This window comes from Ischnura elegans, chromosome 7 (assembly GCF_921293095.1).
Source record: "Ischnura elegans chromosome 7, ioIscEleg1.1, whole genome shotgun sequence".
Lineage (NCBI taxonomy): Eukaryota > Metazoa > Arthropoda > Insecta > Odonata > Coenagrionidae > Ischnura > Ischnura elegans.
Window position 1 is genome coordinate 12,759,148 of NC_060252.1, and position 72,089 is coordinate 12,831,236.

Genomic DNA, 72,089 nt, shown 5'->3' on the forward strand with positions numbered 1-72,089 from the left:
AAAACGCTTCCATCCTCGCCACATCTTAATATAGGTGTAAAGACGGAATTTACTCATCACTAGGTCGGCATTGTCGGTGATCGAAAATGTCCCATTAAAATTGCTCAAGGAGTTGGCAGTTGGGTTGGATCAGCGCTGAGATGACCGGCATTGTCATGGATCAGAACACTTCCAGAAGTCAGTGTATCTTTTTTTTTGGTTTGAGTGGGAATGGGTGTAATGTTTCACAGTAAGCAGCTGCATTAACGTTGTCGACATCGGCTGCATGAAATCAGTGAGAAACTCATCTTTTTAATCAAAACACGGTGGCATAACCTGTTCGAATGTTGAAAGATTTGCCTGAATTTTCTTTGCTTTCCTGATAGTTTTTGGTGCATCCATCGTAGCGATTCTTGCTTTGATTCTTGAGCGCCGTATTTAATTGGTCTTATCTGTAGCCTCAATGCATTTTAAAAAATTATCTTTTATTTACATAAGGGCCAAGACGTGTCATTGCTGCAGCCATGCGGCGACTTTTCTGGTTGACGCTCCCCAGTGCACACTTGGCGGGAGAATGAGTTGAAGCAGTGTAGTTAACGAGATTTCCACTGACCTAAAACTAATAACTTTCGGTCATAAATGATTTGAGCGTGTGGTGGGAGGATGCGCATTTGCCCCATCCGCGCAGTACCCGCCTGTCGCTTGTATGAGTGTTTTTGCTGAGCCATCGGAGGTTTAAAAAAAAGGCCCTCGTAATACTTCTGTCTTCATTTACGAATCACCAATATTATTTCCACTGTATATTAAAGTGATATTTTAAATTTAGATGTGTTCACCGCACAATTGCATGAAAAGAGTGGGCACTCCGGGGCAATGAACGCCGTGCGCCTCTGCTTCGACCTTGCCAAAACCCACGCATACGAAATGGACATGACTGCGTGATCCGGCTGGAATATAGAACAGGAGTCGCTTTTTGCCGATATTTTTTTTACCCCAAAACCTCAAAATTGGCCATATCAGTGTGTTTCGGATGCTTAAATTGAATGGATTTCGGGTGGAAATGTGTGGTGGTTTGAAACGGTATCAGGGAGGAATTGGTTTTCGTAAAATAGAGTTGAGCAGGTCTTATGTAAGGGTTGACGAGTTAAGGGATAGAGTGGGCGAAATATGTCACCCTGGAACGAACCGCAGGCAAATTAGACCCACTCTTGTCGACCATCATGTGGCCTGGTGGGCTGTGGGTGGAGAAAAAACGGAACGCTTACGGACGGAGGCTAGTTTGCTGCAACAGCGAACCTCTCGCTGAGCAAAAATCCTTATTCCTTCTCTTTTATACTGAATCTTGGGGGTTCGACGCGATAGTACCGCGAAATAAATGATAAAAGATAGCGACTTACTAAAAAAAATCTGTAATAAATCCTTGAGTCTGTAATTTCATAATTGGAGTCATATTTATAACTCAAAAGCAATGAGATAGTCGAAAGGGCATTTTCTTCGAGGGCGTGGAATGGAAAATAACACAGTTTCAGCTATTTCAAGAGATTTTAAAAAATTATCGAAGCCCTCCTTTTTATCCAAACTTCCTAGATTTTTCTGGCCTATTAGACGTAATCTGATTGCTGTTACTGTTTATAGATTCATTCCGTTCAACTATATTTTTCATTCACTCTAGTTAATTTATTCACCCTGAAGGCGGTGGACGTTGTAACATTGCTGATATATAACGGTTAAAACTGGTGGAAAATAATTCACAAAAATGCCGTTTTATATTTGCATCAATGACTGAAATACTTATGAGTGTAACAACTTGAGACTTCGTTTGGCTCTTAAAGAAGCACTTAAAGAAAGGAAATTTAGATATGTCTTCCTGCTCTTTTACTGCAGTGCCGAAAATGCGATGAATCCCACCGGCAACCATAAAAACGATTCCAAATTTTGTGTCCAATTGCGCAATAAAATAATAATTTACATGAGAAGGTAGCCATGCCATCAACTATGAAGAAATATGCGAGCTTTAATTTGACGTACTTTATTTTAAAATCGAAAGGGCCCTCTTTGAGAAATCTAACTTCAAACTCTAGTGACGGAATTATGCTACGGATGATAGTGATATGCTTAGTGAGATACGTGTAGGAACGTATTTGTGATAGGGTCGGTGCTTTGTGTTTATCTGTTGTGAGCTTTTGGGATGAACCAAGCCGATAGTGTTCCGGGCATTAATGGGAGGGGAAGTAGATAGAGATAGGCCAGCGGCTTGTGGCAAGGGATTGTCACATGTGTTTTGCGTATGGGCAGTGGCGTGGAGGGAGTTGAACACGGACTCCCAATTAAAGCAAACACGTGTTCAGCGAAGGGGACTCGGTGGCTCGGATGGGTCCCCTTGGACGAACGCAGGAGGGTGTCAGTCCCCTCTCGGTGCGGCCGTCGCTTCTTTTTTGTTCTTATTCCTCTGGATTCCCATGACGACGGGGTTTTGCTACTGATGCAGCATCATCGTGGAATGGGTCGTGTAGCGGACGCCCGCGGACTCTGAATTCTAATGGCCGTTGTCCGGGCTTGGTGGCACCCCTGTTTTGCGGCGGCTAAATATCAATGGTGAAGAACCAAAACCGTCTATCCACTCCATTTTCACAAAAACAATTGATTTCGGTCCCGGAGAAGATTATATAACAAGAAGAATTTTCTGGGAAAAGCTTCCCTGTTCCCAGTAACCATTGATTATTTAAAAAAGTAAATGGATCATGTGCTTTTGGACTTCCACGTTATGCGGTTAATTCGCCGGGAAAGCACAAGATCAATCTTCAAATTGAATCAATTTTTGTATTTATTTCATCATTATTTACTTCACATTTATAAAATATATGAATTACAATTGCCAATTACATCTATTCGCTCATGAAGTCAGTGATTCAACCAGGAGATTTATGGGGTAGATGAAGGCAAATCTCAACCTTGACTCAGCCGCAGGCTTGTGATATTTAATATTCTGGATTGGTAGTCTTATTTATTACAGCTTTTTAAATTATAGTAAAATGAATTCATAATATTTACAATTTCTTGTGCACTAATGTAATTTTTAATGTGATTTCCACACTCTATTTGCGCTTTTTAAAGGGAGCGTGTTCGTTGGGGTTTATTGCTTGTGGAGCTTATTGGCCCTTAGCGCATCGGAAATATTATTTCGGATTATCTGAACCCAGTATTTGAACTCAGGTTCCTCTGATTTATTCCTTACTAATGGTTGTCATGCCCGAGTGCCAATTGAATGTGAAAATCGCATCAATAATTAAAATAATGAATAACCATTTACAAATATAATGAATTCATTTTACTCTTATATACAAAATTAACATTGTGGATATAAAAATGTGTGAAGTATAACAGCGTTAATGTTTTAATCTAGCGTAAAGTGTTATTCATACTTCCCTGGTGGGTTCATGTTTATGTGAAATTCTGATTTATTATAACTTTTATTCCGTCTCTAGAAAAATGAAAATTTTGGAGAAAAAAATTTTTTGCTGTAGTTTACTTGCGACGAGCCGGGGAATTATGCCTCGTTAGAATTTATTGGAATGATATCTGGATATGATTAGTGCAAATTGCGCTAGAATTGCGAATTGCGACTATATATTAGAACCCGGGTACAGCACGGTGAGACACACGCACCAATCCGGGTACGGTTATAATTTCGACCGTTTTTTGATGAGAGACGGGCTGTAAACAGTCTCGCTTTTTGAGGGAATACGAAGTATTTTCCGCGAGCGATGCATAATTTCCCGTTGAGCGTTGCCAGCAAAATGTAATTCCCTCCATCGGTACGTTTTGAACTCCCATCCGTTTACGGCACCGCTTGGTCGTGGACTACTAATTGCGCACGCAGAGTTTAAAACGGAGCTTAAGGGAGCACCATGGGCCATTATGATTCGAATAATGCTGAAACGGCCGAATTGTCATTTTTGATCTTTTTTCGTAATTAGAGCCACATTGTTCGCATAAAATATTCACAGTGGCAAACATTGACGGAGGGAAGGGAGGAGAAAACAGTGTGTTCCAGGAATTTAGAAATAAGCAATTCTTTTCGATACTGAACGCTTTTATATCTAAATATTTTTCTGAACTCAATAATTAATGGCAAATAACGTCGTTAAATAAACAGATAAAGCTAACAAGTCATGGAAAAAATGTGGCCATGCCTGCGTTATTATTGACGTAAAGCTAGTAATTAATTTACCAGGTAACGTAGTTAAATTGAAAGTTAATATTTCGGTTTTCGACCAGGTGAATGCATTAGTCATTTTTAATGGCCACATTTTCTGGGGAAATCACATCGACGTTATTTATTGGCTGCATTAAATTTCGTACATGGAATGATTTTTACAATTTTAATGACTAAACAAATTATATAAATCTAAATTATTTTTAAGTGAGCGGTGTCCAATAGAATAAATAATCACCCTCATCGAGGAAAATATTTTGCTAACGATGCATGGTATTTTGATCCTTCAGTACCTATTGTGTGAAAAAAGCAAATGTGTTTGCCTTCCCACTATCGATTTCAATTTCTCTGCCACCATTTGCAAATGGTGTTTATTTTGAAACCTTGTTGTTAATGTCTAGCTAATGATTGCTTCTCCTTCTTTACAGGTGAGTCAACTGTTCATTCATGTTCGAAGCGCTATCATTGCAACGTTGAGTGGGTGCGTAGAGGTAAGTCAAAAATAATTTTAACTAAAATGCGAACGTATTGGTGCATACGGACTAAAGCAGGGTCTAGGCTAGCTCTCGGTGGCCTTAAACTAGTTCCTCCCCCCCCCCTTGATAATCCGTAGTATAAAATCTAAGTACCAATTTTGGGGGAACATTCCCTTAGGCCGATATGTTACTAGACTTGATTATTCCAAATACAACTGTTACTTTTTGGGGTATATTGTGCCTAAGGTGATACCAATTTTCAGCTACAACACATGTCTATTTTGAGGACAACTATTTTGAGGTTTTTTGGCATCTGACATTAAAGAACGAGCAGAAAGCACGCATAACTGTTGTTTGAACCAATATAAAAATGACTTAGAGAATTGCCGAGGCCAGGAATGGATTTTCCGCTCTGTGCGCGCAAATTACGTTTTCAAATGATTCGGATATTGGATCAATTAGATTCACGAAGAGACACTTTTCCTTCCGAAATTTTGCGGAACCTTTAGAGAAAATTTACCGTTTTCTTTAAGCATAATAGTTCATTGCTTCCTCAAAGTTAGTGATTTCAGCTAGGACTTTTTTCAGCAACACTGCCTTATTTTCTTTCTAAACCCATTTAGAGGGGTGAGGCATAAAGGCAAATTTGAAGCACCAGTGTATGGTGGTGTAACTTTTAGCATTTTAGTTATCGTCCAATTAGGTTTATGTACGAGTCCTGATATTTTAAATGATACTTTTTGGTGGATTTCATGAAATGATGACTGCATCTCGGTAGCTGAGCTCAAGGCTTAACACTAAGTAATTTATGTTTATAAATCAGGCATTCAGTTCCAGCGCATCCTTGGGCTAATACATCTTCCTTTTAAACGTATTAGTTTGAGCGGAGAAGCCCAGCCCTTTCAATACATTTCGATCATGATGGAGGTAAATATATTCCATAGCCGAAGGGGCATTTTAAGGTAAATATGGTTGGAAATAGAGCAAAGGTTGCCTAAGGGTTCCGCCACTAGTTTCCATCCCCTCTTACTTTAAGCGCCCTTCAAATGATAACCCCATTCCAGCCCTTCAGGCTGCAAGTAACCTCTCTCTCCCCTCCTCCCATACATCTCGTGTCTCATTCCATCTTTTTCCACCCACCCCCACTCCTCAAACAAGGCATTTAGAGAGTTTTAGTTCAAATATCATTAAGCTGTGGTAAACTTTTTCGCTGAGTAAAGAATCAATGTTTGCTCTTTACAATACATCAATTAAAAAAGGACAGCACTCTTGCATGCAGTGCCCTTTACGTATGTTCGACTCAAAATAATATTGGAATTATTAGATGCTTTCGTTCATGAGTTTTCGATGCTTGTTGTCACGATGTAGTGAATTCGTTTAACTTATTTATTGGCAAGCAATCCGTCAATGTATTCCTTGTGACTTTATAGTGTATTTTCTAGGTCTTCTATTCGTATATACTTAAAATACTAAAGATGAAGTTACCATTGTAGCATCTGGAGGCTCTATATCGTATAAAATCAGCAGAACGAGAAATAATAAACGGTAAATATGTTTCATTAACTTTGCAATGATAATACATCCATATAACATTCGATTTAATCCAAGGGTGTTTTGCTAAGGGTAAAGTAATATTATGGTTTATTTTTACTCTATGTTAGTATCGAAGATCAATCCAGAACCACGTTAAGATTATTTTGGGTTCCATATTTTAGCGTAAAAAGAATTTTGCGAGCTAAAAAGGTGAATACGCGATCAAATATTGGAGTAACTCATTAGCTTTTGAGATTGCCTATTCCATCTGCCAGGTTCTGCATTCCAATTTTAATGCATTGGATTGGAAATTTACTGGAAATTAAGGCCAACAGTCTCTCCTTATCAGCAAAAATGCTTCCGTCTCTTCGGGGTTTTTGTGCTCTTTATATTGCTTTCGTCATATGTGAAGCATTTTAATTAAAATAGCTGTGCACTTTCGGGTTATGATTTGGATCATCAAGCACGTCAGATGAAGTAATTGCGGTCTGCTTCATTTGGCCATCGCAATTTATAATATTTGAGGCATAAAACCTCGGTGAAACGGTACCTCTATACTCTAGTGGGAACAATTAAATAGAAACAATCACGACGTTTTATATCATTCCATTCTGGACGTGTAATGACAATCGGGTAAAGTGCGGGTGCATCGCTCAACTTGATTCAAAAATCCATCGAAATTTAATTCCTCCATCTCTGCGTCCTCTTTGTATATTTCCCCTCCACACCTTTCCAAAAAAGTATAAAAACACTTCAGCTTTTTCACGAATTCCAATTCCATCAATATTAACTCGCTCCAAAATGAAGTCAACCTTTTTTTTATGAAGGGAGCAACCGTAAATGACGCTCTTAATTTTTCCACCCCCTCATTCCACATTTCTCATTTTTCTCTTTCACTGTTTATATGCCACTGAACGCCTTTCCAACTGGACCGCTGCTCTCTGCACGCCGCCGGACCGTGAGATGTTTACAGGTGGGAGTTGACTGACAAGGGTGTTTTTTTGTCATTTTTCGTCGCAGGATATTGTTCATATCGATTTGTCGTCCTTTTCCGATTGGCTGGTTCCGTGATCCGCGGCCGTGCTGTGCTTGACGTTGATGCATTCGGCCGCGGGGGAGCAAGTCCACGTCCCCACCGCTCAGTTTATCCCCACTGAGAGGGGAGATGGAGGGTAGTTGACCGTGTTTCCGCCCTTAACCCCACCACCGAACCCCTCCCAAAAGGTTGGTTTACAAAAAATATCTTTAAGTACACATTAGGATTAACGAAAAAATTAGCTACACAGTTTGACGTACAACTCTTGAAAATATTATCAAAATTGAAAATCGACCAACACTAAGGAATCCATAGAAAATAATAGGCTTGATTTGGACGTCATATAGCATTTTTATGCAGAACTATAATATAAAACTGCTACAATTCAAGTATTGAAATTTAGTCGAGATTTTTGTTAGCCGCATCGATTTCATTTGCAATGCTAACCTCTTAATTCCATACCATATCCACTTTCTTTTCATTACGAGTTTTCTGCGTTATGATGATTTATGGTTAGATGTAAAAAAGCGCATTTGCAAAGCGGTGTTAAAAAATTACTATGATAGTGCGCGTTCCAAAATTTCACTGTTGTTTTCCTGTTAATTCAATATCGGCCGAAACCCGCGCTATGTGCACCAGTTTTCGCGTAAATGTTTTCTTTTAACGCCGCCATATACATATACGTACTGCAATTTCATGCTAAATAAGTGCTTCGCAGATATAATAAATTGCTAATTTTCTCTACAAATCGGCATTGACTTCCACCCGATACATTGTATCTCTCGCCGAAAATCCTGCAAGGAAAGTTCGATTATAGCCTCCAATTTGTACCACCGGGAGTATCTGATTTTCGATTGTCATCTATTTTAATCCAGAAGGCCTTTTTTGTGCATGCCATTATGGGCATACGTAAAAATTTTCCAATATACCGTTATGGGAAAGTTGGATAAATTTTCTTCCTGTACTAATGCTTTTGGTTCAAGCCATCAAAATGAAATGATCGATGAATTGACAGAGATAATTCACCAATTCATCCGAATTAGCACCTTTTCACAGCTATTAAGTGCAAGGAGATATTTGTTATAATCTAATAATAGTAATAATAACCTCGGCCAAAAAAAAGTTTAATATTTTCTCAAAATATTTTAATGTACGTTGTACGTAGGAAAATTTTCTCACCGTTCTTACACCCAATTTTAATGTAAATATTCATTTTCAAAGTTCTCTCAACCGTCAAATTAAGTGATTCCATCATTAATATTCAACACTGTTCCATTTGCTTGCTTATGAGGAAATATATGCTGTTCAGTGTGGATTTCATGGTTATAAGTTCATGTTTGTAAGAGCTTCGTCGGAACACCACGTAATTCATAAATGATTCCCATTCGCCTCCAAAATCGCCCCAGCTATCCCGAATTTTCCCCATCACTGCGGTGGATTTCAATTTGCGGACCGCATTCTTTCGCTTTGGAGTGCAACAGGAAATGTGGCCAGAACACCCTCCTGGCTGTTTGCGTGATTAAAGATGCCTCCTACATCTTTTTTTTTTCGTCGGGAGGGAATGATTTAAAATTCACGCCGCGTTCATCGCAATTTCCGCGGCCCAGTTTTGTCGCCTCAATAAATCATAATCACTGCTCTCCGGGCGCTTCCTTCCGTCCAAAGTCGCGCAATGGTGACTCTATATCCTCCTCCCTTCTCCAGTTTCCCCTGGGCCAACTCCGGCTGGCACGTTGCAACAGGCACATCCCTTGAGGTTGTTGCACATGTGTCTCGGAGATCCACTGCGCTTGCGCGCTAGGTTACTTCATGGCCGCCGAGACAAATGAATGTCGCCTTTGTTGTAGACTCGCGAACTTGAGTGCGCCTGTCCAACCTCTCCTAAGAGAAATGATTTCCAGGCGTAGAGCGCAGCATGGATACAGTGCAATGAAGATTACTTACAATTAATTGAATCCGCCATTTTTGCGCCCTAAGACTGATTTTACGTTGATTAGGACCAAGATAGAGGATTATGATTTTAAACTATTTTCTGCCATCAATCGTCGGATTTTCAAAATGGTTTTCTACCTATCATCGTCTGATTTTTTTAAAATATCATTCTCTACTCTTCATCGTCTGTGAAAATATTTCAAGACATTTCCAAGTAAAACGAACCACTCTGCACTCATAACCGAGCTGCGGATACTTTTGAAAACCGATTAAAATGCGCTCAAAGACGCAAAAAATTTCAAACTTGAACGACTCGGACGGGTGCCACCTCTATTCATACCCCTTGGCTTAAGTTTGCTATTTTGTGAGGTTCGGTGCAATGTTTTTAACCATCATGCAGTAAGGGGTTTGGAGGAGGGAGACTAATGGATTACGCTTCTCAAGCAATAGCGTCGTGGCACGAAGAAGGCCAAGGGCAGCACTACCCTACTTCCTCATACACGTACGTCATCGCATAGAAAATTGCTGTGAACGTTAGCTAAAACTGAGACAAGCTGTCGTTTATTTCTCTTCTTTTCAGTTATTCGTACGGTATTGAAAACTTAAGATGCGTTTTACGTTACACAATAGGGGTTATCAAGAATAATTAAGGCACTACGGAGTTATAATCGCGTTTAATATACCTAAAGAGAGTCATCATTCTAATGGAAAAGAATGGGTAATCTGTTCGTAGATGATGATGGATGGAAAGATAGGCACATAATTCATTCAAGGAAACGCTGTATATATGATGACGTAGCGATGAAAGGCCTACATAGAAAGAAGGTCTGTATTTGGGAAAATAAGAGGCTTTTGGGGTTCGCGCTGATGTAGCAGCTGGAGTACTGGCTTCCCTCCCAGTGGGCCCTAGTTCAATTCCCTGCCTTGGCAGAGATTTTTCAGAAACTGCTCATTCCGTGCTTGAGCACTTCGTGGAGGGCAGTTCAAAAGAATGCCACTCCGTCCGTTTGATTGGACGTTAAGCTGTAGTCGGCTTCCCGCTTTCCGGTGAGAACAGGCTAACGACAACGCCAGGTTTCGCTCCGCTCTTCAACCCCTACTCAAAGACGCAAGTGACTCAGCTGTCCATCGCTTCTTCCAAATGACATACTATACCCTTCGGGGCTTTCCCGTGTTATCTCTTTGGGATTTCCGATGGAGGAAAGGAAGTAACGTAATTTGGTTTTCCTGTTTCATGATTGCAAGAGGACAGGGCTTCAAACTTCGAAAAAGTTTTCAAAAGGAAGCATGATTGATAAGAGCTTTTAGCGCTACCTAATTCTCAGGTACTTAACATTCAAATTCAAAATTAATCAAATTACAAAAATACGAGAGAATCTTTATTTTCGTAACCATGGAATTATCTCTGATCGTGGTTACCTAAGTGTGTGGAAATAACTTCCGATTTCACATAAGTGCAATACTTTTATTTTGAATGAATATATGGGTTTCTATGCTATCTCTCCAATAAAATTCATGGGAAGGAGTTCTATTCAAATGCATTAAATAAATTAATTTCTTGTAATGCCTCCTTTTTCGGTGGAAACACGATTTATTTAATTTGTAATAGCATAAAAATTGTACTTTAAAAAAAATGAAATCCAAGATTATCTTTGAAAATTAAGTAACTAATAGTATATCTTTGCTATCATATAAATTAAGTTGACAGCTTTTTTTAATAAATATGGTATATCTTTGTCAAAACACCCTAGATTTTGAATACTAAATGTGAAGTAGTGAAATAAATGTGTATAGTGTATCCGGTTAATTTTGCGCTCTGTTTAGGGACGGGTTTTCAAATGGGATGGATTCCATGTCATTCTTACCCTCTTATTGGTGGAACAGAGAATATGCTGCTAGAATAGAGGAAAACACATATGAGGAAATTGGGAGACGAAAACTAGGCAAAGAAACGAAGTTAACTCTGGACCGGTGTGGATGTAGGAAACTTGCTTATCATTATCCCGTGTAAACCGATACTCTTCATGGAGCAGTAGCCTCTTAATTATGGCTTCCCTCTTTTCATCCGCACCATAGGCTCATTTTCAACCTCTCTATCTGTTTCTTATTTTACCCCAGGCGGCAGTTCCTTATACCCAACTACCAACTCGGCTCCGTTACTCTGCAAGAAAATGCGATGTAGTACCTCCACACTCCGTGCAAACGTGGCGCCCTCACCCCCATTACCTTGGAAAATCTTCATCATACCATCCCAGCTCGTTATATCTCTCTCTCCTCGCTTTTGAGGATTCCCTACCCCTTGTACTTCCTCTTTAACCAACCCTAGGGTTCTCCCCTGCCTAACCTCTTGCTGTTTTAACCATTTCCCCATCTTCGCAACCCCCAACTTGTTTCCTCCTATAACCTTGCCCGTCCGACCGCAATGCCGATTTGAACCGTAGCCTTAATTGGGCGGTGGTCGTCTTTAAAAGCAACCCAAGAGGTGAGGGGGGGGGGGGGTTGTAAGGGTAGTTTTGGTTATACTGGGGGGGTGGTTTTTGGAGACCGTAGGAATGAGATAGTTAGATACCCTCACCCACCCAAATTTTCAAGGTTCCCCATCTCCTTCCTTCCTTCCTTCCCCGCCTAGGATTTCGAGCAATGCCAACAAGGGTTGCAGATAGGGTGAGGGGGTTTTTCTGGCTGCCACGGCAACTTTGACTCACAAATGAAGCCTTCCGTAGCCCGCGGGGGTTAAGCTGCGATGGAAGGGCCCTGTGAGGTGGAGCAGGAGATGGTGGGGAGGTTTCTACACAAGGAGAGCCAGGGTCGAGACTGGGAGGTCTGAAGTAAATCGCTCAATTCTTATTTTTTAAGGGGTGGTCGATTAGTCCTCTTATTCGAATTCTGCTTGCTCTTCCACCCGTAATTGAAAACCATACCATAGTTATCGCATATATATAAATTTTTCCAATATTCTTTTTCTTTTGGCGTTAGAAGTGCAGCGATGTGTTGAATGATATTTTAAATTGAGTTAGCATGCTTTAATTTTTCGAAAATTTAATGTTTCATGGAAATTACTTATTACTGCACAGCCTTCTTATTCCTATTGGATTAATAATTCGTGTTACAGATCTGACATTATAATTTTGACTGTTTTCTATGATATTTTGTAAATCCTCCATTAATATTAAATTCGGCTTGCATGTATCGCACGTGTGTTAAATTTTTTACTCGTTATTGAATGTCTTAGCATCCATTCCTATTGCGCATATTCCACATGTTTCTTACATACAACGATTAAAGTTATAAACTGTCTCTTTTCAAGTCAATTATATTTTTTGCTATAAAGAGGAACCTAAGGTGAAATCCTGTATAGCATTTGCCATATTTTTAAGTAGTAATTATTTAAATTAAAAAAAATATTTTATTCTTCCAATCCTGTTCATCTAAACATGCTGTGGAGGAAGTTATTACTATTTAGATACCTTTTCATTTGATATTTTGTTCAAGAAGACTGGCAGTCACCTTTCTTGACTTCACTTTGCTGCATTTGTGGAGCATGGATGAATACTGTTCAATGAATATTTTTGCTACCTTGATTTCCCTCGATATTTTTTTTTAATCCTTTTCAAATCCTTTGCACATGGACTTAACAAAAAGGATGCGTGCTCTTTAAATAGCGTCGATTACCATGAAAAACTTTTTCCGCGAATTATTTTAGGCTCACCACATTATCCAGGTATAACATTACCGCTAATTAGGCGAAGTTCACGTAGGTAGTGGCTCTATTTAATTTAAAAATACGAATATTTTAATGAACATCGGGTGAATTGTTTCGCTGTTACATTAATGTAATCCAAGTTTGTCCCCCACCTGCATCCCCGCGTTTAGATTCCCTGCTTTGCTTTGTTTGCGAGCGCACGCACTGTGTAATATGGTGTATCATATTGCTCTGCAGTTATCAGCTTCCTCACACAAGCCGCCCTCAATACCGGGAAGCACAATATAGCCTTACATTCCGCCCCAAGTTCTCATTCCACACGCCGGCGTCTTGGGTCGGTTGAGCTTGCTCAGGAGGCTTCGCCTCTTGAACTTGCATCTTTAAGGGGATACGTGTCCCTCCCCGTCTCATATCCTTAGTCACTCCAGGGCACTTTCGAGCTTCGCAAAGGACGGACATTAAACGCTCCCAAAGGACACCTTGTGCCGTGTTGCAGAAGCGTAATGTAATCAGGTCTCCGAGACCGTGTCACGAGAAACCTTGTATCCTCATTCAAAGCGAAGCGTGCTTCTTTGTCCCTTTTGTCTACGCTAGCCGTGTACTCGCAACGCTGGAGATAAGACAATGAAAATAGAGAAAAAACAATACTCTCATTTCGAGCTGAAAATTTGTCGCAGTAATCCAGGATCTATTTTCCGGGCGACGTTTCCCTGCGCCATTTTTTTTTAATGACGCTTACCGGAGAAAGCAAAGGAGAAACAGGTCATATTCTCGACAAAGCTCGCTATGTTTTTTTCTTCAAATCATAAAATGAAGGTTCAAGCTCAAAGATAACATCGGTTCTTGGATATATTATTTCAAGGCTACTGGAATTCATTAATTCGTGTCCCGAGACGTATTTAGCCTGAAATTAACGATTTTTGGGAATGGAGCTAATCCCTATCTTTGTTGGTGATAAGCAAACTTTTTTATGACGTTGCTGATTAACTGTTAAAATCCATAAGGAAATAAATTCTTTGAAAATGTTCCCTTGTCATAAAAAGTTTCATTACTATTTGCAATACCTTAAAACTCTATATTATCTTAAAATTTATTTTAGACTAATTGAATATAATCCTTAAGATGAGGCTAAGTTTTGAATTTACATTTTCTGCACTAAACGACCCTAATGAGAGAATAAAATAAAGAGTCGTATAGTTTGAATACGGATCTGCTGATTGACCCAAATTCCCCGTCAAAATTTTTTTTGCTGTAAAAATCCTGCTCACTGATGAATATTTATGCAATTAGTAGCCTACTGATGGATATTTACGACACATTTATATATATTTCGAGCTTTTCCATTGAGAGTGTATTTAAGTCAATGTCAAACGGTGAGGCATTGTGACCAAACCCACGAGTGTGACAACCGGGCCAGGTAACAATTCAGAGACTCTCCTAATTGCTTCCCTAGGATCTTGGAATCGCGTGATCTCAAGAGAATGCTCTCCCCTCGTTACTAGCCACTGAGTGCCACCTGCCCGTGGCTTCTTCGCGTCGATGCCTTTGTCCAAATGACAATTTCAGCAAGGACCAATTAATTCCATATCAGAGTCAAATGATGCTATCTAACTGTAACTCATTTTGTAAATGTTATGACCCATTTCAAGTTACCATACCTTTTCTTCGTTACCAATTTCAAGTATAAATGTGTTGTTTCTCTCTTTATTTTTTTAAATTGGGTTATACTCTTTTTCTACTTCATGAGCAAATGTTATTGACTATTTTGTGTAGGTAAATATTATTTAAATTAGAGATTAATGTACGATGTGTAAAATGAAATATATTATTGATATAATTAACGTCACACTATACATATTCCGTGCGGAAAAAATAAAATGAATCTGGAGTGTATAATAGTAATTGCATGAATTACAAAGCAAATGTGCCGATTCGCTTAATTACAGTGGTCATCACCAGCGGACTCCTTCATCACGGTGATAAGAAAGTAGCTGAATAAATAGCTGTCTAAAGGAAGTATATGCATACATTTTCATTCGGTGATAATTTTGCTTTAAAAGATTTTTTCCTTTGAATAATGCTTCTTATATTAAAGCAATAGTCGAGGGACAAGAAGAAGGGTGGAAAAAGAAGACCATGAGACCAAGAATATTATATATGAGCAGGTGAAGGAGAAAGAGAAGCAATGCGTACGTGAGAAAAATTATTTATCAGTGGAGAGCTGCGTCCTTATTTAACCGTAATTAGTCGTCTAATAACCCAAGCTACAAACCTTTATAGTGTTTGCATATGGTAAGTGCACCTAAACCGTCTGTTGCAATGCTTTCAACGGGAGAGACAAATGTGTATCACTGAAAGCCGACTTAAAATTGATTTCATCTTAAAATGCAAAATAATTTAATGTGGTTGTGATGAACAGAAAATTGAAATTTAAGAAATAAAATTAATATATAATTATTAAGAAGTTGCTAGCTGAGTATTTGAACGTGGACTCTTGTGAGACATATTTCAGAATGTGTTCTTGGGATTCCATTTTATAAGGCCAACTCATCCAAGCTAGAAAATAATTTACATATCTCGTAAGGAAAGGAAACTTTATTTCAACTGTGGACGTGGCAGGAACTCCAGTGCTTAGAAAACATTATTAAGTCAAATTTGAATGTCTTTCCAGTACAGGTGATCAGGTTGATTTTGACATACAATTGTTAAGCGTCATTTTCCTTTAAAGGGGAGAAATGAGGAGAATTTGTACAGAGAACGTAAAATTCATTTATTGCGTCACCATCCAGTTTAACATGATGTATACTATTGTCCATCGTTTGCTCGTAAATGCATTAAGCAGCCAATTAGCGTCAAATTATGATGCTGATTTGCTTCACGTATGGGAAATGAAACGGAACTCATTTCGCTTATGTAGATCATTCAGGTATTATGATTAAACATAAAAATGATGTGGAAGGAAGATAAAATCGAAGAGGCTGCTAATACAGGTTTATGGAGCTAAATTTGTGTACATTTGAGCCTATGTGCCTTGAGGTGATATCAAGTGTCAGTTAATTGGAAATAAGACATGATGTATACTTATGGTAAATGTACTTAATATTGATTGCAGTTGGAATGCACCAATGAATCAAGAATGTTTTGTTAATGACTACAACATATTGCCGATACGTCAACGCCATCTGTGAAACATTTCACCTACTCCATTTCGTTCTATAAATTAAATGCATTTCTGTTCATTACTCAAGCAGTATATTTTGTCAGTATGTTTGGATTGCAATTTAAAATTACAACTTTATACTTTTGCAGTGCCATTTTCTTCAATCGCTAGAGAAACCCCTTCCTAAGTTATCTTCGTTCATTACATACACCGTATATTTTCATTGATAAATTTCATTTTCTTCCGTCGGTTTGTATGCTCTCCTTCTATATTTTATGACAAATTGAAAGCTTTTTATTCGTGTGAATTTATTAAACGAATATTTATGGGTTACATAAATTCACGTGCTTGATAGATTAATCATTTTCGAGGTGAGTAATTCCGACAATATTTCACCTTATATGATGCTGGGTTTGACGTTATAGGTTTTTTATTTCAATAATTGATTGGTAAAATAATATACGATGTTGTTGTTTTAAAAACGTGTTTCATAATAATCATTGATTTGAAAAATGTCTCGAAATCGTAACCTCTAGGTATCCATTTTTTCATTTACAGCAGAAATAAAATTTAAGATATCCCTTGATAAAGAAAGGGCAGCATTGAGCAAAAAAGTGATAGTCGCTCATTGATTAGTTTTGACGATACCAGGCGGGACCTAAAATTCCAAATTATTTATATGCGAAGGTTTACCATTTAGTTTATACGCACTTTAATATGTTTGAAATTCGAGATTGCAAATAATATAATCCCAAGCTGCTAAAATCATCACTTTAGGATCTGAAGATTTCTATTTCATAGCATACACGACAAAAAATTATTTTTCACACTGAGCATTGATGTTCTCTTATCGATGGTTGATGTAACTTTAATGCAGATGCGGAGAGTTGAAGTTCAAAACCTTGACGCAACCCTCACCTGAGCATTTTACAGTTAGATGACTGAGGTGCATCGCTTCCCTGGATATCAATTCCCTCAAATGAGATAATCCCTTCGGGTTGATCCGAGCGTCAAAACCACGCTCTGAGTCGGTATTGGCGGGGAATAACTCGGAAACGGGATATCTGTTCGCCGCCGAGGAAGCGCGTGTTTCAGTCGCACACATCAGAGTGTTCCCCCATGGTCTGCTCAGTCAACCAACCAACCTCCAACATTCACTATTGCTGCCCCTTATAAAAAAGTCTTTTTTTCCGCTGGAGCGTGCCGAAGGCGATAGATTTTCCGTAATCAATCCACTTTACAATAATGGATTGACCCATTGCGACTTTCCCAATCTCTCCATATCGATCGACCTGCGGCAAAAGCCAGTGGCTAAGTTGCTGAGAACGTGCGTTTACGCACGGGTTCCGTGGTGTCTGTGGTCGTGAGTTTGCAGGGGAGAGGGCTGGGGCTGGCGAGGAAGCTCGGCCGGAAGGAAGACATAAAAAGGTGCTCGCACTGAGCTGAGATCGACTACTCCCCATAGCCTTGTTCATAGGGGATTTCTGTCGACTTTCCATTGATAAATCATGTCATTTCATCAATTCCATCATTGATAGAAGGATCATAAGCTTTTTTTTTACTAGCCGATTTAGATAACTATAGCGGTGGCTCAAGAACGATATCTCAGTGCTATTATCTAGACAGAACTGTTCCAGGAGTGCCAATTTGCTTTGTGATGGCATAGGCAAAAAAATAAAAGAAATGGCTGCTGCAAAGGAGAAAGAATCACTTCCCCTCTTCTTGGTGAGAAAATAAAATCATTTTTTGACTTTATCTTGATCCCTAATGAGTAATTAATTGAGAAGGAAGCATTCTGTAATTGAATTATTTACCAGGGTAGTAAAATCAACATTTACCGCTTTCGGTGTATACATGCCCATAGACTGCTGCTGAGTGAAAAGTTTAACTGCTTCGACTTCGCTAATAGATCGAATCTATACCCCAATTGATTCGTGCTCTCTTTTCTGTGCAATTCAGTTAAATCCGACATGTAAATCCAACTATACTCTCAGTTTTTCTTCTCGCGATTGTTGTGAAAATTTGAATGCCATCAATTAGCATTGCCTATCAATTATGAATAAAGGACTTTTGTGGATAATGGTGGATAGTTGCTATTTATTGACGTGTGTTATCATCTCTCTTGTGTTATTGTACATAAACTGTTGTTAAGTTTCGTTCATTAACGATGACGTTATCAATACATTTTATTCATTAACGATGATGGTATATATTGACTTGGAAATCTGTAGCTATTGAGCTTATCTGTGACTATGGGTAACAAAAATTTCATTGCGTGTCACTATAAGCTTCACAGTCCTCTATAGATATTGCAATGACTTTGAAAACTTCCTAGTCTATTTTAGTTGGATTTGGCGGTAATCACGGTTTTGAATGTTATTACTGTATTTAAAAGTTCAAATTTTTCCATGGTGGTTAAAATTAATTGCTAATTGTGAATTGTGCGAAAAAAATGTAACCACAATCGTATCCTGTATATAGGCTACATTCATTCACATTTAAGAATATCCGGTTGCCTATATCAGAATACTCATAAAACCGCTCCTCAAGCCTTTCCTAGCACGCCTAGCTGGTCTTCACTAGCTAAGAGAATCTGTTTTTTAGTTTCATATACTCGTACCTATAAATACTTAAGAACCGAAGATTATTACATAACTTTATCCTTATTAATAATTGAAAAATCTTTAATATTTAATAGCTAGTAGAGACAATCGTGGTTGTTTTCTGCTTTCTATCCCGATTCGCAGAAAGAAAAATTGGGGGTCATCATGTATTTTTAGCCAAGTACGTTCATTAATTAGATGATATGGAGAGAGATGGCTTTTTAGTGCATTGCAGTTGTTAGATAAAGTTGTATATCTGTGGAAAGGCACAGTAATGAAGGTTTAATATAGGAGAATTCAAGGCTGGCTCTCACTCTTCATATTTGAATGCACCGTTTTCTGGTCCGTAACCTCAAATTTCTCATGGCCGTCAGATGTGTTTTTTTTTCGCGCTATATGTGTGGGGATGTTTGGGTCGACGTCATTCCGGAGTTGAAATGTGTATCCCTCGCTGTAGTGGGATAATGGCCTTCATCCCTCCCAACGAATATCTTCAACGGTTTACACTGATGTATGCATAGTACCGGGAGCACGCATGGGAGATCTCCCACACCCCTCCCAATTGCTGCGTACCTTTCTCCCCCACCCCTTGGCATCCCTTAATCCCTCCAGTACACTCTTTTTTGTCCTCATATCTACCTTCATGCTTAACGCCCGCGTGGAGGAGTAACCCTGCTTTTTTACGCATTTTTTTTCTCTCTGTCTTTCCCCTCAGTTTTTTCCCATCCCTTTCTACCCCAGCCTCCCTCCCCAAAGCCCTCCTCATCCCACATACCTTTCACATATTCATTTCACTACGCCCGCATTCGCCATCGAATCGCTTGGGGCTTGGGTTAGGGATCGTCTTGGGAGTCTAAAATGGATTCTCGCCAACCCTCGTCCTCTTTCCCCTTACCGCCTTACTAAGTTCTTCTCCTCATCCTCCCCCATCACCTCCTCTTGGCTTTCTTTATTCGTACATAGCTGGATACACACATTCGTCCATAATATCGTAATCATAAGATTGGTGTACTGCAACCCTCCATTTCTCCCAAGCTAATTACGATCGTATTTTCTCATCCCGAGGCTCTTTTCTCTGTATCCTTCTCGATCTGTACTTGTCCCTTATTTTATTTTGTTGTAATTGCCCACATACAGCGATATTGCCAATTCACAGTGGCCAAGTAATGCGATGCAGTGGCAAATAACAAGCAATATATAATGTATAACGATAAAAAATAAATGAAACGTAACGAGAATCAGATTTAATTAACCGGCAATTTAAATGAAAACATTTGTGTAGGAAGAGGCATTCATTAGTTTTTGAACCTAGGGCCATCGGAAGAAATGATCAGAAAAGAATAGAGGCCTTTATATTCCTCTGGGGACTTTTCATCAAATTTTTTCCTCATCAAATGGTCACCAACATTGGTGTCGTCAGCACCAACACCTTTGGGGGACAAATGGGGTTATATCAAATTTTTTTATCAATTTTTTTTATACTGACTTTTCAAATATTGAGGGGGACGCGTCCCCCATGTCCCCTATGGCAGTGACGCCCGTGGTCACCTCGTAATTGCTGTATGTCAATGCGTGGTCAACCCCACTAGCTTTTCTTTGGCGCATAGTGATACATGCTGTCCTTCCTTCTCCTATTCTTATATGTACCCATTCATGTCTCACTCTATCCTTTCCATTTTGTCTTCAGCATCCTCCTCCAGTACCAAGTTTTGAAGGCCTCGATTTGTTTCTGATAACTTCTTCTTATCGTCCAAGATTCTGAACTACTCAGTGCCCCTACCTACACAATTTTTTTCATGCACATTGCATGATATGATACGAGAAAAACTGTTGCTAATGTTGGGATTTGTTTGAGTTCCTAGGTTTGGTGTAGTATTTAATGGTGTTTGCAATAGGGTTTGTACTTGGAAGGGGTTGACTACCAAAATATAGGGGCGTTTTTGATTCTATGAACTTAAGAGAAGGTATCAATCCACCTCGGAAGATCGTATTTTGTCTTTATAGTGAGTCATTACTCGAATTAAAGCATTTTTTTAATCCAACTCTTAGAATTAAACCTTTCTCCATTGTTATTATCTATCAAAATTACCTCAGACTATCGTGTGGTCAATAACGAATTACCGATATCTTGACAGCTCAAAGTAGCAACCAATCTTTAGTTTTCCTCTCAGTTCCACGACTCTCCAGATGAAAATATCCCCATTTTGCTTCACTCCACTGCGGAAAGATAAGTCCCTTAAAATTACATATGAAACCTGGAGAATCTTTAACACCTAGTAGGTATAAATGCATACCAGTGACTCTCGCTCCTAACTCTGAGCATCGTGTTATTGCCATCAAAAATTTAAATTCGTTTGAGTCTTTTTTATTGTGTCTTTTATATTGTGTAATACCCAACCCGAGGTATTGTGGTAAATAGCTCATCGAGGTATATTAGGAAGAATTTTTTTTATTTATTTAATAAACATCGCTACTTCTACGCAAGTTCTTTGTAGATAAACGAAAAATAAAATAAAGGAAGTGGCTAACTACATAAGAGCAAAGGAAAGGAACAAAATAAAAGTACACAAGTACGAATATCACACTACTTACCGATATCGTGACAGCTCAAGGTAGCAACCCATCTTTTTAGTTTTACCTCAGTTCCTCGACCCCCCGGATAAAAAAAATCCCCTTTCCGTTTCACTCCATTGCGAAACGAGAAGTCTCACAAAATTATTTATGAGACCTGGAGAATTGGGAATTTTTTCGGGGGAGGACGGTCTTGGCCGTGGAGAGAGGTTTTTAGGCCCGCGGGATGCTGAGGTGTCGTCGCAGATGCGTTCCCGTGATCCCCGAACAGCCTCTCCACCCAGACCGATCCCACCTTTCTCATTCCAACCCACCGCGTTAACGGAGTCGTGACTTCCATCTCCTCCCCAAAGGTGGCCATCTTGATTTTCTTTTCCATACTCCGCCAGACGAAGATGTTACGCAATCCCTCGCGGCGTCGACCCGTGGAAAGGGGTCCGTGGAGATTGAAACGGGGTTAAGTTTGTCACCAGAAGGTTTTTCCCGACCTGAGGGAATCCGTTTTCGCTCATCTCCAGATTTTTCATCGGTCTGTCCTAGAGACGCAACTTCTTCCTGACGCTCTTGATAAACTACCTCTGATCTCAACTAGGCATACTCACGTCCGCTTCTGTTTCAATTTTCTTTCTCATCCATCTTATATATTTGTCCAGTTTTCTGCTGTTAATATTTGAATTTTCGCTGCCATATTTTGTTCTTTTCCATGTAATTGTCTTGATGTTACATTTTATTTTTTAATTCGAAAAGGCGTTTTTCTCAGAACCAAGTTTTTCTCAATTTTCAATGCGTTCACTCGTTTGCCTTCTTTCCCGTTCCTCCTTTCCTTTGTCCTCTGCGATCCCGAAAAATGTTTGAACTAAAGGGTACTTAATATTTCTCTACGATTTCTTGGCTTCCGCTTCTTTTTTCTATGATTTGACTTGAGATATTTCCTAGATGTATTTGCTTCGAATTTTGTTGAACAGTATGTAGAAAATGTGAGATATTTTTATTCGGTGAAGGTTATATCATTGTTCCTGATTCTATATATTTCGCCCTCTGTTAATTTCTTGTATTTGCATTTTATTTTTAATTACTTGCCTTACTATTTTCCTGTAAGAACATTCAATCCTAAATTCAACTGTCCTTTCTCCACATTCAGTGATAAACAATCAACCACTGAGCGATTTTAAATTTGCCTGTTCCTTCGTCAGAATGATGTAACTTTTTACAAATGAGATATCTTCAACCACCTTTAGATATACTTGATTCTTTTTTCATATGATTTATATTGGAATATGTGTTCCATTTGTTGATGGTAAACATTTTGGCGAAAATTGTAAAATCTGATCTATCCACATCCTCAGTGCATTAAGAGTTTTAACTTTATTCCCTTGCTGGTACGCGTATTTATTAAACTATTTGAACCAAATACCTTCTAATTTTTATAATGCGATAAGTTATGATGAATAATATATTTCCAATTCTTCGTCTACTGTGCATAATTTTTTGATGTTCTACTGTGATATTTTATTATCTTTATCGTGTTCAATGTCGTATGGGATGCAATTATCAAAAATCAAATAATTTCCGCGTAGTAGAATTATACCAGCACTTATTCCGTGGTTTTATCAATACTTCAACCAGAAATTTAGTAAGGGCATTTCATTTGGTGATAAAAAATGCCATGACGATGAGATATATATACGAGATATTGTGACGCCTGACATCAATCGAAAATACTGTTTTTTTCATTTAAGGCTCCATAAAAATGCCATATTAATATACAGTGTTGCACACAACCTATAGTGATGGCATGAATTTTACGATCTTCCAAGATTCCATCTTCACTCCGGTAATTACATAAGCAAAACTCCAGCATCGCGATAAAGCTCGGGGTTTAATACCGTCTAGGACGTCACAATTTCCGTACGGGGAGGGACGGACAGAAATTTCCTTTTTTATCTCCACCCGAGATCTCTTAAACAGAAATTCGTTACCATACGGGTTGCCCACAGATTTCATACCGGGGTCCCGGAACGCTTGCTGCGTGTTTGACAACACTGTTTACAGAAGCATGGATTAGGTCTTATCGTTTTGGCTTTCGCCACCCGAATAGCCTCTTACGGTTCCTCCTCCTCGTCTCATAATTTCCGTTCCATTCATTGGCTGCCGTTCCTAGGAATAGTGCCTTCGTTGGGAGAGAGAGAAAGGGACGTGTAGTGTGGGAGGAGCATAAGGCGCTCTTGCCAATAAAGGAGACCGGATGTAGAGCGCAAGGGAAAACTCCCCTCCAGGCCAAATGCTCGCTACATATTTCTCTACATCCTCTGGCATCGCGGACTTTCCTCTTCCTCTTCTGCATCCTCTCCGTCCCTCCCGCGGATATTTTCCTTCGTATTTTTCCTTTATTTATTTAATACATAACGCTACTATTACGTAATTGTCTGATGGTAACATTAAAAAGATAATATGTGTGCCAAACTATATAATTGCAAAGTAAAGGATAGAAGAAACGTACGCAAGTACGAAGATCGCATTATACACAAATATGGTTTGTTCAAAATAACCCAAAAATTGCAATTTTCAGTGCTTATTAAAGGACTGCAATAGCAGAAACATCTACTCATTAAAAATATTTACGTTTTGCGGGAATGGTGTTAAAAAAAATTTCAGGCAATCCTTTCTACTCCTTCACACCACTATGACAGAAGGGTTCTTGAAAACAGAGCAATTTCTGCTTCTGGAATTTAATTTTGAAATTCATTATCTTTCTTTCCTTATACTCTTTCGATTCCTGAGAACACGGGTTTTGGTTCACTCACTGCCCGAGTGTCACAAACGCATCGCGTAACCGTGACTATTTTGCAAAACTGAAACTGCCTCTTGTCGTATATGGTGAAGATTTTATCATTGAGTTTCAGGTTCAGTGAAAGTTCAGTGAACTTATACACCATTTAATGAGTAGATTTATATATTTTCTCTGGAGTATTTCCTCACATTGATAAGATTACTTCAGATGCCGGGAGTTGTTTGTGACTTAATCTTGTGGCATTAAATATATTAAAAATACTGCCTTTTGTTATAAATTTTTGTCCTAAAATATTCAAATATTTAACTAAACATCACCCTAATCTTTCCCCACCCGAAAGGATAATGTCCTGTTGTGATATAATACATGTGCGTCACCTAACCTTCAGTGTACATTTTAATCAATCAAATAATTTTTGCCTGGAAATTCTTCTTTATGAATATAGATTTTATTACATTTTTTATTAATTGGTTTTATTATTTTATAATATATTCATTATCTCCTCAAACAATCGCACCCGGCGCTTCACCAGAGAATTTTTTATCGGTAAGCCTGCGATCTTTCATCAATATAGATTTCTGATCTTAGGTTTTTTAATGAATATCTTCGGAAGATCCCCTGAGGATGATCAGCAAGTCGCTGATCGAAACGTCGGGAGACATGGACGAAATCAACCAGTGGAAAACCCGAGAAACTTTTCTTCAATAATAATTTCGTCCTTAATTGATAAAATATCTAACCTAACCTTCCATTGATCTTGCCCCCCCTCAAGGATATTATCTCTATGCGCTAGCGGTGCTTTTCTACGTCTACTTCTTTCTCCGCTCTCCATTACTCTATCGCAGCTTCAACTCCCTGTCCACCATCTTTCATCTCCCAGGCCCCCATCCCTTCAGCGCCCGCACTCACCGTCCCATTTATCAAATCCCTCTCCTCACACGTGTTAACCTCGCCTGGGGTTTCAACCCCCTTCCACCCCTCACAACCCCCACCCTCCTGCCCCTTCTCCTCCGCCTCACCCAACACTTTTTCATTTCCGCTTCCCTTAACCTCATCGGTCGCGGCGGCATCAATTATTCTTCCCCGAGATCGGCGAGAAGGAGACGGCCTTATTCCGGTGGACTTCCTCACCTTCTTTTCGCGCTCGGAGGAAAAAAGTTATATATAACCCCCGATGTGCTCTCTCCTCGACGCCTTAGTCCGCTCGTGCGGCGCGAGTAAAAAGGGCGGTTCTCCATCTTCTTGTCCGGTGTTTGCACTCCGGTCGCGGCGGTTTCCTCGCGACTGTTGTGCAAGACGCTTGAGAGGCTCTTCTCCGAATGCCCTTTTTTTCTAGCGAAGGTGATGCCATTTTCAGGGAGGCGTGATGGGTATTGGAGTCTGCGGCTTGCTAATGTGCAGAATTAAAGGATAAAACTTTAATAACGCCTTGTAATGATGCATACGATGCAAAGAGATTTTTTTTCTAGAATACTCTCTTCTAACTAAAATTACAACCGTGCTTGTTATTCTGCTTCCCAAATAACGGAATTTATTCATTCTTCCAGCTGGTTTATGTTTCTTTGTTTGATTCTGGTCTTAATAAAATTTAGGTATACAAAAGCCATCATGCAGCTTAGAATTTAAAATCGGAGGCAGATATTATTGGCTTATTAAATAAATGGAGATGTGAATTAAATGGCAAAATGCATTAAAATCTGTATTGTTGAATTACCACAAGTTTCACATCCTTTTCTACGTATTCCATATATTTTATTCGAGGTTTTACATTCCCGTTCACCCAATATTCCTCTCGTTCGTCGAAGATTACCTTCATCAGATTGCAATGCATCAGGATAAGGCCTATTAGATACTTTCGTTTTCTTATCAAGGTCACCTCTTCTATTTTTTTGTTTACCTGATTAGTCTTAATATTATTTTTTATGTTGCGAATTTCAGGATATGGAAAAACCATGACGCAGGTAATAATTTACAACTGTAGACAATAACATCCGTTTTATAGATATGTATTTGGAGTGGTGAAATAACAAAATACACTGTTCATTTGAAAAAATGCTGAATGGTATTAATGGATAAAGGGAAGGGCGAGCTTAAGATATATTAGTTCAATGTTGGCCCTATTACGAATCCGCGAGTTTGAAATCATTTATATGCAGTAAAGGTCTAACTAAAAAACCAGTCTTTCCAATTTAATCGAAAAATATTTTTTACAGCCTTTTCCCAAGAGTTAATTTGGTTCCATGGCATATTTTAGTGAGGTTTCCATTTCAGTAAATCGTTTTTTTACCATTTTATAAGTCATGCAGTTTTTTATGCATTAAATATCACCTTGAGGGGCATATGAGCTATTTATCAGTGTTGTCACACTTCTATATTTGTCTGCAATATCTTGCCCATATCTTAATATATTGTTAAGCACCTTCAATTCATCTAAAAGATGCAAAAAGTTTAAACAAAAAATCGTTTTATTTAAATTTCCCGCATAGTCAAAACACCAAGTAAAGACATGAAACGTTGGCACAAATGTGCGGCGGAGATGCAATTTTCCTATGGGAGACAGTGAGGTGTAGCAGAAGCAAAGAGACTGACTCTTCACGTTGAGGAGATAAATCTTCTCGCAAAAAGAATTGGGTCGCTAGAATGTGGAATTGCTATTCTTCCGCAACAACTTCTTGGTGAATTATTTAAAAACTGTGGATGTGCGGGATGGTCTCGTGTTCTTTAATCAAGCCACCCGTTTTGGATTTCACGGAGTTGAAGATATGACCTGCGATTTTTATTCCCTATGCAAATCCTCACCAAGTTTTGTTGCTCTGAGATATGGCGACTGTTTTTTTCTCTTCTGTTCATTTTTAAAGATATTATTTTTAGAGCAAAAATGGAGAAAATGAAGAAAATCTAGGTCAAATATTGACAAAGTACTAAAACTGTAGTATCCTTCCTCATCACTAATTGCGTCTTAAACAAAATTTTTTTATTAATAACGTTAGCGTCTTTTTGGTAGGATTGAGTTTCATTACTTGTATTCCGTAAATTTAACGTCACTTACCCTTAGAAACGTTTTCCAGTGATTATTTCTGTTTAAGATGAAATTGTTTGCAAAATAGCTTATTCTAACTAAAAAATATTATGACACTAGTGAAGGGATATGCCAAATCTACGGATAAAATCTTCAAAATACTGATTTTTAATTTCAAAATGAACAAAGAAAGGGTGATTTATAAGTAATTACGAATGTGATGATGCTACATTGAAATTCTAAACGCTTATGTTAGGTGAACGAAAATGACAATTTAATGCACTCCCAACTTCTCGAAATAATTGCCATCTTATGAACAATATTCACTGGTCATTATCGACGGATGCAACAGCTGGAAGCTGGATTTTTTGTATTATTAACCAAAAACTGTAAGGAGAGTATGCTTTTGATACTGATTTTGCGGCAAAAATTCTTAAAGACGTTTCAATACCACTATATAAGTCTTACCTTATTTCTACAATAAAATAACGATTTTATCTTGAAATATAGTTTGATTTAAGTGAGAAATAATTATGCATCGTGTGTATAAAAATTTATCCCCAAATAGAACTGATGTTAAAAATATTTACCGCCAATGTATTGGAAACTTTTGTCTTGAATAATGTTAGTGGGTATGTTTAGTGTAAGCCGATTAAAAAAAAAGTATGATTTACCCGTGCGGAGCACTAGCGTAGAATTCCACTACCCATACGTCAATGAATAACGTTCATATAAAAATTTGGTGAGAAAAATGGAGAATTCAGTCTCAAAACTCAGCGTGGGGTATTGTCGAAACTGTGGAATAGTTCAACAGATTCAGGTTTCAATTGGTGGAAGTTAGACATATTTTAATGAATGAAAGATTGTCGCTGAAGGCCTTTGACAACATTGCCGCGTATCTCAAATATTGAGGTTTTACGTTGGAGAAAATATTGGAATAAAATATATAATTATATTTGAGATGCAGTTGGCTGTTGAATATTGTCTACTTAATATGCTCTGAAAATTTCATAATGGTAGTGTTGGTACCACTAAAGCAATTAACACGTCAGAAAAGCAGACCGATCTGGCGTGAGTGATGCATCCTCTTAAGCCAAATGGCGCCGTGTTAGGTTGTTGTGAACGAGGGTTATGAGAGGCGCATGAAGCATCGCATTCAGCGGAATTGTAGGAATTTTCCTTGTCACCTTCCTCCGCAGCGTCCCTCCAATGCCACGCCGTCCTGCGGCTTACTACTACCCCGTGCTAAATAACAATCATCCGCGGTGGCGGTCACTCCCATACCATAAGTCATGCACGCGGATGTCTCCGTTCAACAAGGCGACCTGAAGCCGTCACTTTAACGGCCCCCTCCGACCCGCCCCTCGGTCCGCGACGCGCAAATGGAACTAATAACGTCGGAGGGGGGCAAGGGGCGTGTTTGCCTCACCATCGAGGGCAGAGCGTGGTTGTCGTCTGCCCCGAGGTTGCGACAGCGTTGCCGAGGCGTGCATGTAAGAGAGGCAGCCGTTCGTTACCTACTATCCCGTCAATCTTGTATGATTTTTGATTTGTTATTACTTACCCTTGATAAGAGTCTACATTATAAAATAATTGGTGCAAATCCTCATAATTAAGGGAAAAATCAGGTATTAATTGTTTTCATTGGTCATTTATGAGCTATCCTTTCAGTATTGAATTGTTTTTGTCTTACTTGTGGTTATAATATAAGGGCATTCTCAACTATTGTTTTACAAATTCCAATCATTGAGTATTGGAACTTTTCATTGTACTTACTTTCTGTATCGTACATTTTCTGATTTGGTTGTATTTAATTCTTGAAAAATGTCCATATTCTAAAACCAAAGATACAATTCTCTTACGTAAGAGAAAAAATCAAAATAAATGGTCTTTTTACTGGTAATTGTAGGAATTATCGTTTTGATATTAAATGGCTTTTGATCTGAGTGTCATTTATCTCTACAAAATGCGTAGAGTCTTGAATAATTGGCACAAACCCTTATTAAATACTGAAAAAAATCAGCGTATGTTGCCTTAACACTATTATTTGTATATTATATCGCTTCATTATTAAATTATTTTTCATTTATATGCCAATTATCCTAGAAAAATATCTATTTTGTTAAATTATTTGGTACAAATTCTCATATGTAAGGTAAAAATCAATGTAAAGGTCTTTTTACTGGAAATTTTATGGATGACGTTGTCTAAATGAATTCGATATCGTATAAATATCGAATAACTTTTTATTTTGCTATCAGTTATCCTCACGTGTATTTATGCGATTCAGTATGGAACGACGCGACGTTTTTCTTGATGCCGCAGTTTTTGGTATTTTTAATCTGTATAATTTGATGTTAGTCATTACGTTGTTATTCCTTGCATCAATTGATGCCTTTTTTGCGGCGTAATCGTTAGTCCATCATATGCACCAGATAGGAAGATACGCGTCAAAACCAATAACAGTGGAGTGCATACCAAATCGTAGCCCCGTTCACGGTAGCCGTATTTCATATCCAACTGCATTCAGGCACCCTATCTTTGTGATGCACTTTACCTGTTCCTGCGATTGGATCAGACATAATTAGAATTACGTCCTACATTTCTTGGTAATTAACACTGTTGGATAGTACTACTAGATCATCACATTTCCAAAACTGTCTGTGCTTGATTGATAGCATTTTGTACCAGTTAACGATTTTTCAATATTTTTCCACAGTCACGATCTTTAACGGCAGGGTTATACAGCGCTTTCAAGCCTGAGGACCGGATTTCGCAATTTTCCTGACATTGGGACAAAAATATTCTTATTTTCAAGCTGTAATTTTGTAATAAATATTTCAGGTACCTCCTTAACCTAAGTAATGTTCTCTAACAGGTAACGTTCAAAATTGTTTAAATTAGCGGAAACCTAATCGGGGATCTAAAGTATCCTGGTGTGTGATTGTCTCATTTCATTGTTTGTGGCTGCGATTACGATCTTGCATGGAAATAGGCTGATAATCCCTTTCTGGTCTTACACAGAATTCGCTCGAAATTTGATCCTGAGACACTAGGGATGGTTACTAAATGCTCAAGTCACTGAATCACTACGCTTCTTCCCCCTTACCTCATGGTATGTAGCAAGGTATTTTCTGGAGGCGACCGACAGCTGAGGTAATTTGCGTCATGAGGTTAGGGTAGTGAAGGAAGGGTGGATAGAAATCCGGCGTCTTCTTTTCCTTCTCTTAGCGAAATACGCCAAGGGGACCAAGGCTTGGCGTCCTATTTGGCGAACGGAGTTTTGCACTTTAGGCGCACTTCGCTCAAGCAGGGAACGAATGAACTTGACATTTTTCTGCCATCGCGGGGATTTGAACCCATGGTTCAAGCCAACAATCTACCCACCACTCCAACTGGTCTTCTTCTCCTCATTCAGGAAAAATTGAACCAAATTGGCAACGTTGGAAACTGAGTGACGGGATGGCCAGCGCGTGCCAACCAGGCTCGCGCGCCCTTTACACGGGACAGGCGTGTCGCCGGATTGGTCGGCGTGGCATCCCGCGATGGGATGGTGTGGGACGAGAAGCAAGACCGATTGTCACGTGCTTCCCGAGCACTTAATTCATTCGCTTTCGGCGCGACGTGCGTGCTTGCGCTAATCGATGGGCAGTTGTTTCTGCCGACCGTTATGGCCCTTTTCCCGGCATGCAAGTGGGCTGAGGATGAGCGCGGGGCAAGTCCTCGCGATGAAAGGTATATATTGAAAGTTGTGTGTGGGAGTGGCTCAGGACACTTCAAAACAATCTGCGCCACATAATCCCTTTTCATCACACACTCCCTTTTTTTCGCTTCGATCGGCAGTCGGTGTCAGTCTCGCCGCCACATTTCATTCCCATGAGTCGACCTCTCTCGCCCCTCATCGGATATTACCGATTGGCTAGGATTAATAAGTGCTCGCATCGAGTGTGACTTTGACATTAACCCGGCGATTTTTTTATCGCCTCTTTTAGTGGATTCATTCATTCTCTCTCTCTGAAACCTCTGGAAATGGTTTGTGCTGCCATCTTTATCTACCGCTCTGCGCCATTCCTGAAAGGCCTACATAGAGGAGGCACCAGTACGTTCCTTCGAAGTTTCATTATTGTTGCCTCTTTGGGCTCAATTTGTTCGGTTTGCTAAACAGTCCGCAGATCGCTGTCGAGGTGAGAGCGATCCATTCATTCTTAATAATTACTGTATAACACTAACAGTCGTGAGAATTGATATTGAAAAGTTAGGAATTTGATAGATCACGTCGTCGCGAATATATTTTTGGTTCACACGTCTCACTATACCTTATTTCTCCATGAAATTTGAATCGCCCTGGAGACTGGATGATCCTCTGTAGTGACATTCGTGGCCACACCGATTGAAGACAAGTTCTGCATTATTTGAGATTTACTGTATTTATTGAATTTTTATCATTCTATTTTTGGTCCACTACTTTATGAGATGACTTTTGTGCGGCGAATAGCTGTTATTAAGGGCCGAAATTAAAGCGAGCAATTCGGATAATCATTCGTTATTTTTTTTGTGTCATATTTTTTGAACATTATTTTTTTGAGTTTTTGTTCACATTCTCTTGTACATGATCAATTAATAATTTTTTGCAAACTTTTCAAAACACATTTTTCCCCTTCTAAAGGCAAATTGATAGATACTTTGAGTGATACGTTATTTCTTATATGTTAGTAGGTAGCGCAAATAAATTCTTGCTTTTTTTAATGAAAATACAACTAAATTGTGAAAAAATGGTCATAAACGAATCATTCAAAGTATTGTCCACCGCTAGCTACAACTCTTGCTTGTCATTTTGGTAGAGCTCGAATATCGTAACTTCAGTAAAAGTGTGCATCTTTTGAGGCTATCCACGAATCAAGCCGTTTTTTATTTCTTCAAATTAGCGCAACTGCTGGTCAGCCCGACTATGTGGCATCGAACGGGGCGAGTTATGATCGGACTTTGCAGTATCTGGGGAATGTAGCGGATGGGAAAGGACTTCCCATTCGAGCGTTTCGAGGTAGGTTTTAACGGGTCAGGTTTTTTAAGGTCGAGCGTTCTCAATCTGTAAAATCACTTTGTCGAATCATAAGGAACTCAATGTCCTTTATATAGTATAAAACGTCTTGGTGGGTACCTAACTCCTAATGCAAAAGCAAGCATTCTTTACTTCAGACATATTCACGCAGCAATTAGGATATGATGCCATAACAAACTCACCATTGACGTATACCGGTTTGTTTGCCACTTGTCTACTGCTAGAGTCATCCATTAAAAACAGCGGGGACTTAGTTGCGCATCTAATATTTCATATGATACAAGGGGGAGAATGGTGCTTAGGTAGGTAAAATGATAGGATACTTATCGAGGAGTCGAGGGATCAAGTTCAGGATAAAGCCCTCGAGCACCCCCGGGAGAGGCCACCCGACTTAGAATGCTTTTGTACCTATTATGGCTAATAAGTATGGGCTGAGCTCCAATCTGAACAAACCTTCTGGAAACCTGAAAGTGACTGTTCCTGGAGACAGGAAGAATCAGCCTATAAAAACGATGTCTCTCTGGATAAGTGCAGAAATTAGCTTGTTTGCAAGTAAGAGATTGAAGAATTTAATACTTCCAACCAATGGCAAACTCTAGCCTTATCCTTGAGCCTTTGAGACAAGCGGCTGTACAACATTAGTAGCATATGGGCTAAATCCACAGTTATTTGAAATTTCATTGCTTATAATGTAAGTTTTGTCGTCAAAATTTGTTCTTTGACGAATTAATGTGTTAAATATATTATTTTAACTTGCAATATCGTATCATCTGAGAAAATACCTCATTAACAGATATGTACTGTAATGATTTTAACGGTAAATTACGCTGCTTGTAAGCATGATAGCTATTTCTGATGTAAAATGTACTCGGAGTGAGGCATAAATTTGCCCCTAAGGACTACCAGAAACTTCAATTTTTGTAATACTGTAGCGATTCCACATCTTATACTATTCCCCGTCCACTTATTGTTTCTTTTGTTAAAATCATAATTTACTTTTGATCCGAAGTTCAAATAAATTAATAAAGCACGTTGCTCTTGAAGAATCAAGTCAATGACAGTGACAGAAAGAGAAATAAGAATTAATTAAACAAAATGAGCTTTTGAATAAAATGTGGGGTGTTGCAATCGCGCAGAAGTGTATGGGGTGGTTCGTGACTCGTTTAGGTAGCGGGCTCTTTGTGGAACTGTTATTTTGTTCCAAATTTTTTGTTGATGTGAGCTACAGGAATGGATAGAAATCCTAATTTTGAGCGCAGGTTGGATAAGAAGCAAACACGAGGGAAATGAACATATTTTTGTCGAGACCATAAGTATTGTGCTGACTGGAAAAGCGTAAAATAGCTCCAACGTATGCATCTGTACAAAATTTATTCAGTGGCACTGGCAGATTCCTTTCCTGTTTACTTGGATGTATGAAACTCCATGAGACGGCTCCAGGATGTCCCAAATTGGAATGAAAATATTCTTCGCCGTATGATTCTGCGAGGTGACTAAGGTGCCCTGCGGTAGGTCACGCGTCCCGCTTTGCTACCATGGAAACGCCCGGGCGTCTGAAAACATAATTTGCACTGCCTCGCGTAAGTCACAGGTACGGAAGCCGCTCACAGTAACGCCAAATGTATACACTACATTCGGAGAGGCAGGAATCGTCATGGTGCGAAGGCGCGGAAGCTAAAGCAATGTTGTCGTTAAAATAACATTCCGAGGCTGTTGCTTACCCGCTTCAGATGGCGCGCGGGTATCGCAACGCGAGGGAAGCGACGGCGGAATATAATTTGGTTTCCCAGCGCCGTGTTTGCTGTGAGCCTTTTGTCGCCTACGCCCAAATAGTTCTCGTAATCGCATTAACAAAATGCGGTCCGATGCCCGAGCCGGCTCAGGTATTAGACGCGAGTAGGTGGGGATTACAGCAACGCGTTCAATCGATACGGGAAAGTTATCGCGAAATCGATGAGAGGTATGCTTCACACCTACAGCGCACACAATTATGCTCTATTGAGCTGAACTATTATGTAGTTTATTGGTCTTTAAAATTTTCCTCTATTGCGTTATAATTATCTAGATGCATGAAACTGGATCAGTTTATTTCGTCGCTGCTATTTTCACGGAAACAGTGCATGCTTTGATTAAGGCTAGGTGTATTAACCGGTGTTCTCTAGTTTAATTGGGCGCAGTGGGAATTTTATTACCGAAACGAGCTGAATATAAGGCTAACTTAACAAAGGGCATGCTACCGTTGCATTCATTCCATTATAAACATCAGCAGAATATTATCTATAGAAACTTCATGTTCGCAGAATTATTATCAATTATCTTTGAATAATTTAATCGTTCTCTCATACCTAAATGTGGCCACATTATAAGCATATGTTCTCCTTTATTTTAAATGAAATACAATTAATAATTTTTGTACGCTAGCATTTAAGGTGCAGTGGATGTTATTACAAGAATTTCTCGGGAGGTAAAATAATAGTTGCTAAACGTTTTCGTGTATTATTTTCATGTCATCGAATAATCGCGATAAGTATGTTTCAATAATAATTAAAGATTTTTCATTTTCACATTTACCATGTTATGATAGATGGAAAGTAAAATAATTCCGTTTGAAGTTCTGGTGACAAAGGAAATGCATTCTTTTTCATGGACGTATAAGTATCATAAGTTTTGACAATTTTATTCACCTTGTTAATACATGTTTTTTCAACTTCTAAATTAAATTGAGTGCTACAAAGGATTGACATAAATACTGTCACAGTTTTATTCCTACCTTAAGAAATATTAAATTGTTTATAGTATAATGGCAGTATTTCGTTTTAGATATAAGTGAGATTCAAAACGACTAAATTAGCCTTATAGATGAATTGGTGCCATATTTACCGGCGATTGTCCTGAAACTAGTCCTTTAGTGAATCTAAAATTCCCAAAACAATTAGTGCCATTGAGGTACTTATTATCAAAGTTTGCGTAGCAGGGACCTTTTTCCTTAATTTTTATGTTCTTTTCCGAAGTAACTCTTATTTCAGAAAAACGACTTTGAGTTCCAGTAGAAATTAAAATTTTGTTAAATTTACTTACAGCGTATTGAATTAGCATTTGTGCATCATGCATTTTATATTGAGTTTTATTTCTTGTTACGTGTACCATAATGCATTTTTTGGAGCAGTGTGGACTTTATGAGTGGAATAGATAAAGTATAAGAATGATCTTGGGCTCAAAATTTGATGGCATATTGATTTATCATTCCTGTGGGAAATGATGGAAGTAAAAATATTTACGCGCGTGGAAAAACCCGAGATACACCGCACAGAAAGAAAGAGAGGCAGGATGTGTTGGGATTGTGATCCGGGTGGAGAGTGATTGGGTTTGCCGAGAGGAGCCGAATTTTCATGACTAGGTCGAATTTCGGCCGGAGAGCGTGCGTGGGGAGATTGAAATGAAAAAAGAAAGAAACGAGGGGGAAATGAAACAATAAATAAAACGGTTGTGCTTGAGCTTGTGAGAGAGAGGTGGAGAGGATTCGCGAGGACAAAGCATGTGCTATGGATCAAAAAAGCTTCCCAACAAATGGAGTAACACCACAATCGCTATCGTTGAAAATGCAGCTTCGTGTCTGCTGGTCTCGCTGCGACGACGGAGTTTTGACTCAAGAGTCGCACGAGAATGAATGTTCAAAGGTAGATTTATGAAATTCAGGAAGTCGTCTTACCAATATTCGTATTAGATGAAGCCTATCTAGATTTTTTCACCTAAATACTCTCTCTAGCTCACTTAATTTCATTGCTTGATGGGTTTTCGATCATTTTTCTTGCGTAGTATGGCAAACTTTGCCCTATTACGTAAACTTTACGTGGAATCTAAAACATTGTTTTATTGCAAATGAGTAGGATTGCTTTCACACTAATATTTTTTTTAATTTTCGTGTTCTGGGGGGGTTTTATATCTCCCGCATTCCCCCATACTTTCTTGGATATAGGTGAAGCTAATTCTGTGGCACTTTCTACGGTGAGGGGGAACTTGAAAGTGAATAGGCAGGGCTTGTATCATTTGGTGGAGTGTGTGAAGATACTGGATCGGATACGTGCGAGCCTTTTCGGGAGGTCGGGTTACAACTTGGGAGAGCTGTTCGGAGGAGATCGAAGGATTTTTTCACAGCTTGTGTGTGTATGTAGGTGGTTTTTGAGGGTTTTCGGGGAGGGTGAGGAATGGCCCCTCGAGCCTGCGGGACGCAACAACATTTTCGTATTCTAGATGGCGACCAGAGGTGAACAAAAAAAGCAGACACAGCGCGCGAGGAGTGAGTGATTGAGATTGTCTGTGCCGTCATGCGGGGTCGAAAGGGGTAAAAGGCAGGGGCTGCGTGTGTTCGTTTGTGAGTTGGAAGACAACCCCTATATAAGGGTTAGGGGTCGATGGACTGCAGGAGAATTTTTTCGCCTACACACCCGCTCCGAAAAACCCTTCCCCTAGCCAATTTCTCTCTCCTTTTTTACACTTTTTTTATCTCGGAGCGATTTTTTTCGATGAAGCTGAGGGGGTTGTGAGTGGTGGCCGCTTTGAGGGTGTGGGTATACTTCTGTGATGGGGTGGAGGGTTTCAATAAAGGGTTTTGTGCGGTGTTCCACGGTTTCGCAGAATTGGCTCTGTGAGCAGCAAGGGGTTGGTCGTACGTTAAGTTGTGCGGGACTCGTGGAGGTGAAGTCGTGGGCCTTGGATCGGGCAGGCGAGAGTCAACAGCAATATCCTGACGCCGGAACTCGAGCGCCGGTGCCCCGGGAGGTGAAGGGTGCGGGAGTTGGCCTTGTCCCTTCCCAGCGATGGGGTTGTAAGGTAGGCGGGGTAGGAGTGGGGGAGAGATACAGCGACGGGTTGGGGTACTTGAGGCTCAAATGGGAAGACAAATGAGCTCCGCTGCGGAGAATTGCCACAAATGGAGGATTTAGCGAAAGGTTTAAAGATTTAAAAAAATGCATAAAAGTGATCATTCTGGCATGGGTTTAGTGTATCAAAATGGATCGGTGGAAGATATATTGAAATAAACACTAGCGATTTCCCACGATAATTGCATTGCAAATTTTTATTTCGAAATGGAAAATTTTCGCTCAACCACACTTCATTCTTCGGATTTCATTGGTAGATGAGAATTCCAGCCAAAGTGTAATCAAGATAGATTATCACAATGTATCTCGTAAAACACATGCAATTAGTCGTAAAGAAAAGTAATGCATCTAGGATTTACAAAATATGATGAGTCTAATTTTTGATGGATGAAAGATTATGTGGAAAAAATCAATTAGAAGATCAAAAAGATAGCTCAGCACTTCCAATGATTTATTATTATGTTGGCATTTTAACAAGAAATTTTAGCGGACGTTCAACAATTTATAATTAATTTAGAAAGAACATAATTCAAACATTTTTTGATGAATTTCACTGTGATATACACCTGATATTTCACTGCCTTAAAACTCACATGATATTCTCACAGAACGACTTCGTCGAAGATAGCACTCATTTGAATAAAAGGTGGATAAATTTCGTCCGCCAAGGAAATTTCCCGGTAAGCTCCTTCATTACCCTAACAAATCTGCCGCCTAGGGAATCCTTCGACCTCTAGGTTAAGCGGGAGGGATACCCATCGGGATGACCCGGATTTGAATTCAAGAACGCCCAGTCAGGGAATCAGTATTCCATTAACTAGCCCACCACGTCGCCGCCTCTGTTTGCATGCAAAATTCCCAGTCCGATCAGCATGTTGGCAAAAGGATCTTCCAGGATTGAGTGGAACCTTCCGCGACCAAGAATATCACGAGATACCTTGAGAGTAATGTTCCACTCACGGAGACCAAGTTGGCGGACAAATTCTTCAGATATGTCCATAGGTGTGGTCCATTTACAAGGAAACATCAATTTCTCAAATTGGGAAATCGATTGTTGACGACTTCACTTTGTGGAAATTGATTTTAATAAGATACAATCAGCCGTAGTTGTTTTTCTTCACTATTTTATTTGCTCAACCTGTTTATGCGTCTGGTAGTTATTATCAAGAGCTATGAGTTGAGACAGATTTAACGAATAAAATAGTGTAAAATCACTGCGGCTGTTTATATCTCATAACTTGGAAGACTTTTTTTTAGTTGAGATGGGTTTAAGACACAAAAGCTATCAAAACGTGTCTTATTAATTCGGATATAATATATATTTGCACACAAGCAGGATAAAACCCTAAAATAACTAATAAAAATAGACTCACAGAAATACGGGCGCATTTGCGGTGGAGAGTGTTGCCACTCCAAGCACCAGAGTTTTTACCCTCACTATTTAGGGGTTGTTTTGCCCTTGAACACAAAATAGATATCTTAAGAATAAGAGTAAACTAAAAGAAATATCATTTTTTGGAGATCTCGCAAATAATTGATATTTACTCTCACTGAATCAAAACGAATTAAATAATAGAAATTTTATTTCTATTGACTACTATTACTTCCTGTACCAGAAGTGATCAAAATGCGTTTTGAAGCACTCATTGTACCTCTCTTATTGAAATCCTCATACTTACAAATAGCGTAAATTAAGTTTTTAAGGCTATCTCAAGAAAATAATTTTTTTATTTGCGCGAACTAAATGGAGAGAGGATGCTAAAGTCTCGAGAGAGGGAAGAATTTTAGTTTGGAGAGAAAAAGGATATAAAGATAAAATTAAAGGAAATATGCCTCATTGTGATTTACAGAGAAAAGTTCAGTTAACATTCTTAACGAATATTTGTTTGTGCTTTATGAAAAAAGGGAAAACGATCAATTGTTGGTACCTTTAACCTAAAATTGCCTTTCATTAATCCATTTTGATACATTAACCCATTCTAGAAAGTGCACTCTGTATCTTTATTTTCCAAACCCTTCGCTAAATTTTCCATTTGTGGCATTTCTCCCGAGCGAAGGTCATTTTCCTTGTGAAAAGAGAACGGTCGGGGTGGTTCCCGGCAGAACACTAAATTTTACAGAAACTTGATACGTGGTATCCATGAAGCGTTGCAAAAAAGCTATTGGCTATAAAATTTACTTTGATTATTCACAAGAACATGCTGTTCAAGATAGTTTATGTTAATGTTTTCCTCAGTACGCTGTATATTCTCGAATATACATTTTAGATGAAATCTTTGTCCTTTTGACCAGCATCCGAAGAAGGAAGGGGAAGCTAACTCACAATAATGAAAATACGGCGTCTACTCTATGGAAACAATTTTCCTACAAAATTGTGAGTTGGGATTTTTTATTTGAGATTCTGTAGTTTCCCTTGAGATTACCAACTAAATAGGTCACTTCATTCTGAGGACTTCATTCAGCTATCCCTATTTTTTTCACTTAGTACAGTTGCATAGTTGTGAAGTGGTCATCTCTGTTAATTGAAATGCTGTAAAACCTATTTCATCTCGTTTTTCCACCTCCAAAACTTTTTATTGCGTATTTTCCTAATCCCTTTGATGAAAAATTGGTTCTAGAAAAGTAATTTCGTTCCAAATCACAAAACTACTGTACTTTTTTCTATCTTCTCTTCCCAACACTTTATTCACAGTTAAGACAAAGCTGTTAACTTCTACGCTGTGCTACAGCTTTCATTATCATGAATTTAATAAATTAATATCAAATCAACATCAATATTTTTATATACATTGGAATGAAAATTTTCCTGAAATTTTCAAAATACGTATTTTTATTTATGAGAATTGAGAATGGTATTACTGAGAACTAACTTCTGGAAAGAAACAGCCATGGAGTGGATAGTAGTTGCTTTGAATAATTATATATTAAGTACCTATAAATTTGATTAAAAAACTAGTTCAAATATTATTTAATAGATACACTTCTAAATAATAAAATATAAATGTAATAATAAATTATTTCGTGCCCAAAGTTTTCCTGCTTGACAAAAAAATTCACCCATACGCTTAACTTCTGGCACTTTCTTTTGTCTCTATTCCGTCACTTTTTTCCAGAAGTGGTCGTCATGTTTGGAGAGATCAATTGTTCTGAACGACTATAATCCAAGTTGACTTTTAGAAACTGTTTATTTTAGTAGCATCGTAAGAACGAAGTAAGGGCAATTTTTAGCCATTATAAAATTTTATTTGGAAGGGGTATTTTATTTCGTCGTGGTCAATATAACCTACTCTGGGACTTAACTTAAAACACAGAAGTATTTGTGGTGTGAATAATATAATTTTGTGACCCGTCATCTACTCAAGATGACTGTATAAGTTTTGAAGTAGAAGTTTTTACCATGGTAACTTAAGTATTTACGTCGCTATTAGGTTAAAAAACATATATGTTGCATTTTCAATAATAACCTAGGAAATAATATGCTGTCGAAGTTGTTCCATATTTTTCACCACCTTAGAACTTTCACTATAATCAATTTTTCAACGTTCACCCCTATAATCGTCAACAGGAATGGCTATAACATGAGCGAGTTCTTATTTTCATGACTATAACTTTTTCATAATGTCGTGGTGAACTAAACGAGGGGATACTTCCTAGCGTATTCCGCCGAGCATGGTTCTAAAGGTGAGCCAACACTCAATTTTGGCGTGAGTAATGGGTACACACCTAAACCCTCGCCTTGAAACACAAGCAGCCCGTCCAATTTTCTCGGAGTGATCATTAGAGGCCTTTCGCTCCGGGCCCGCGTTGAGGTCGGGCATCGTCCCGGGAGTTGCGGCCTCTCTCGCCGGCGAGGGGGCGCGACCGCAGCCCTGCACCCGTCACCTCAGGCGGGGGGGGAGGGGGAAGCCGGCAGAGTGCCCCGCCATGCGGGATGCTGGGCAACTGTGAGAGAGAGCGGTGGTCCTTCCTAAAACGCAAGTCCCACCCTCACTAGTAACCGCGGATTCAATTTCGTCGGCTTCACCACTATCCTTCCTCTTTAAACTCATCCGTTTCCGCCGGCTCCATCGCGTCATCTAGCCTTGCAAACACTTGCCTTCAACCCGAGCACCGTTCCGCCTATTAAAATGAAATAACAGATGCACTATTTTGCCATTAATTTAATGCACCCAACGTGTTTTGGCAGAAAGGGCCATTACCTGGCACAGGAAATTATAATATAGAAGAATATAACATGTATACATTTGAGGAGTTGGGGAGGATAAAAAATTTGAATAAATTTATTAATTAGTTAATCACAAACTCTTTTAACTTCCATTTATATTTTCAAATTACTCCGACTGGTATGTCCACTGCTTACAGTCATTGTCAAAGTCTGACTCGGTCGTCAGGTGAGCTCTTTAATTACAGTTTATTAATAGCTTGGTGGCCCCTGGGCGGATTTCGGTTTTGGACAAGGTCTATTTTGTAGAAGTACCGTTACAAGGGGTTTTTGGTTACAATTGCCATTTGCTTGACTCCGCTCAATGTCTATGATTGACTTGGTCCGAAGAGTTACGCCTCCCCTACGAAGTTCCTCAACACTGCCACTTTCTTTTCCACTCGCTGGAGTTTTGATCATTCGGGGATCACATAGTTTTGACCGGGCTGTACAAAGTATACATGTCCACTGGACGGGCGGGGAACAAAGAAAGGAGGAATGCAGTAGGGTAGGAAAGCAAAGAATAATATAAAATAAAGAAGGTTGTGGTGTGATGAGCAGTGTTTGCAGTGGTCATTGTTAGACCTAGGCGGTGATTGTGAACAGAAGAAACGGTAGTCAGTTTAAAATTAAAAAATGGAATCTTAACTACACTTGTGATTAATAAAGCGAATAATTTATTTATAAATACACCAACGGATGAAGTTCGCCATGAAAATATATTTGACTTAGCCGGGATTCGAACCCGGATCTCCCGATTGCCGGTCAGGCGTGCTAACCAGTTACACCACTAAGCCATTTTCTCAAAGTGAACTTCGGGATAGGCTTTACCGAACAAGATGTTGACGTCACAAGTCAAGTTGTTCCGGCAGTGCTTTGAAATTCGTCGTCGCAAACCAGCGATAAATTAAGGATTTTTCACCCCGACAGTGGCTTAGTAAGCACGACCCTCTCCACATGTGGCACAGTGTGGACTTGTGACGTCAACATCTTGTTCGGTAAAACCTATCCCCAAGTTCGCTCTCAAAAAATGGCTTATGTTAGTGGTGGAACTGGTTAACACGCCTGACCGGTAATCGGGAGATCCGGGTTCGAATCCCGGCTAAGTCAAATATTTTTTCATGGCGAACTTCATTCTTTGGTGTATTTAACTTTGCACCCGTTCGCGCGACTGCGTACGAAGTCACTTGTTGGGGCAGTGCTTTTTTATTTATTTATGCTAAAATATGGAATGCCACCATATAAATCATGAAAGTATGCGTTGTATGTTACGATTCGACGAGTTTTATGAAGGGCTGGGGATCAGAATAACAATGAGAAATTGGAAAACTTAGGGGATGCAGAAAACAGGGGTAAAAGGAAGAATCTAGTAATTGCTGTAAAAGGACGACGGGGAAAAAGGAGGCAAACGGGGAGGCCAAGGGGGAAGAATAGCAGGGGGTAGGGAGAGAGACAAGCACGCATGTCATTAGATTGGGAGACCTTGATGAGGGAGATGAGGGGGAAGCACAAATCAAAGTGGAGGAGTAAGAAGGAAATAATAAGCCGATTAAACCACGCCAAGTTAGTCTTCCACAAGGATAACACTGATCACCGCCAGCAACATTAATTTATGGGTAGCGAAATAACCGGTGACGACTTTCGTATGAAGCGTCCTGCTCTATGAAGTGAGACCTGGGCGCATGGAAAATGAGCAATGGAAAGAACATTTGAAGTAGTGCAATGCTACAGAATAATACTGACGGCAAGAGTCATGAAAGGATTTTTGAAAAGGTTAGTGGAAAAACGGTATAATTATATTGCTAAATTAAAGAAGGAAAATGAGAATAGGGCATATACTTACTGTTAGACATGAAAGTTTGGTCAAAACCACCCGGGAAGGTATGTTAAAAGGAAAAAGTCATTAGGGCAGACGTAGACTAGACTTCATGGATGAGATAACCTTTGGTGCTAATCGTAGAAACAAGAGAAAAGATTGGCCTAAGACTGGGTAAAGTGGAAGGCCACCCTAGGATTGTATTCCAAGACGAAATCTCCTCAGATGAATGGCTCTAATGGGGAGCAGTAGCTTTTTCATACTTTGTGAGAGGAGGTACTTGTTGCATCGGTTTCGATTGGAGGCGAGACCGAGACGACCTCAAATCCACCCCCGACTCCAGACTAAGGCGGTGTCTCTTCAAGTGGCCCTCCCCTCCTGCCCCACCCACCTTCCATCCCCCCTTCCCAATCCCTCCTTATCTCTGGGCATTATCCCTCGCTTCTCTCTCTCTCCCTCCTCAATATATCCCTCCTCCACCCAAATCCACCCTCGCCTGAACAAAACCTCCCCCTAATATTCCATCGTCTCCTCCTCCCCCCCGTCGTTATAACCTCACCGTGGGGTCTCTATCCCGAGTCCTTCCTGGAAGAGAGTCTCCCTTCTCCTCCCTCCGTCCTCTTTAAAATCAATTCCAAATCTTCGACGTCTTTCCCTCTTCTCCCAAGACGCTGCTCCGTCCCATCAAACATTTATGCTCCCATTTCCATACCTCACCAAAGCGTAAGTCGTTCCTCGCGCCCGCCCTCAGTAGCCAGAACTCCTTTCTCCGTCTGTTCGTTTAACTCCGCGCTTACTTAAGGCCGTTTTACACGGGGCACATATTTGCAAAATTTGACGTGTATTCAAAGGCGCAGTCGAAATTGCGTCGTGTAAAGCGGTGAATTGTTAGAACATATGCGAGAATGCGGAGACGTGACATAGCAAAATGGCCCCTATTATAATTTCGTCCATGCATTCGCACTATTCCACGCCATTTTTAGAAATTAATGCAATTCTAACCTGCTTAATTCCGTGCCTCGTTCAAAACGGTCTTAAGCTTTTAAATTGAATCTGATTTTCTCCATAAGCTCATGAGAATTCACTCATTCAGGCTATTCTTGATTCCTTAACATTGTAGAATACTATTTTAAAGTAGGAAAAGCAACAAACTTTACTTGCTACAACTTAATCTTTAATCGTAGACTTGTTTCGGTACACGGTATAATTTTCAACACTAAACTTTACGAAACGTCTCCTTCCCAGAACTTGGATGTAAATATCCATCGGGCTTATTGTACTCATACATCTGTGTATGTAATGAAATATATGCATTTATTTTTTTTAGCCAAGACCATAATACGTGTTTTCTTCTGTTCTCTCTTCATTTATCATTTCTAACGGGCCTGGAAATATATTGGGGTTCTAAAAGTATGTTCTCCGTGTTACTTTGAAAAATATCTATTCTCAATTGCTCAAGCAATCTAAAACTAGCACGTAGGGCAATGTGCAAATCCTCTTAGCAATGTGCCTTAGTACACAACTAAGGACGAAAATGGTTGTAAAAATCATTAATAAAGTTTAATCGGTTGCCTATGGTATAAATGTATCTGAGGGACCGTGGTAGCGTTGACAGAATGGCCATTTATCGAAGATTCCTGGGTTCTACTGCTTCGGACACCACAAAGAAAATAATCATCGAAGAGCAAAACCGCCTAGGGAAAGGAACTGGTCTCACCACTCTGTGCGTGAAAAATAAGTCTTTGGCTCAATCAAAGGTGAGATATCCCCTCATCATCCCACCGCTCGAGTGGAGACTGGGATAGTGACTTTAATTTTCCCAGATTTACAAATAAGGATAAATACAATCGTTAAAAGGACAGAAAGCCTCGGATAAATACATATAACATGTAGTGAAGGTTGCGAAAGAAAATAAATACCTTTTTGTGAAAAGAAGAAAGGATAGGAGAGAATCGGTTTGATGTGGTAGTTAAAGTTTTGGCTTGCCACGGTGTGAACATGGGTCCAAATGGTGGTGGTGTATATTTTTTAGAGACTTCCCGATTCTACTTGAGTACATTGTGGAGGACAGCAGGCAGAGTGCAGCCTTCTGTCCGTCGAATGGAATGTTAAGCCGCGGTCCCATTGCCGCCTTTCGTTGAGAGTTGCAAAATGCGGACGCCGGGTTTTTCTCCACTCTCCCCTCCTCAACCTTCCTTGATGACGCAAATGACTTCAGCTGTCGGTCCTCTCCAAATACTATACCATAGCGTGATTAAAGAATTAAGTAAAGGACGGCGCAAAACCAATCTTGGAATTATAAATAAGCAATTGATGATGCTTATAAATGCCTGGTACATTTCACCGATACCAATACAGAATCAACCCAACCCATGTACGTTGCGCCCCGCACCCAAAGCGAACATTCCGCACGGCATATTCTCTCTTCAACCGCCTTTTCCCCTTTCCTCGCATCCGCCTCCCCTCCACACCTCCCCTCGCGACCCACTCCTCGCGTCGATCGATAAGGCCGGCTGGCAGTCGAAATATCCCGCTCCACACATACACCCACATTATCCCGTTCATTCTTCGGGAACGAAAGGCATTGGGGTGGGTGGGAGACAGGTTTCGTTTTTCGCTCGTTTGGGGGCGCGACACCGTCCAAAAACTCGCGCCAGAATACGCTTGCGATTGGCGAACAGACCAGCGGGCGAAGCTGGACGGTAACGATCGCGCATATTGCATTAGAGGATTCTCAAGTCCACAGCTAGATTTGCTGTCGCTCCGCGCGCATTAAAATCAAATATCAAAATCGTCACTCGCGGCGCAACTAATCATTGATATCCACTTTTATTGCGAAAATACACAGCAGTAATACGTAACTGAGCCAATAAATCATAAAAACCACACTTTTAACGCGTGCGAGACGATTCTAAAAAAGACCTCTTTTAACTTCATGCCGAAAGTCACACGAAAGTAGATACTGCTGTCTACCGTCTGTAGAAAAAAGCAAAACACCCAAGTTTGACGGACTCTATCGTCTAAACGAGTTAATCAATTTCAATTAAACAAAAAAGCATGCGAAAGAGATTTTTTTTTCCTTGGATCACTTGCTTAAAAAACATTTCCGCGCCATAGTATTTCCTGTACCTAATTTCTTCTAAAGAAAGTACCCGTTTTTTTGCGCATAAAATTAAGTTGCCTAACTTTGAGAGTGTGGTATTACCGTAATTTTTGTTCCAATAACTTGGAATTTCGATATAAGAAAGCCGGCGCAGCCGAATAAAAAGCGCGCGAAACTGTAACTCTTAACCGATATGCTTCTTGGCCTCCTTGAATGGAGTTCCCTTGGTAGCGATCTTTCCTCGAATTTGTTGCCGTCTTCAGTGTATTCAATTTTGCGGAAGGTGCGCTATGGACTTGCCTAGCCGTTACATCAAATGCGGGAAGTAATCTAACCGAGTAATTGTCATTGGACGCATTCAGCGGGAGCCTTCCCCTGATCTCGCGCTCAACGCGGGAGCGGACCGCTCCGTGGCATATTCCCACGCTCCCTGAATGAAAAAGTCGAGTGGGTGCTCCACACGGGCTTTAGAAACATCTGTTAACACCCCATTGGCAACCTAGAGCTATTATTATAGCATCAGCCTATCAATGACGAGTGTTAAGGCAAGTAGCGGCAAAGAATACGGCTCTGAGAAATTACTGTGCGATCACAATGACAATGAGCTGTTACGTAGCAGTCGGTTTCAGGGGAAATTCCGCAGATGTTGTGGTAGCGTTCTGTGCGCTTGATCCCCCTGAACTTGCCCATTTTCGTGATAATTTCAAATCATGCTTTCCAAATCGTGCCCATTCGGTAGAAGGCGAAATAATACACTTTCTTTGCTAAATTTGTTGGATGTTGAATTAAAAATTCCAATATTTTATACACACTCTAATGGCAATTGAGTGAAGATGGTAGCCAGTTGTATTAAGTGGCAGATTGCTGATGGAAGGTTCCCAGGTTCGTGTCCCAGGTATTCAATCAAAATCCTCAAACCAAAAATCCGTACTTTACGAGGTGGTCAAGAGAAATTGTCTACCCGCCTCCCCTGAATATACGAAATTCACACGCAGTCCTGGGTGAGCTCTTCCCTCACCCATTGAAACCAATCTTTGGGTAAAACCAATGAGTGATTGAATATAAATGCTTGTTTGCTCATGAGATAAATTTTTAACCGTAAACAGAATTATAACTGATGTTGACAAACTGATAATAACTGAGTTAATACCAAAAGAATACGGGCTTAATAGCATTACTTAAACGCAAATATCTCTACGGTCCGCTAAAAGGATTGGAAAAGAGATATGAAATTAAACTCATAATAAATAAATTATCCACATTCTGTGAGCTGCAATGTGTACATTCTGCTTGCGGGGAAGAAAGTAACTGTATGTATAAACTGTTCTCGGGATACCGCGCGGGTAAGATTTTGTAAGAGCGCCGACGTTTCGGGTACGGACTCGCTACCCAAGCCGTGAGAATGGGTAACGAGTCGGTACCCAAAACGTCGCGTCGACGCTCTTACAAAATCTTACCCGCGCAGTATCCCGAGAAGAGTTTATACTTATTGTCCGCCGGGAAAGCGTAAAATCCTACATGAAGTAACTGTAGTTAAAATCTTCCTAACCTGTCCCTCGGCGTCCCAAATCTAATTGGCTCTCGGATCGTACAGTCTTGAAATTTGCTGCCTGTAAACATATGAAACCCGGAGAACATGCCTTCTATGTAAGCCGCACTGCAGGAATATCGTATGGCTCGCGATTTTCTCAGTGATATTCTCATGCTTACATCGTAAATCCCCAAGCATGGAGTCAGGGTAGCGTCAAGTCTCACCCTTTCCTCCCCACCCCCTTTCACCATCCAACACCTTCTCCACCCCCTTCCCCGCACCTCGCCCTCTCTCCTCTTCCCTCTTCAATTCCGTTCGAAACCGACCAATCCCCTGTCTCCCTTTTCTACCTCTGCGAGCTCCATTCAAACCGTCCGCTCCCTCCTTTCCTCATAGCCCTTCTTCTTCTCCCTCACCTGAGTCTTTCTCCCCTTCCCTTCCTATCATCAGTCTTTGCTTTCTGGCGTGAACGAGCTGCCCACGGGAGTGAGGTCGGGCAAAAGGAAGCTTCTTTAAGGAGACGCAACACTCGAGCTCGACCGCTCGTATATTAGTCCTTTTTCATGACGTGGTATTTTCTCCTTTAAAATTTACGTTTACGTATTAGCAATGAAAGACACTTCGTCATTTCCACAATTTATTTAAAAACTACAACCGGCTGCGGCTGTTACGCCATTATCAAGTACATAAAGGCATTAACAAATATAGACATTACTATCAAGAACATGATCTATGCGTTTGATAATGTCTTCATGTACTTGGTATTGGCGTAACAGCCGAAACCGGTTGTCATTTTAAAATAAATTGTGGAAGTAACTATGTGTCTTTCATTGCTGATATAGAGCCCTTCCATAACGAACAAGCTTCAGGTTTCGATTAAATTACGTTTACGTATTGATATTTCGTTGGTGTACAATCTACCTTAGCGAGCACACAGATTTGCAATCATTTTGACCATCATGGTTACATGACAGCCAAATATTTCCAAAGATAGTCAAAAGTCATTCATTTGCTAGTATCATAGTTTGCCACTTTAACCTAGTAATCATCATAAAAACTTTCATCCGTTGAAGTCTTGTAGCAGATTTGATAAGAATAACACCCGGTAGAGGGACTAGAATCAGCTTCAAGAACCCATATTGTTATATTTTTCAATGAGAACGGGTAAATTAATAAAACGTAAAAAATATGATTCAAATTAATTTACTTATGCAAATTTCTGAAACTCTGCTTTGTTATTTAGATAATAACATACGTTTAAATTAACTGATGCATCTCAAAAAGTGATTATCTCTTCATGAATTACAGTTAAATGACCTACTTTTCACATTTTTCTCCAAACATCATGAAGGGAACATTAAGGAGACACATCTCATTTTGTGTTCCATCTTTATCATGTCGAATCACACTTATAAAACTTCGGCTTCATCCTGAAATTCACACCCTTGAGACTGTCGAGCACCTGCTGAAATTTGCCTTTATATTTCAAATATTTAAAAAATTTCCTCTGAAAAATATTAAGGAGAATTTATTTGCGCATGATATTGAAAAATGTTTAACAGGAGATCTCAATATTCTTCAAAAATTTCAAAATGGATAATATCATTGAAAGCAATATTCATAAACAGTGAGTGCATTGGAAACATGTGCCGCTTCCTTGTAATGTTAGTCTCCCTATTGCTTTGAACGGTGAATGTTTGGTAAAAGCTCACCCCATATCATGTGCGCTTGTGCTTTTGAGCCAATGTGTAGCGTAGTGTTCATTCCGGCCGAAATATCTCCGAGGTGGTTTGAAAGGGGCTATATTTATAAATATTTCCCTATGGAATAGCTTTGCATCTCATCTTTTCCAGGCAAAAAACTAGCTTGTACATTCTACGGAAGGCATAAAGAGAGTTATCTGTTATACACTAGCTTTGTAGGTTGTTTTCGAAGTACGAGTATTATATTTTTTTGCATAAGTCGAGAGTTGGAGGAATTAGCACTACTCCTTTTGGCTTTAAATGGGAAATTCATCAGAGTTTCGCAATCTGTCTCAGGCTGTGCCACTGTTGTTTGTGAGCCTAAAAATTCATCCAATACCCGTTGTGCTAATCCACATAACCCCTCTTGCAATGGAAAATCTCATCCATTTAAGTCTTGTAGCAGCTTTGGTGAGAATAATATCCGGTAGAGAGACTAGACTCAGCTTCATGAACCCATATTTTTTTAATTTTCAAATGGGAACGAGTCAATCAATACGAGGTAAAAAGAGAAATGCACCTTTGCAGAAATTCTCTTGCCATTTAAGCCGGGTGAACGGGGATCATAGTGTACCAGTTCCAACGGGAGTGATTCGGAGAGGATTCCATTAAAGCTTGTAGAACGACTCGCTATCTCGAATTGATGTCGTATGTCTTTGCTCTCCAGTTATTCCCAAAATTAATTTACGACGGAAAGTGGTCGAGTGAACGCAGTAACTTGTGCCACGTCTCTTGCAAATGATATTTTATTGGAATTTTTTCCGTCTTTTCCCTTTGACTCAGATTTATTCGAATGCACCCAGAAGGTTTCAGCATCAATTTCGGTATTTTTATGCCTGAGACTGAGATACAAATAAATGAGCTGTTCTCGTTCTGTTAATATTTTCCAGCATAATATTAAATTTCCAAATTCCTCCAAATCCAATGCATCTTAAATATGAGTTGTGTATGTGATGTTTTTCAATTTTTTTTTATAAATTGATATAATACCTTTAGGAAGTTTGTCGTTGTGCATAATGTTGCCACATGTTGCGTACAGTAATGCTTTCATGATGAATGACTAGTAAGAAATATTATTTTGCTTTTATTACTTAATTTTACACACGAAATTTATTTTTAATCCCTATCCACAATAGATTTTGCAAATATTTATAGCCTTATAGGCGCAGTGATCTATGTTGTTAATTGTTCTTTCAAGAAAAAAATGAAATATAAGGCAATTATCGCAATGCGTCTTTGTTATTTCTCTCGAACATGGGCATCTTTGCAAGGAAAATGAAAGTAAGTGTCAGCATTTGAGGCTAAAGCATAACTTAAAGTGTTGTTGTGAGGCTTTTTAAACTTTCTCATATTGAACATATAATTGGAGTGACTCATTAGCATATACCCGTTTGGCCACGATTCACGTAACTATTCTGCCGCACTTCTGACCGGAATACAGCCGTGTTGGGCTCGCGGCGTGCAGGTAATTGCAGGGAACGTGCACTCCATTTTCGCTACGTACGTGCGCTACCGTCAGTCTAAATTTTTGAACCGCACTATCCGCCCATTGCATTTTGTACCCAGAATCCGTGGCAAAAAAGAGACATTTAATTTCTCTCCTGACGCCCATCTCCGTTCACCATTTCTCGACCCTGGAAATTCCCTTTCCATTAACTTTTTCTCATACATATATTTTTTATACCTCTCCGACCGCAATACTTTTCCGTATCTTTCGTTCAACCCCCCCCCCCCCTGGAAGCCTTCTGTTTCGCCCCTAATTAAACTCTTCTTCCTCCCGCGTCCACATTAAAACTCCATCCCTTTATCCAACCCCAATGCCTTTTTATAGGGCATCTCACTTGTGGCATTGCTGGTTTCTTGCTTTGCTCCGCCAAATACTTAATCCTTTTAATTTCTCTCCTGTCCGCAAAAATCTCTGTTCAGCTCCGCCTCTTGGTCTCCTCCCGTTTTATCGATAGTTCTACATTCCATTTCCCACTTTCATCACCCCATATCTCTCGCACTTTTTCTACAATTCATTTCGATGATTATTTTCGGCCAGGAGTTTTTCTCGCATCTCTTACCTCTCCTTACGGTAGACTTTCCCACCTTTTTGCCTCTTATTTGAGCGTTTTTTATACTTTTTTCTTGTTTTTTCATATCCATCCTTGATTTTAGTGTAAACCATTTAACCAAGTCATACCGTAATGCCGTTTTTATATATCTTTTGAATTAAATTCACATTGTAAAAATACTCAATGCGAAGTATTGTATCGAAACTTTTTTTCTGTGTCAAGTATTTTGGTTTTTCACTGTCAGCCTATTTTCATGTAAGTATCATCATTCTTTTAGCGTGCGAGATAACTGCTCTTGAATATTTCATTAAGGTATTTTAGCATTCCAAAAGCCCCAAGTTGAGTAATTTCCTCTCGCTTATGGAAGCGAATTTAATTTATTCCGAGTGATAATGTGTGCCTGCATATCAATATATATTAAAGAAAAATTCAATCTCATAAATTACCGCAGTCATCAGCGCTTTACTCGTATGGCCACCGGCGTTCTTCTTTCATGCACGATCATTATTAACGGGATACTAATGCGCATTATCATGTTCCATTCAGTTCTGGTCGCTCGGAATGTAAAGTACTTGTAATAAAAAAATACAAAACTCATTGTTGATTACCGATTGAGTTAAATAGGTCAAAACTAGTGATATCAGTTCGTTCCAACTTTAAAAATCGCAGGGACAATTTGCAGCTTTAAACTCATTGACCTGGAATTGAATTTCTGCTTATTTCTTTCAAAAATATTTGCTTTAAAACTCCCCAAACAAATGTCGGGTCGTGGAATTTCTTAAATCCGGGTGGGTAGGCATTATCTTTGCTAAACTCTTTCGAGGAAATCGGGATGAAGGAAGTCAAAATCTTTTTCCCGGAGAATTATTAAATTTTCGTGTGAGACGAAAAAAGACTTTAGAGAATGCATAATTCCCGCTCTACCGGTCTATTTTCGAGACGTATTGTTTGTTCAAAACTAACGGTATCACCTAGAAATTTTCATAGGTATATCAGCCTAGGCATGTATATAAAACTGTCCCTTTTACCACTTTCCCAGGTATATAATATCAGGTGTGTGCGTAACTAGGAATATGCTTTGGGGGGACAAGGGGTCCTCCCCCCAGGCAATCATCATCCAGGGGGATCCGGGAAAAATTTTTGGATAGTTACATAACAGGAAACACATTTTATATCATTAATAAATGATCCATAACGTTAAGCCGATGCAGATAATATATGCCAAAACTAGACAGTATTTTTCAATATTCTTTTATTTCTCTGAGGCTTTGGGGGGGGGATGTATCCCCTCATCCCCTCCATATTTACGCCACTTTGTACTATGTCTCATCTTTTTTAATTTAATGCATGTTAGATTTAATAAAGTGTTGGCACAAGTCTACTCTGTAAAACCTGCAGATTTTATGATGATGACTTACGTTTTAAAAGAGTAAATACTATAGAAAGAGGCAAAATACGACGGGTCGATAGGCATTGGTGCCTCCTCTTGAGGATGATATTTCCCATTGCTTGTGAATTTATACTCAGAAGTCCTGAAAAAAATTTTTTTCTCATTAGAACTCGGCCACCTTCTTCTAAAGCTTCCATGTGTCAACTTGTACACTAAGCCGAAATCCGCTCCATTAGTGATTCGATCCAGGTCTAATTGGAGAAAGGTCAAAGCGATTTTGGTAGTATGGTTTTCAGTTTGAAGTGCCCCTTCTAACTGAGAGATCGGTATTATATCCCTTGTTTTCTCATCCAAAAATATCACCAGCGATACGTCTCGCCTACTACAGAGAACTCTGCTGCGTGGGATGAGGTTAAGGACCCAATATTTGGACCCAACCTTGAGGATCCCAGGAAGGAAACAGCATAGAAGGGTTGGTTAGCACCGAATGCGACACGAGCTGCTGGACCTAAGACGGATAAAAGCGAGACGAGGATGAGGTTTGGTTGGTTTGTGAGAGAATGGACGCTCAAAGGAAGTGTGAACAGAACCGTTTGGGTGACCCTCGATAGAAGCGCCCCAGCTTTTAAAGCGGGAAGGGTTGGCGGAAGCTGGGAGGCATGAAAGAAGAGACTGTAGGTGTATACTGATATATATAAAGGGACCCAGTGGCTAGAGCCGGAATTAGGTAGAAGGTGCGGGACGTTTGAGAAGCGATGACAGTGTTTTTTCTGCCTGGGTGGCTATTCATTTGTAGGAATAAAATTCCTTCCGAATTCAATTTCTTTGTAGTGATAGAGCGAAATAACTCAATTATTAATGTTCCACAAAACTTTATTATTCCAACCTTGGGTTTCAACTACTAGATAGCCATTATCAACTACTAGATATCTATTACTGGAAACCCAGGTTCGGGGAAATGAAGTTTTGTGGGACATTAAAAAGTGAATTATTTCATACTATAGATACGTAGTTCCTCCAAGTGAAGCCAGAAAATTTGATAGTGATATTTTGTAGTTACTTTGCTACGATTTTTTCTGCATTTTCTGTAAAACATTAAAGTTCCGCATTTATCTAAAATCCCCAAAACGGTGGAAAGAAGAACTATGTATCAGGTAAAATAATAAACGATTACAGTTAGATGAATTAAATGTGAATCGATTAGCGCAGCGGCCTCTTTACCACTAAGGCCCTTCTATGTTGGGGTATACAAAGCCTGGTATCTGTTATGCTTCTTCGAGCTTAAGTTATGGTTCCGCCGAGGCGAGTGAATAGCCCCTCTTGTTTGATGCTAACGTTAACTACTTTATTCTCTCTCTCCTGTGCAATTATTTTGGTTTCATTATGATTGATTATCATTTTTTATTGATTCTCACATCATTTATTGTCTTCAATCCAACAAAACTGAAGGGAATATCAAGGCTTTTTGCGGATAATTTCCCGATTGCTCCCAACTCTCGACTTTTTCCCGGTTTTCTCGAGTGGGTGACCACCCTGTTTCCTGGGGGATGTCTCAGCTGTGTGGGCGTAAGCTACCTCCATTGAGTCTCCCTCCTCTCTCTGAATGAGAGCAAAACTGAAAGGCAGGAGGAGATGGTTTTGTGTCGAGGTGGCGATGAATAGGGCTTAAAAAGGTGCGGCAGGGGAACGACGCCTTGCCATGCGAGTCGAGGGACAGGATTTCCCGGGAAGCGGGGGTGTCAGAGGCGAGTTTTTTTTTCGGTAGGATGGATGTCGTCCCGGTGTTTTTATATCCTTCTCTTGACGCCCCCTCGGGGGTAGCAATGTGCGTGAGTAGTGGATGTGAGTAGACCCCTGCGAAACGGGATCCGTACTCGGCCACAATCAGTCGTCTGCCAGTGCCCATTCCACGATTTTGACGGAGAAATGGGCGGAGAGGCCGCCCTCTGGTGTAGTAATCGCAAACGTGCGGTCGAGTACGACTTCGATCGACGACGAATCGTCAAGAGGAGTCATACTTGCCCCGCCGTCCCAGAAAGTGCCTCGCCACGCTGGAATATCTTGATGTTTTTTGTCACTACTAGCCTACTCGGCTGTCTCGAGCGTACTCCGATAACACCATTTCAAGAAAAAATCAGTAAAATTAGTCGTAGTATGGCAGGTAGTTAGTTAAGGGGAAGGGATATGGCTGCGTAAGAAATCGGAGTTAGGAGCTCTGTGCCTTGCATTTGGGTCCGGTGAATAGTTCCAAAGATTTTCGATCATCATATTAGCCGCTTGGGGAAGTGATTCTTTGAAGACGTAGAGGTTGACCTAAAGGTCGCGGAGAATGGGAGTGATGATTCGAAGGCCAATAAACTTTTGTTTTCGGTGATATTGTGGATGAATAAAAGAATTATAGCAGATATTCTGCAATATTTGTAATTCTGCTTGAGTTCTGTATATTTTGGAAACACTTCACCCGCTTATATACGAAGACTATGAGAAGAATGGCTAGAGAAATGTTATACTGTAAATTAGAATGCATGTGTGACGAACGGTAATGAATTCATATATTCCTGCAGAACTAATATTAGTTTTTAAATTATTTTTTTACATTTGAGCGACGCGGATGTTTCCTTAATTTCAAAAATCACTGTTCAGATTTTGCTGCTGTAAGTTGTACAGATTCATATCGTCGGTGTGTTTTGGGTAGTGATAAACATTGATTGCATTCGAATATATGCTAATCTCATGGCGGAAATATCGCTTTAATTATTTTGAACCAAATTTGTTAATCAAATGTCTTGCCTTTCAGGAATATCTTTCATTAATTATTGAATCAAAAGCTAATCATCGAAATACCAGTCGCTGCATAAGCATTTATTTATCGCAATAATTATGACGTAATGAGTTCTTACTGGGATTTGAACCTACAAATTGACTTTTTTAAATTCTAACTCTAATTTTATTCTCACTCTAAAATCTATTTCCTTCGCTGGCACGTAAACAGGTTTCAGCCCGCGCACCCTTGATTTTCCGCTGGCTTGTGTGTAAAATTATCCTTACATTCATTTCACACCATCAGTCATATGTGGCATTTAATTTTTAAGGTACCTTTGTTGCAATTTCAATTAATCACGCAGATCATATTTAAATGTGTAGGAAACCCACTCTCATATTTCGAAACTGAGAATTTTCTTAATTTTGTTCCGAATTCCATTGCAGAAAATCTGACTCAACTCGGATAGAATAAGAATACTCTGCTTCGTGTAATATCGCATAGCCATTATGAAAAAAAACATGAAATGTTATCTTGAATCTCTTATGATCTATGCGGGTTCACGATCATTGTCATTGAAGGATAGAAATGCATTACCTTTTTAGTAAATTATAAATTGTACCAGTTGCAATACGAGCTACCTACAGCATAATATGTCTCATGATGCGTTAAATGTGGGCACCAAATATCGAAAAGACTCTAGAGGTTACATCAAGCGGCAGTGGTGAATTCATAGCGGAAGTCAGGTAATGCCGGTTTTGCACACGTAACGATCTGCGGGCAGTTCAACAGAGTGTGAATTGCTTTGTTTTTACGCCCAATCTATATATTTTTGATTTAATTTATGCGAGAATTATCACGATTCCGATCCTGTTAATACTTGACTAGAAAAATTACTCCACCTTAGTTTTTAGTAAAAGACGGGGTATGACTTTCATCGTCATCAGGGGTCAACATTCATAAGAATAGGTGAAGCTCTTTATACTATACTCTTCTATCTTTTAGCCTTTTCTTATTTCTTATTCTTCCCTTTTACAGCCGTAATAACATGTCCTCTATAAGTCATTCTGGGCCGTCCATTGCTCTTCTTCCCGTAACCTGTCCTTCGGCGATTGTCTTTACGAGGCCTGCATGTCTCGTCATGTGACCAGCAAAATTGTCCCGTCTTCTCCTCGGAGTTTTTAAAAGACTAACATCTTCTCCCACTCTTCTTAGCACTTCCTCATTACTTACTTGGTTGATCAAATTTATCTTCACTAAACTTCGGTGGCATCTCATGGTGGAATAGTATGCAATGAACTAAATGAATCTGCTTAGATACGTGATGGAAAATTCTTTAATTAAACACCTTAAGAGATCTTTTCCGTCGTCATATCGTGAGCATCATCAACAGCTCTCGGCAGAATCGAGCAAAACTTCCTAAGCTCCGCTGCAAACCCGCGGTGAAGCTCTCAAACTTTTTGATGCGATTTACGCTGAGAAAATTGCCGGCACATCCTAGTCTCGAAGAGATCCCGCGCAATGTGGATCCTTTGAGCCGTGAACATACCCATAAACCTAAAGGACCCCGGCTATAGAAGGCACACTGAACGAGGTGAGACGCGGAATCACGCGCGCAGCCCAGTGCGAGCAAAGGAAGTAAAGCCTCGTTCACGGCAACTTAACTTGGCGCAACTTGACTAAAAAAGGCATCAGACTCACTAGGTAAATATTCCACCTATCAATTCTTAAGACCCGATTACATGATACATTAACATGTACGAGTCAAATTATGTTTGCATGAACGATTTTTGTGGACCGGAACGGAACATGTAAATATGTATGAACCAAATTAGAACATGTTCTATTTTCTGTATATGTAGTTACACAAGTTGGACACGGTTACTAGGCACCTATTCGTGTTCATACACACGTTCATACATTTTGATATTAACTCGTAAGGGTGAATGTAGCGTATAAATAGGTCTTTAGAACGTATAGGGTATAACTGAAAAAGATCAGTCCTAAAATGGATGAGATCTTTGAAAATTTTTTAATAGTTTGTACAGCTATCGATAGATATTATTATTGTCCTTAATGCTGTAGGGTGCACGCTATTCTGGAAAAACGGAAAAACCCGGAATTCGGCGTGTGTCCTGGATAAATCGATGCACACATGGTCTGACGGAAAGTAGTAGTAGAAGAATAGAAAAAATCGTGAAATTATTCTGATGCACGCAAAGCAAAATATAAAGTAAAATCATTAAAATAACTGAATATTTATCCTATCTTCAGTGATTTTCTATCTAATGAACAAAATTTGATCGAAAATTCTTATTTTTGGGACTGGATTTCTCTCCGGAAAGCAAAGCAATGCGTGTGCATAATTCAGGATATGTTTACATTGCATCACTGAGTATACCTTGTATTGGCTTCCTCCTGGAGATATTTGGTATTTTCTTCAGCTGATGACCTTTGAAAGCCGAGTTACGCTGCATTATGGCGTAGTAAACCCGTCGCAGCTCTGCTCAAGGGTTCAACTCCATCGTTGCGTCAAGTTAAGTCGTTGTGAATGGAGCTTAAAACTCGGGAGAGACAAGCACGACATTCATTAATCCTTGCATTCATGCCGTTGTAAGAGAGGTGGGTTGGGTCGGACGGTGCCCGCGGGGAGTCCGTGGTGGCGGAGGCAATGAATGGAAATGCCGGGAACGATGGAGGGGACACCGCAATCAAGAATCCAAGGAAGAAGAGCTCCGTGCACACACATATTTGTGGAACGGAAAGAGCCCGAGTGGTACTTGCAGGCGACGAGAATGGAGACTGCGGTGGGCTTGAGGTTGTTAGGGCGGATCCAGCCTCTGGGCGCGAGGGATTCACCACTCTGACCACGGCGCGTATGAATGGACGAGTCGGGGCGGCGACGCGCGGTTGGGTCGTATTGTACGACGTCGCGACATTATGGGTTTAATAATAATAATTATAATAATATTTAATTGCTCTGGGTACAATACCCCTAAGAGCCCAAATTGTACATTAGTGGTGAGCTAAGTACACACATAATACAGTTGATAACTTATTAATTATAAGTAAATTACATATAAACATAAATAAATATCATATTATAGTTACAGCATAGTATTATTCAGTTTCGGTTTATCAAGTTGAATTTAATCAAAACATGAAATCGTAAATATGTCATTTAATAATGTATTTTTAACATAATAATAAATCAATAATTTGATTCTTAAATACATTTTATCATTTTATAATATTTGAATGAATAATAAACCAAAAAATAGTTAAGAAAAAAATAGGAAAACCGTCGGAGGGTTATTAGTAAAAACCGACGGTTCAAAGAAGATGAAAGTTCTTTCGAAATAACTTCAGCGATACTGCTTTCCTTTGTTTTGTCGTATGAGCATGCGGTGTATTTTTATATTTCTTTTAGTTTAGACCGTGGACAAGAGACCGTATTTTTTAATGTTTCCAATAGTTTAGAATAAAAAAATATATTTGTCATTTAATGCTATAATCCGGTGTCCTAAATTTTATTGTCTCGTTTAGTTTACAATAAAAAATAAATCTCTCCAATAATGGTAAAGGAGAACCAGCTACTATAATAAATGGGGTAGATACAACACATTGTATTTTCAAAGTTAAATACCGCTCGAAAAATTGAGAAATTAAACACAACCAACTTCCGCTGGAAGCCATACGTTTATTTCTTAAAATAAGCAGTGAAGGAAGCCGAAATGTTTCATATGTCATGGAGTGATACTTCAGGTTAACGGAAATATTGTTTTTGGAACAGTTAAATGAAATCGTAAAATCGACTTTGCTCACGGTAAATGCTTTTCCACAGATGAGAGGCAACAGTGGAGAAAAAGAGTGGTGGTTTTTGAAATGTGGTGCAACAGAAGAATGATGAAAATCAAATGAATCGTTCGCTTTAGCAATGGGGAAGTTCTAATAATAGTACGAAGAAGCCTCGTGAAAACCTTAATTACAGGAATAACAGCCTAATCGTACACCTCTTGAGACATGATGAAGACAGTGGTCGAGGAAAAACTAGATGGCAAGAACGGATGGTTTGCGAAGACTTCGGATAAAATGTATTTGAAAGAGAAGTACGTAGACGTGATAATATTAGCAGACTGGAGAACTAAGTGGAGAGCTGCGTCAAACCAATCTAAGGATTGTGGACCAGTGATGATAATAATAGAAGGGCATCTCAGACCACTGAGTGTCATCTCAGAGTGGTCGAATTTAAGTTGAATTGTGGTGGGGGAAATTACTTGGGGTTATTTTTGGGGAAGGGTCTTACGTAGGAATCCGTACTTACCGCAGAATACGAGTCCAATGAGGGGATAAAGAGAAGAGGATGCATAAACATTGGAAAGGCAAAGTTTGCTTACTGGGGGAAAAGAGATGGGGAATTGATGGGGGCAGTTGGAGAGAGGGTAAGGGTAAGTTGCCGCTGGCGATGATGTCTGGAGACTGACTAAGGGGAGACTGACGACGCCTGGAAGTTGTGAAAAGGAAGGATAATCAGTAATTATGGGCTCGCGAAAAATAAGAGTCTCGTAGGGAAAAAGTTGGCCGTGCATTAATATATTGCTGGGACAAATTGAACGAAAAAATTTGCGATTAGTAATGAAATTAGTTATACTGTGAAATGAATTCAAGTACTAGGTATAAACCCATTAGTGCCCGTAGGCAATTTTAGTTGTCATGCAACATTTTGTCTCAAACAGTGTTTACTAAGTAAGTAATTAATATGATTCATCGCGTGTGCTTTCACTAGACCCAGCATTGCTCGTTACTCGCCAGTTATATTTGGTTTCTGGTCGGATCACTGTAGCCTCTCCCGGTGTTCAGCCGACGGCTGGTGAAAATCTTCTTCATTACGTAAGTTGAAGTAAGTTCTCACTAATATTTATTTCCCAACTTATGGTGAACGCTTTAATGAATTATTATCCAAAATATTACATATTTACATATATATATTATAAACTTAAAAAGCGCCAAGTCTCCCATGCCGCCCAGCAAGGTGGTAAATAGGAAATAACGGCCACCTCGACGCTTAATTGCAGCAATGCTCCACACTTCAGCCACTATTATCATGTTTTTGCTGCGCCTATCGAGTTTTTCCTCGGCCATTATCTAACTTCGCTGAAATTTTCCAGACCGATATGAACCCTGGCCCTGCTTAAGTCAAACTTTTCCCCTGCATCCTTCACTGATCCTTTTATCCTTCACTAATCGTAATATAAATTCTTAATTTTCCCCGATAAATTATCCCCGCTTTATCTAAATTTTATTTTGCTCACCCTGACATCCTCTTCCTTTCATCTACCATGGAGATTGTTACGGGATCTGAGGGTATGATGGCGGCGTGTTCTTTGAGATATTTTTTTCCAGTCTCCGTAAAGACGAAGAGAATGGAAAGGCGGCAGCGACCGGTACTAGAAAAAGTGTAGCACCAAAAGGAGTGATAAAAATTGACCCAACACCACTCCAGTATTCCCCGCTGCGCTCCATAAAGGATTACAAGGGTGTTCCCGCTATGCGTTCGCATCGGCCCGGCGGCCGCCGACGATCCACGGGCATCCTACCGGAGGTCCTCCGGGGGAAAGAGAAGAAAAGACCGGCCAAGGCGAATGGCAAAAAAAAGAAACACGCGAAGTGAAAAATCGCTTCGCAGAAGAATGCTCGGCGCGTGCGAGGAATTCCGCGTCTCTCTCCCATTCCCTGCAGCCAGGAACTAAGTGGGTGCACTACTCCTTTTTGCTTCGCGGTCATTCTCTTTCGGAAGAGTTCTCGTCGAAGTTTCTCGAACCCTTAATGAGTACGGAGGGCGTGAAATGGCCGGGCGAATCGGGAGACATTCTATGGATAGGAAGCGCAAGCAACGATTCTTGTTTGGAAAAATGCAATTGCACTTCGCGTGGAGTAATGTACCGGCTTAAATAGATGAGAACAGATACGGGAGGGAATGGTCAGACCAACCAACGGGAAAATCCCCTTCTCAAAAAAAGAGGATATATTAAGTTGAGAATTTTTTCACGGTAAAAAAATAGTCCAAACAAAACAATTCAATTTATAATTCAAATTTAGTATTTTCAGTTCTAATTTCTTGGGAAACATGTCAATACTTATTTGTCTACCATAGGAGCAATCAGTCTTTCAACACTCATTTTAACTAATGCCCCAAAATTTCTTGGGATTAAGTACTGCTCAATCGAGACTTCATTATTTTGACTAAAGCGTACACTTATTCTCAATAAACTTGGATGTACGGGACGGTCAGCACAAGTGTATAACGTTTCGAGATAGACACTTGGTGCACTTTTTAAATTTATCTGAGCCCTGAAGGTGATGTTCATCGTCGTTAAATATTTCGTCGGTCGCCCAGGGCCTTTTACCCTCGGGATTCCCGCCTGCCCGATCTAGCCAGTCCGCCCCTGGAACAGATTGAATTCCTTAAGGTGCCTCTTTACGATCTGCAAAAGATACTAATCATCTCTACGCTGCTAACTAAGGTTTATCGCTAAAAATAAAGGTTGGGCGAGAAATTTTCGAGAAGTAAATACATAGAAATAAGAATGAAATTCATAATTTATATTTCCTTTGATTAATGATACAGGAATGAAACAGGCGTAATTATATGTGCATGGAGGATGGGGGGAGCAATGCATTAACCCTTAGTTGCACACTAAGCGGGGATTTTGCCGCATCTTTCGAAAATTCGAAATAGCACGTTTACTGTATATAGATCACTGGTGGCAAACTTTGGCATCCTATTTATGTACTTTTTCCTCGACCAAGAACATTATCGTCTGCAATTCCTTCAGAAAAATTATTCTAAGTATTTATCAAGAAATTCGCATATTCATATGCTTTATTTTTGTTTATAAATGAAAGAGAGAAATATTTAATGTTCTTTTAATTATCAGAAGTTATCCAAATGCGTTAAAATACCCAAAAACTTTTAATGTATATTAGGGAAACCACAAATATTGAAGTGGAGCGAAAAAGTCGCAAGCGTGCACTGGCGCTCTCCTCGCGGGCGCGTGTAGCTAAGGGTTAAATGCAGGGAAAAGCAAGTGACATTCTCTGAACGATTAGCCAGGTAGAAAAACTTCAGGAAAAGATGGAGCAGTAGGAGGAAAAGGGTGGGAGAAAGGTCGAGTATAATGAAGTAAATTTAACACTTGGAAAAGAATAAAGGAAGTGAGGAATGAAATGACGACAATACGTTTCAATAGATAGGATTAGTACTTTTAAAACCGAATTTATAGTTTAAAAGTAATAGAAGTAAACTTATATTTAATATTTTCATATGCTGACATACATGTATTCTCTCTCCATAAAGAATTATTTTTAGATAAAATAATTTTTCAAAGGAAGAATAATCCGTTCGCAAATGATAACAGTTATAAATATTTCTTGAGGGAATTTATTTGAGGTTCACACGATAAAAATACTTAGCGCGTGGAAAAAATATTTAAAGTTTGATCTTTCTTGTGAACATTTTTTGTTAAAAAAGTTAATTCAATATTTTTTATGACTATAAATCCAAATAGTAATTCCTCTATTGGATCTCCTTCTGCAAATGTGCGAGGCCAGACAAGGCGGCTAAAAAGTGAGAGATGGATATTAAGTGTACGTACTTATTTTGAGCCAGCGCGGTCATGTATGCACCGTGCATCAGGAAAGTTTTGCCGTCAAAAGAAGCCGTAAAATTCATCCCTTGTAATATGAAACTGTTCAGCGAAAGGTTACTAAAATCGCTACAAGTTACTCCGCCGAGAAGAAAACGTGTCTAGCTTGCATAATGATTTTCATCTTCACCGAGCAGTATATCAAAATCCTGCAGAACTTATAAGGAAATACCACTATCTCCGTTCAATTACATGCCGTGGTTCGATATCGGGGCCTGAAGGGTTAAAATTACTTTTTGATCCATAACTATTGCCTATGAAATCATATTGTACATCCTATCCTACTATCCTGATACATATTCAAGTTACGAATCATAATTTTGTCCAGTACACATAGCCATTTGTACTACAGTGACAGTCTTGGCATTCCATTCGCAAATATGGTAGCAACGTATTTAATCACAAACTATGTATCAATTCCATGTACTTTTATGTGAGTTATTAATATGATTATTTGATGCGGTTCAATAATGTAAGTTGAATTTATAAAAATCTTGCGGTGAAATTGGTGATTAATAAATTTAAATTTTAAAGAAGGAGCTCCACGAATTAGAGCCATGAAGAAAACACCAATTACAGCCAGAATGTATTTGTATTTCCAACTACCGAAAAGACGGCGCATACCGGCGATTACCTCGGGGGCTCCATAAATACCAGGGGATAACTTAATAAAATTAAATATAAAAGATTATTGTTATAAGATAATTAATGAGCCACATATGTACGGCACAAACAACCATGGACCACTTACTCAGACCGGATCCGTTACCTTAACATTGGTGACTTGAAATTTATCCCCCTTAAAGGAGAATACATGATCATTCAGCATCATAGATAATATTTAACTTCGTAGTCTTAAGCGACTTGCATTTTTTCCCAAAACTTACTATCCTGCTGCCTCCCTTTGAGACATACCTATTATAACTCAAATAAAAACACATCTCGCTGCTCTTGATCGTTTTTTTTCTCTTTATTCCAAGAAAAATAGTTTCTTTACAGCCTTGTTATTAATTAACCATGGTGTCCCGTCTGTTACGGTGAAATATTTTAGCAAACTTTCTGATAAGCTAGAACTCTAGCATTATAAAGAATGGTTAATCCCAATGACGATGCGTGTTTTAAATGATTTCAATTCGGTACGATTAATTTTACTCGAACTTCCAGCGAAATGAAATATATAATGGAGATTCGTCACAAAAATTGTCAAAAAATAAATATTTCTGCTACTGGAAGTTGGAAACCGAGAAGCTTGGTATATTCACTTTGGCATATTTACTATCTTATAACTAGCAAATATTGATGAATAACAATTCTTTAGTATTTATAGTTGTATAGTTTTGTACGACAGCATTGCATAGTTTTGAAAATAAACAGGATGGTTTTTATTTTTGACGCCATGCATTTTGGTTTCAGGAAATAAATTTTAATCGATTGCAAATTGACTCGCTTAAAAGAAAACCATTGCCTTGAATAAAACATAAGCCATCTGCTTGTGTTCGAAGAATTTCGTTTCATGATTCTTTTCTCTCATTTTGTAACTCGCTTATTTTTAGCCTGGATATGACTTGAATCTTATGCTTAGGTTCCGATGCACTCCGTTTAATGGCCCGTCACCATGGACACGATCATCGCGTATCCCTTTAGCGCCGTTGTTTAACTCTCGTTCACTGCGAAACTCTCAAAACCAAAATAGCTCTGGGAGGCATTGAGGGATCTGGGATCATGATCCATGAGGTAATCTTTAAGCGTTTAATAGGCAGACCTCTCCTGGCTTACGCATAAGCCTACCCTTACCTGAGTTCAGGCCGTCCACAAATGAAAACCCTTATCTAAGTCTCATGTTTTGTAAGGCTTTGGCGAGGGAGGACGCTTTGTGTCATAAACCGCCATCTATGACGTAAAAAATATTATTCACTAACAAAAAAGTCAGTTTTTCAAAGAGTTGTTTCAGGCTTAATCTAGTAGTTATTCCCAACATGTTGGTAAGTTAAAAATCACTGGTAATTTTCCATGATTACTTAAATTCGTTTCCGCGACCGATTTTAAATTTCATTTTATTTTCAGTTTTAAGATACTCGTAATGCGTATTGTTTGGAACGAATCGTGAATTGAAAGGAAAGTTTTTGTGGAAATTTCGTTGTAACTATTAATTTACTTATAAGTTAGGTTTTCAATTCAGGCATGTAAATTTTCGTTAAACAACACTCTTATGGGGTATCACGCGTGCTCGATCGATTTTCGTGTCGTATTTCCTCTTTCAAACACAGATTATCAATTTAAGAGCAGCGGTATTAGCCACGGTGATGACTTTAAGGAGTCACCCGCAATGTACAAACTGAGCGCGAATTCCACGTAGAAAAAATCATGCCGTATCTTGACCGTAACCCATCGACTCATAAATTTCAATACTTTCCTCTGCCTCAAATTTGTAATGAAAACCCCAATAATTTTTATATTTGAAGTATTGGTACGGATTGACAAAGGTGTACACTATCAAACCCCTAGCATGTGATTATGTTAGTGTTCATGACCAAATCCATTATGTAGACCAATTATTGGCAACGAGCGGGTCCTTAAAGAGAAATTTCGCACGTGCGTAGAGGTGTCGTTGCACGGCAGAGGTCGCCGTCTCACGGTTGGGAGAAACAAGCATTGCTCCGTGACCAATCCCTCGCCGGGAGTGAAAATTCCACTCCTTTGTGTGTCTTGCGTCCCTGCTATTAGCCTGTGGTGCCTATTCTCCTAGCGGAATGTTATAACTATTGGGTCGGTGCGGTGGCCAGAATGCTTGCTTTTCGGCCTCAACGCTTGGGTTCGAATCCCTGAGGAAGCATGCTGGACCGCGTGGAATGTAGGTCCATAAAAATAGACGCCTTAGTCTGCTATAAGGTAAAAGTAAGTTAACTTTTTGAAATGTATTTTCACCTATGTGCATATTATTTAGCAAGCATCGACGTGATAGCAGATGGAGCTCAAGATTTATAATGCTGTTTTCGGCCAACGCATCCAGAAGAGCTTTTCAAAATGAATAATTCTAGATACAATATCACATTCAGGGTATTTTGAAATTTTGACGACAGTTGTATTGACTTAATCTTTACCTAGAAATGATAAAACAACATTTTTCACGAGCAACCCTTGAACTATACATTTTTTTATGGTTAAGGTTATATTTTACTTATAAGTGAGTCACTTTGCAATCAATTTTGAATTATTTTCTGAAATATAAATGAATTATATCTCAAGAAAACTAAATATATCAATTAAAAAAGGGGATAGATTATTTATTGCTAATATTTTACAGTATTAAATTTTCGTGCTTCTATACTTTTTGGTTTCCTTATTTATTTCGCGCTTCAGACAGAAAATGTTTCAATTGCAGCGCTGTCATTATTTATATGTCAATTTTTTGTGCATGTATCCGTATTTAATTTAACTTGAGAACAGTCGGATTGAACTGAAACTATGTAAAATATGCATTTTCATCGGGAAACAATCTCTAGTTAAAATTTCAGAGTTTTAGCATGCTGGGAACTTTGTTTCATCTCGATTATTTTATTATTTTCCATCTCCCTTTTTGCAACGTTTTGCTTAAACAAGTCGTTGTAAAAACGGAGATGGAAATGATATTTTGCATTTTAATCCTTTCTTTTCTCCCAGGGGAAAGATGAAATAAATATCTTTGCTTTGAATAATGAAAGGTGAGTCACCTTCACCGAAGCATCGAGTTTCATCTTGGGCGGTTTGATCGGAAGGCACGGAATGTGGATTCCTGGCTGCTGGAAAGTGAAACCCATTGAAAGCAATTCTCTTTTCTTCCACAATCCCATTTCTTTGCAGAGAGCTTTCTTTTCTGCTGCCTTCTCGAAATTCCTTCCTCCTGCCTCGTTGTCATTATTTTTCTCCTCTACACGAACAATAACACTCTGCCATTCGAAAATGAATAGCACCGTCGGATATTATACAAACTAATTCATTCTCACTCTCCGGAGTGATATTTTCTTTCTGGTGACTTTTTTCAATGCTTTAATTATATTTCACCATCGTTCCCTCTGACTTGTTGCAGCATTTAAGCATTATAATGAAGTCATGTGTCACATGTTGAAAATGTGAGTTTATTATGGCAATGCTTTAATAGTTGCCTCTAAATTTTAAAGCTGGCACAATGCTTTGGGATTGGATTCAGCCGTGATTCCTTCTTTCCACTGTGTAAACATAGAGATTCTTTCAAAGGCATTCCTTTTTTCTATACCCTATATTTGATCCTGTTTACTACTTAGACAAACATTTAAGGAGTCTTGACAAAAATAGATTAAAAGTGAAATGCATAAATGAGCTCTGTATAATTTTGTTTCCTCTGAGAGATAGAAAAATCAAAGAAAGAATTTTTTGCATTTAATTTTTATTATTTCAGAATTAATGATGAATTCAGAGTAAATCTTTATGACTTATGCCTGAAGTGAGAATTTAGCAAAAAGGGGTTGCTAAAATCTTTGATTCTACAGAAAATATCATCAGCATAAACCCATTTTTTACGGTTCTTATCCAAGCTTTCACTAAACAGGTGATAAATGAGAACTTTCTCCGAAAGTTTTTTCGGAATCGGAGCTGGCAGCAGTGAAAACTTCCCCTATTAAATCCTTTGTGGTTCTCATAGTTAGGAATAATAATCCCCGTTTATACCTTTGATCCTGATCGTCACTAATATTATATTCTAGTTAATTGTTTTGCAATCATTGTACATTTTCTGCTTCAGCAATTGTGCCTCACTTATAGAATAAGCATAATTGTATAATAAAATACATATTCCAGAATATTTTATATATTAAAATGAATATGATGATAAACGCTTTTTATGCTCACTAGGTGAAAAATGTGGAGCTGTGAAATATCTTCAGAAAAATCGATTACACGTTTTTGGAAAGTTGATTCCATGGAAAAAATCGATTCATTGATTATTTAATTTAATGAGGCTGCATTTTCCAAATCATATTTTTTAGAAAAACGAATGCTTTTTCTTCAAAACATAACAACTATGGTATGCATGTATACAGAAAAAAATGGAGATCGATATATATTTTCCGGTACATGTCGGCATTCTCTCAGAATATAATATATCTCGTTGAAAATTAAAGAGCATATCCAACTTTTCCTTTACTGTCAATCGTTAATGCATCGTGCCTTAATTGGAAGATGGGAACCATGAAGCCATTCATAAATACCAGGAAACACCCATTCAGGTATTTCCGTGACTGCTCGACGGCGGACATGCCACTATCCTTTACATGCATTAGGTGGAGCGCAGAACGAAGATTCCCTTCCCCCATGATCCTCGCTCATGGGCGCTTTGTGCAGTGGTTCAGGCACATTCCTCTTGGCCGCCTTTTATTCTCCCAGCCCAAAAAGAAACGTCTGAACGCAAAAATTGCGAGCGGAGGAAGTCGATACGATTTTCCCCACCGTGCCTTTTGGTCGACGTACGAACCTGCTCTTCTTTTTTCCATTGCTTTTTGAGTATTCAGTCGTCCGTGTATATAATGCATCTGCCTTTTGCCGAGGAAATCCTTTTGAGAGATGGCGTGAGACTTTTTACAACGATCACGAACTGGGAGTGATTCGGTATTTCATGTTTTCCCTTCTCGGTGATGAACGGTATATCGACGGGTTTTCTTATCTATGCATCTCCTTCGTCTTAGTTCGAGAAAAAAAATGCTTCGCTGTATTTAAATAGCAGAGCCACGTCTTTGAGATGAATAATGCTCGTGCTACATGTGAATTGAAATGGGATATCTTCTTCTCATTAATATTTATGCACCGAGTTTTGAATTTAACCTCATTTCTTATATTTTCTGTGAAAAATTTTGTTTCTTTTCAGTGCTATAATGTTACTATTTTTTCAGTTTTTTTCGTTGCTGTGGTCATCTATCAATTAACGAGTTGTTTGAAAAATATGTTTTCAGTTTTATCGTGGATTGAGCGATATTACATTCTTGTATTTTCTGTATATAATACTAGATGTTGCAGTACTTAAAATATTGTTAAAATTAATGAACATATGTGGAAAATTTGAGATACCCTTATACAATATGTTTTACTGATTCCAATTCTTTTCCATTGCAGGTGAGTGTTTCCCAACCTGAAACTGTTTTCATTAATCGAAGTTTTCGTGGTGAGTAATATAATAATTAGGTAATGCCTGCTACTCTATATATACCTGAGAATACCTTAAAAATTAATGGCATTTTTAACTGTAAGTGGGGTAGAATAGTTGTTTGGAATATTTAAATATCTTATTTTTTCATGCTAGTCTTTCTCTTACTTTATATCTCCCTAGCTCTAACCCGGATTTCCTTGGAATTCGATATTTTTATATTCCTCCAGTAACTTTCTTTGGTTTCGAAGTAGTTAAAAACCATCTTTTAGTATGGGAGTTTATTACCCGATTGATCATGTAAGGTGATATTTCCTTCGTTTTCATAAGCTCAGAATATAATACATTTTTCCGAAAAGTAAATTTTTATCGTCCAACAGTTCTCATTTTACACGGCGTTTACTTGCCACCATAATCGGATTCATTGTATCTGTACGCATCGTAAAGATCATGGCGTGGATTTATTCCATGCTTCAATTATTTAAAATAGGTAGAAAGTTATAGGGACGACACGTAATTCATTTAAAGTTGATAATTTCTGCTCACTTTCTCAATCTCTCTTAGACTATTATTTTACCTTGGCCGTTATTAACTCGTTAATGTTATTTTAAGAAAATGAAAGATGCTCTCTTTAAACCTTGCCATGCATTCTCACTATTAAATTGAGCACGTGCGATGATTTCTTGTATCCAGTCAATTTGTTTCAACGACTCACACTTGCTATGACTAGATTTATTCCGGAAATGTTTCAGTTAATTAGGCACTCTGCTACAATTGACTTGTAACTTTTATCACGGACGCGTTTTTCTTACACCAATACGTTCGCTCGGAAATGGTAAGAAAAAAATTTCAATTAATGTAGATATATTCAAATTTTTCTTCACCGCTAAAATAAGTTTAAGATTCATTCTGCTCGTGTTTTATCAGTGACATAAATAGATGATTCGTCCATTTCATTCCTCTTCTCTATTGCTTTGGATTTCAAACTGCTCCCGGTCTGTTGCATTCGAATTTTTCCCTGTCAAAGTAAAATCAAACCCTATAAAATCCTTAGATATTAAAAATCTAGCACAATGAAATTGGTTTTACTTGCAAACACCAAAATAGTTGTGACAAGATATTTGTTTTGGACAGTTCAAATAAACTTTATCATGATTGATAAAATTGACGTGAAATAATGTTACTATTTAACCACAAACAACTCAAAGCTCGAATGGTATCAGTCAAAATTCGTAGTTCTTTTTCATTAATTTTGTGGAAAATTGCCTTGTTTAGTATTAAGGGACTCCAAATTATTGTGAAATATGATTATAACCTTGAAAATTGTTAATATAACTGATTTTTATTACATTGTCATTGGAGCCTTGAAAATAGAAAAATTAATAACTTAAACGTTGGCCACTATATATTTTTGAGTTTTTCTTTTAGTCTAAATTCCAAGAAGTGGTCTTACTATATAACTAGAGGTCATGAACGATACTCATCATCTTTATTGATATTAGCTTAAGGATTTCACTCTCATTTCCTCCTAGACGACTGAATAGGGTCGTATTTCATAGTGCCACGTAAACCTACCTATTCCATCCATGACTATTCATTATCGTTTTCCAGCGCATAGAATTTACACCGTTCCCTTTTTTTTATTTCTTTCCCCATACAGCGCTGCTAGTGCGTGTCGACTACACGTACCGTTAATCCCTCATCTCGCCACTGAGTCCCTGATCCCATAATTTCCTTCATTTTTACCCTCAAATCCCCACACTCCGCCTTTTCCCCTCCCACCCCACAACCTACCCTGACCCTTTTCCACGCGCGCATACCCCTCAAGTCTCGCTTTCCCACACACGACTCTCTTTCTAGTCACGAGTTTCATGAAAATCCGAAGTTGCGTTGCGGCCTACGAGGTGTCTGTTATGGTGAGGAAGAGCCCTTCCCGCGGGGGGGTGGGGGGCTGGTTGGGAAGGGTGGGGGAAAGGGGTGGGGAAGGGCTTTGAGCTGGGCGGGGAAGAGAGTGTGAGGGAGGGGGAGGGGAAACCCCAAACGCGATAAATTCTCGCTCGTTTAAACATTGATGCAATTCCTTTGGGAACTCCATCTACACCGAGCAAACTCATGCTGCAAGGAGAGGGTGGGGAAGGGTGTAGGGAAGTGGGGTGGGGTGTAGAGGGGTATATGAGGGACGTGAATGATAAAAAAGAGAGGGAGCACGTGATAGAGTGGGAGAGAGAGAGAGAGAAATGAGGGGAAAGAGGGAAAATGGAAAAAATGAGTCAAGGACTTCCCTCTCATTTATTTCGGCGAGTTGGAAGTAAGGGTGGGTGGCAAAAGAATACCGTCCAAGCGTTACGAAAAGTTTGATCGCTGCGTTAGTGTAGCTCCAGATAATTTTTACGAATACCTATTGTTTATTGTGCGGATTATGTATATTCGGGTTCAGTCTGATTCTTTTTGGGCATATAATGTAGTTTACTTAACTCTTCCAATCTGGGGGATCGGATTGGTGTAGTGGGTATTGTGTTGGCTTCCCACTCAGTGGGTCCGTTCTTAAAATCCTGACGGTGGGAGGTATTTTTTCAGAGATATCCCGATCCCCGTTATATTGTTGGGTTGGGTTGATTTATTGATTTTTTTACATGGGGTTAATTTATTGTATTTATTCAAACCGCAAAGTTA

At 39.2% G+C, this 72,089-nt stretch overlaps 1 non-coding gene across 1 annotated transcript; it reads left to right on the forward strand.

Moving 5' to 3' along the window:
• The first annotated feature begins 42,191 nt into the window (after positions 1-42,191).
• Trnat-ggu lies at positions 42,192-42,269 on the forward strand. Its single transcript has one exon. It is a non-coding gene; the product is annotated as a tRNA-Thr (tRNA).
• Positions 42,270-72,089: the final 29,820 nt, after the last annotated feature.